Source organism: Rattus rattus, chromosome 1 (genome assembly GCF_011064425.1).
Source record: "Rattus rattus isolate New Zealand chromosome 1, Rrattus_CSIRO_v1, whole genome shotgun sequence".
In the NCBI taxonomy this organism is placed as follows: domain Eukaryota; kingdom Metazoa; phylum Chordata; class Mammalia; order Rodentia; family Muridae; genus Rattus; species Rattus rattus.
Window position 1 is genome coordinate 247,697,013 of NC_046154.1, and position 69,960 is coordinate 247,766,972.

The 69,960-nt window shown below is 47.4% G+C and overlaps 3 protein-coding genes across 5 annotated transcripts; 2 read left to right on the forward strand and 1 right to left on the reverse strand.

Moving 5' to 3' along the window:
- The first annotated feature begins 10,769 nt into the window (after positions 1–10,769).
- On the forward strand, positions 10,770–14,882 carry Ly6e (lymphocyte antigen 6 family member E). 3 transcript variants are annotated; one of them, XM_032916695.1, is made up of 4 exons: positions 10,770–11,015; positions 13,329–13,428; positions 13,826–13,945; positions 14,047–14,882. In XM_032916695.1, the coding sequence occupies exons 2-4, from the start codon at positions 13,359–13,361 to the stop codon at positions 14,265–14,267; spliced, it is 411 nt and encodes a 136-aa protein (XP_032772586.1). In that variant the 5' UTR covers positions 10,770–11,015; positions 13,329–13,358; the 3' UTR covers positions 14,268–14,882. The 3 variants fall into 3 exon arrangements, with proteins under 3 accessions (XP_032772586.1, XP_032772590.1, XP_032772598.1); XM_032916699.1 differs by lacking the exon at positions 10,770–11,015 and adding an exon at positions 11,118–11,389; XM_032916707.1 differs by lacking the exon at positions 10,770–11,015 and adding an exon at positions 11,118–11,389 and having other exon boundaries at positions 13,332–13,428.
- A 16,944-nt stretch (positions 14,883–31,826) lies between these two features.
- LOC116890138 (lymphocyte antigen 6B-like) lies at positions 31,827–34,910 on the forward strand. The gene is made up of 3 exons (XM_032890875.1): positions 31,827–31,899; positions 32,881–33,000; positions 34,753–34,910. Exons 1-3 carry the CDS (start codon positions 31,827–31,829, stop codon positions 34,908–34,910), a joined length of 351 nt encoding a protein of 116 aa, XP_032746766.1.
- Positions 34,911–43,322: 8,412 nt separating this feature from the next.
- LOC116890139 (lymphocyte antigen 6B-like) lies at positions 43,323–47,147 on the reverse strand. Its single transcript, XM_032890876.1, has 4 exons — positions 47,123–47,147; positions 46,711–46,808; positions 45,644–45,760; positions 43,323–43,932 (listed from the first exon to the last, which is right to left on the reverse strand). Exons 2-4 carry the CDS (start codon positions 46,778–46,780, stop codon positions 43,715–43,717), a joined length of 405 nt encoding a protein of 134 aa, XP_032746767.1. The 5' UTR covers positions 46,781–46,808; positions 47,123–47,147; the 3' UTR covers positions 43,323–43,714.
- Positions 47,148–69,960: the final 22,813 nt, after the last annotated feature.

Sequence of the window (69,960 nt, forward strand, 5' to 3'; positions counted from 1 at the left end):
CATGTCTTTCTGTCTGGGTAATGGGAGACCCCAGCATGCTGGACTTCTGCAGAATAAAACATTTTGTGTTTACACACTATTTGAGTCCAGGGTATAATTCTTGGGTGAATCATGGACCCTTACATTACTGCAAACTGGTTAGAAAATTAGAAATGCAAGTTAGTCACCTATAAATAATCTTACTTGTAGTCTTGTTAGGTATTTGTTCAGTTAATTACAGAAATGATATCCTGATGGCAAAGACTGGATTTGCTCCAAGAAACCCAATGCCCCTAATCAGCAGGAAGAAGCCTGAAGAGTCTCTATTCCCATTTCTCTCTTACCTCGTGTTGGGGGGCTTGGGAGGGATTAGGATGGAATAAGGGTTGGAAGGAAGGTGATATAAGAATCCAGTAAAATGGCTAAAAATAAAAATAAATAATATGGCAACACATGCTCCTCTGTGGAAGAGGTAACATGGACTCAGTCACAGAACATGAAAAGACCGTATGTCCAGCTGTTGAGAGCACTCTCTGCTCTTCCAGAGGACCTGGGTTTGGTTCCCAGCACCCACGTGGCAGCTCCCAACTACCTATAACTCCAGTTCCAGGGGATCCAACTCCCTCTTTTGTCCCCCAAGGGCACCAGACATACATGTGGTATACAGACATATGTAAACAGAAACATATATATGTATATACACATATATGTGTATATATAATTATATATACATATGTGTACCATTATATATATATAAATATATATATATATAATTAAAAATTACAGTATGAAATAACATGCCTCAGTTATACCGTTAGGGTTCCAGGTAAGTGGGACATGTTAGGGTACTAAACCCTTTTCTGTGGCTCTCAGACTTTTTTTCGTGTTCTAGAATTAGGGTTGGTGGGAGCTGATGCCTGCTAAACTTAATGATACATTCTAAGAGTTTTACTCAACAGTCATGAGAATCTAACACCATACAAAGAGCAGAAGCAAATGGCCCCTGAAGAGCCTAGAAGCCCAAGATAATTTACAGCTCCGACCTGCCTTCTGCATCACTCTGCAGGACACTCTCTGCCAGGGTTTGCCCATCTCCCCAGATGCTGGTCTCGTAGGCAGCTTTTCCTAGGCCAGAACCACACAGCCTGAATAAACTAGTATGATTTGTTCCCCATGAAATGGGAAGGCTCATTCCTGGGATTAGAGGAAGCTAATCTAAGTGGGAAGCCATCCTTAGGAGGGGAGACAACTGCAAAGGCACTAAGAGATAGGTCTCATACTCAGTTAACTGTGGAGGGTACAGCATGACCCTAAGGAGGAAGCAGCAGCAGATGAGGCTCAGACATCCCAGCTGTGTGTCACATGACAAGATGACCCAATGTCCATTATGGACATATTGAGTTAGGACCGGTGCTCTGGTGTGTGGGAATACAAAACAAAGTCAACAAGAGCAAAATCCCAACCTAATAGCTTTGAACCACAAAAATGTAGTTTTTCTAAAGGTATGCTAATTTTTTTTTTTTTACCAAACTATCAAAATCGGTTTGTAAAAGAAGTTTCATTTTATCAGAACTGACTTAAAGGGGGAAAAACCAAACACTAGATAGCAAAAGACTCAGAACAGACACAGATAAATCTCCTGTAACCATTCCATCAGAGGCACAGATATTCGATTGCTAGGACTCTCCTACAGCTCTGGAACATGGATTAATACTGCCTTTAGCCAGGCATGTGGTATGTGGGAGGCAGAGGCAGGCAGATCTCTGAAAGCTTGGGGCCAGCCTGGTCAATATAATTAAGTTCCAGCCCAGCTAGGAACTTGTCCAAAAATAATAACAATACATCAGTATAATAGAGATCTTAAAAAATTGCGTGCCGGTTAATTGTTTTGTCAAGTTGACGTGCTTAGAGGAGGGAACTTCAATTGAGAAAACGCCTCTATCAGATTGACCTGTAAGCAAGTCTGTAGGGCATTTTCTTGGTTACTGATTGATGTGGGACAGCCCAGCCAACTGTGGTGAAAACCCTAGCTTATTGGAAATAACCATCAGCAACAGGAGATAGTGGCAAAAATGTAGGGGGTTGGTCTGGTGCTGCTTTTATTTAAATGCTAGATACCAGCTCCTGAGATCTGGTTGCCCCGCCCACCAAGAGGAGATCTTCCTGTACACCAAATGATGTTACATACACCTTGCTCCCCAATTTAACCGGTCAATAAAGGGCAGGCGAGAGCTTGTGATGGGGCAGTAGAGAGAGAAAGAACTTGAGGATCGAGTGAGGGGTCTCGGGAGAGACAAGAAACGATTCGGAGGTGGAAGAGGCCACCATGAGAAGAGATGGACCATGAGCACACATGAGCATGTGGCCATAAAAATGTAATTAGTCATTGTACCTCACAAGGAGTGGGGACAGCTACAGCTCCTCAAAAAAAGGGGGCAACAAGATTCTTCAATGGAGAGATGAGGTAGGACATGAAGGGATGGTTTCAGCCTTTTGTTTGAAAACAAATACCTCCCAACTTGTGGGGATGAGGTAGGCTCAATGATATGAGAGCTGTGCTAGCAACTCAGCCTGTACAAAACCTGATGCGGAGACAAGGCTTCGTCCCAGGGAGACGACTGGGCAAAAGTTTACAAGGCAAACCTTATAGTGTAAGTGAAGAGCCAAAAGTAATTAAACAATTTCATGATAAAACAGGCTTGGGAAATTTATCCTAAGGGTCACTGTTAAGAAGCCTCCTTACGTTAAACCTTTGCCCATCACCTGGAAGTTAAATGATCCCGTGTGGATTCCACAGTGGCCCCTGTCCTAGGAAAAATTGGAGGCAGCTCATTCACTTCCCATTGAAATACACCCAGTTTTGTGATTAAAAGGGGTCTAGAAAGTGGAGATTATTACAAGATTTAAGAGAAATTACGAAACTATGATGCCAAGAGACCTACTCAGCCTGGTCTCCCTTCTCCTGTAGCTATACCAAAAAAATTGGCATATGATAGTTATTGACTTAAAAGATTTGGCATTCCTGTAACACAAATGACCCAAGTATGTGTCTTTTTCTTAAACCTCACAGGCCAGGAGGAAGAACAAGAGGAGTAGGACTGCCTAGGTCCCTCCCTCAGAGCTCAGATCATGAGGCCTAGACATTTGCCCCTTCAATGATTTACACAGTTGGGAATTTGGGAATTTGGCTTGGCTTTTGCTTGATGGTGAAGATGTCCTGCTTCTGCTTTCTTGGAGTAAGAAACTATTTAACTTATTTTGTCTGTACAGGGACCTACAGTAACTCTGAAAGAGACCTTGGTCCATTTAAAGACTGTGGGACTTTTTAAAGTTGCACTAGTCCTTTTTTCTTAATGTTTCAAATGTTCTTTTTTTTAAGATTTATTTATTTAATATATATGAGTGCACTGTCACTGTCCTCAGACACACCAGAAGAGGTCATCGGATCCCATTATAGATGGTTGCAAGCCATGTGGTTGCTAGGAATTGAACTCAGGACCTCTGGAAGAGCAGTCAGTGCTCTTAACCGCTGAGCCACCTCTCCACCTCCACGTCTATGTCTTGTATTGTGATATTGATACGAGAACTTGGGAAATAAGAAAGAAAGCTTATGGCTTAACAGCGATGTGTTTGCATGTCAGGTTGACAAGGGTTCTGTTGCACTGGTTAGATTTTTGTCATCTTGACACAAGCCAAAGTCTTATGACTGATATAAAAGAGAAATGTGTATTCACCCAAAATGGAGAAGGGCTGGTAAGTGAGAGAAAGATGCTTCAGGTCCAGCTTGGTGAATGCTTGAGTTTCTTGGAACCAAGCCCAGTTGATTTCCTATTTCCTACACACTTAAGCCTGTCTGAGATTTCAGGAAGCTTCGGCAGGAGAAACCTGCCCAAGTGAATAGTGATTAGAACCTCAGGGGAGGGCCCTAGGAAGGTCCAGTGACCCTCCCTTCCCCTCTTCAAGAAGGAATATTAACAGGTTAATTACTGTGACCTAGCTAGTTATCTGCTATCCAGTTCTGTTTTGTTGCCGTGACAGCAGCCACAGCCTCCTGAGGGTCAACATATGACGGTGGCTACTCAGCTTCATGATGCTCGTGGTTAAATCAGGCCCAGAGAAAACACTCATCAAGGGCCTCGGTAAATCCCAGCTAAGTTTCAACTGAAAAAAAAATATTTATTTTAGAATGTATCAAGCACAGCAAAGGTTTAAATTGTTCACATTACTAGCTGGTAAGGTGGTGGCTCAACTCTGTAATGTCAGTACTTAGGAAGCAACGCTGGAATATAGGAGTCGTCGTGTGGTAGTTTGAAAGAGAAATGTCCTTCATAGGCTCATGTATTTGAACACTTGGGCTGATGGTGACGTTTGAGGAAGTTATGTAAGAGGAAGAACCTTGCTTAAGGAGTCCATTGCTAGGGGTGGGCTTTGAGAGTTCATCACTCCACTTTCAGTGCTCTCTCTCTCTCTCTCTCTCTCTCTCTCTCTCTCTCTCTCTCTCTCTGCATTTGTTTGCATTTGAACATGATCTCTCAGACGCCTGTTGCCCTGTTGCCGAAGCCAAGTGCCGCCTTCATTGTGAGGGACTGTCATCCTGCCAGGAACCCTGACCCCCAATTAAACTCTTCTATCCCAGTTAGGGATGCAACCCCTTTCCATCCCGGTGTTGCAAAAAGAAAGTATTGAGGTACATCCTGTCTTAGACAAAAGAAAAATAAATTAAGTAAAACAATAAGAAAATAATAATAAAAACAATAATTCAAATAAGACAGTGTAGGAGCAAAACAGGGCAATAAAACTAAAAGTGGAACAAAAAGTTCTGACTACTTCCGATTAAGAGCAGACCAGCTCTTTTAAAACAGGGCATAGGGGACAGTGTCAGATTTGGTGCTGTGTCCTCTCACAAACCACTCAGTTTCTGAACGGCCCTCCCCCTTTTTAATATGCAAGGTCTCTGTCATCCTAGCTCGACCTGGGCACTGAAGATGACCTTGAACTCCTGACCTCCTGGCTCCACCTCCCAAATACTTAGATTTCAGGCGTGCTCCACCACTCCTGGTTTATGTGGAGCTTGGGGTGACAGGCGAGTCCTCCAGCAAAGGAGCTGCATCTCCAGGCCCTCAATAGACTTCTCTAACCTTTCTACTGAGGGGCAGTTCTCTTTCTCTCAAGCAGAGGAAGATGGTTTATTCTGGAATCAAATAAAAATGGCCTAGGATCACAGATTTAGGTTATCCCAAATCCCACGTTCCGATGTGGCAACAGTTTGATGGGCTTTTTAAAGTAACCAACAAAAGTCAGAAAGCACTTTTTCAAATACACTGATAAAAACATGTTGTTGTAAAAATATAAAAAATAAACCAAGTATTGTTGATCTTTTATCCCGCTGGATCCAGCACTGCTGAGCCCCAAGGTATCTGCTAGATATCTTGGAGGAAACACATCCCAACTCCGCAGCGGCCCAGTGTCTCTTGCCACCACACACTTTCCTACACTCAAACCGTCACATAAAAGAACACACAACACAATAATCTTAGATCCAATTGATAAGATATAATTTCCCACTTAAACATACAAAGCCCAGTATCATCCATCCCTTAGGAACATTGATAACAACCTGTAAATACACAGAGCAGAATCCTAACGTCACCTGCCTTATTGTCCTGCCACCGGCTTCTCTCTCCCTCCTGTCTCCTCCTTTCTGTCTCTTTCTCTCTCTTCTAGTCTCCTCCTCTTCCTTCAAACTTCTCTCCCTCCTGCCCATCCTTCCTTCCCGTCCAATGACAGGCCTCCTTCTATCTTATGCCTGCCTCACCTGTGACATCATCCTACAGAAACATCAGGTTGGCGGGTGATAGCAGAGCGGGGAAACCTCTGTTATGGGTCTCAGACATCTGATAATAGCCTTTTGGATGGAAGATGCTGAGTTCTACACAGTGATCTGATGACACTGTGAAGGCTGGTTATACAACTATTCATTGATAACCCTTTAGGAAACTCAGGCGAAGAGACTGGCTTATGAGATCAGTTCCACAACTGGAAAAATTATTCAGGCCCGTCACTTTTCAGGCTGCTGACCATGAGGGAGAGATGAGCCCCGCTATCCTCCAGACCTGCTAATGTCTAGTCATCTACCAAAGCTGGAACTCACTAAGCATGCTCAAGACTGGAAACGTCCAGCCCTATCTAATGTGCTGCCAATTCCAAGGCCCCCAGTTCAAATTTCAGTATCCTCCAAGTTAGACTTGGGGCAGCATGAAGGTTTATACCCAGTCCCTTAAGGTTGCCAAGACTACACACCTTAAATCTCAGCTGAGACCAGGATGTAGAAGACACCTGTGCAGAAGGTGTACTTCCTCCCTGTGCTGGCATCAAAACATGGAATATCTTCATTCATTCATTCATTCATTCATTCATCCGTTTGGTCATTCATTCACTTTGAGAACACACTGGGCACCACAGGAAGGGAGAGGGGCTCCAAATCAGATAAAGCATGGCCAAAACAACCCCAGAAGGGGTTTACCTACTGCCAAGGGGTGCCAAAAAGGAAGGGATCCAGTGTGGGGAGAAAGAGCAAAGTATGGGCCAAAAGGCCGAAGGGGCTACTCCAGGGCTTCTCACACCCACTCAGATGACCACCACAGCCTCTGGGTTCGTGAGAGAAGACGAAGGGAGAGCTGCAGGAGGGAGGAGACTGGCTGGGGTGAAGCTCTGCTCAGCCTGGAGAGCAGTACTGGCTCTGTCTTTTCCCCTGTGTCTTCTGCAGAACAGGGGCCTGCTAGGAAGAGCTTTGTGAATGAAGTGGCTTATCTAGTGAGAGGGAAGAGACGGTCCTGCCTGAGGACACCCTAGGAGCAAGCTTAGCAGACTGCAGATAAGGGTTCCTCCACTCTAGAGACACCCTCTGACTGTGGAAGGGACCTAAGGACTTTCTGACCCCACCAACCATGTCCTAGTCTGTGAACTCAGCAAGGCATAGTGGACCAAACTGAAAAGGTAGGCACAGAGATGACAAGGGCTGAGTTGAGCAACCCATGGCTGTGACCCGGGCTTCCTAGGATCCACAGATGGGTGGCTGGCCAACTTTCAGTCATCGTCATAAAATAACATTCTATCTGGGAAGGTCAAGGGATTTGTGAACAAGAAGTGACACAGGTTGTATCCTGTCTTAGTCCCTGTCCATTGCTGGGAAGAGTCACCACAACCATGGCAACTCTTACAAAAGAAAGCATGTAACTGGGGCTGGCTTATAGTTTCAGAGGTTTTGTCCATCATCATCATGGTGGGGAGCCCGGCAGCGTGCAAGCAGGCATGATGATGGAGAAGGAGCTGACAGTTCTGCATCCGGACCCACAGGCAAGCAGGAAGAGAGTGACATTGGGCTTGGCTTGGGCTTTTGATACCTCAAAGCTCACCCTTCGGTGACACACTTCTTTGAACAAGGTCACATCTACTCCAACAAGACCACACCTCCTAGTCCTTCTCCAGGAGCACTACTCCCTGATAAGTAAGGATTCAAACATATGAGCCCATGGGAGCATTCTTATTCAAACCGTCACACACCCCAATGGCTAAGGTAGATCATCCCACCCACTTGACCCTGAAGAGATAGTGCCCTGGCCCTGCAAGTCCCTGAGGAACAACTGAGGTAGGTGTTTCTACACATGAAGGGCGGACAGAAAGTTCTACATAAGACAACTTCAGCAGACCTCACCATCACAGAAGACACATCTAGAATCCCACCAACGTGGGACAGGCTCAGTGGCCACAGAGCTCCAGCCTATAATAATGTCATTGGCACAAGCCTAAGTCACACCGTGGATTGTCACTGTCAGCCCACGACAGGGGACCAGAAAGATGAAGACAATCGAGTTGGAGATGTAGCTCAGTTGTTTAGAATGCATAAAGGGGTTGGGGATTTAGCTCAGTGGTAGAGCGCTTGCCTAGCAAGTGCAAGGCCCTGGATTTGGTCCCCAGCTCCGAAAAAAAGAAAAGGAAAAAAAAAAAGAAATTTAGAATGCATGAAGCCCTAGATTTAATCCTCAGTACTTATAAACCTGGTATGGTAGTGCACACCAACAATCCGTACTCAGAAGTAGAGGCAGGAAGTAGGAGGATGAAAAGTTCATCCTTAGCTACTCAGTAAGTTCAAGATCACCCTGTGCTATATCAGACCCTGGTTGGTTGGTTGGTTGGTTGGTTGGTTGGTTGGTTGGTTGGTTGGTTGGTTAGTTAGTTGGTTGGTTTTAATTTCTTGTTACCATTCCTCTGGAAAGGTAGATGTTTCAAGCTCAAGAAGACAGATTCTGGCGGGTGGATTCTGGACTGTCTCCCAACAGCATCTGAAGGGTGGTTATGTAAACCTTCTATTCAGAAATAGAAAACAGTGGTGGGTGGGGGCTCCACAGAGGCAGCTGTTCAAGCTGCACTAGGAATCTGAACATCTAGACAGGTCACAAGGTCTGTGAGGTCCTGACTGAGACAGAGGTCACTGGCCTCACAAGTAAGATCTGTGGTCTGTGTTACAGAAGCTACAGAATGACAACAGAAAGATTCTCCCATGTGACCCCAGACTGCCCAGGAGTGAGTGAGTAAATGGGAGGAGCTGACCCACCAGTGGAATGGAATCACAGATTTGTGAAGAGATAGCCATCACCTGTCCCTCTCATGTGGTGTCACAAGTGGACTGACTAAAGTAAGGGACGGAAGAGTTGACCAAGAGTTTTCAGCACATGAGATCAACTGCTGTAGAAACTCCTGGCATTGTTCCTGAGATCACTGCCCTTAGGAGGGTCTCCTTGGAGACATGGACCCCGGTATCAGTCATAACTCCTATAAGCTTATCACTCACTCACAGATTCCTCTTAGCTACATGGCATTAAGGGAGTCAATCAGACTCCTGCAACCGCATTAGCATGCCCCAGCTCGCTGCACAGCCAGGATCCTCTACACAATGCTCCAAAGGAGTCTAGATTTCATGTCTGAGTAATGACAGAGACCTTAGGACACCTGTGAGCTATCCATCCATAATCAATTAAGGTCTCTTCTGATGTAACTTGTCTTCCAGGTCCAAAGGGAGGCCAATCCTGATGAATAATGGCTCCTCAATTACTGAGACCCTGCCCTGAACCACATGTGATGTTAGACAGGAGATTACATCCTCTGCCCTCAGGCCCTCCGTAGTGACAGCTTGGCAGGCATTCAGATCACTGGAGTAGCCCCAGAGCAAGTATGAGAAAGAGATTCTAAATATGAGGAAGACATCTCCATCCTTGGCTACTCAGACCTGTCCTGCCTTGGGTGAGACCGAGGAGGAAAGAGAAAGCCGAGGACCCAGACACTGAGCAGCAGCATGGCCACTGCCGGCTGGATGGTTTCTGTCCTGGGACCACCCCAAACTGTGGGTTCCCATACCACCAAATGTTACCATTGTTGTGTTTATAAAAACACAGAGAGAGGGAGGTGCAGTCAGGTGTGGGGGAAGGGGGTGCCTCCTCAGGCCCATGCTGAGGTGTCCCTTCCCCCTGAGGGACCAGCCACAGCACTGGCAGGGTTATACAGTATACAGTAGAATTTATTCAGGGTATGGGAAAGGGAATTGAGAGGGTAGTGGAGACAGAGAAAGTCAGAGAGAGAGAGAGAGAGAGAGAGAGAGAGAGAGAGAGAGAGAGAGAGAGAGAGAGGAATAGAGGCTGGTCATGAGCATGTGGAGAGAGGGAGGGAGAGGAATGGGGAGAGAGGGGAAAGGATGAGAGGAAGAGTGGGAGCAAGAAGGCAAGAGAGAGAGAGGCGGGGGCAAGCAGGCATACCTGGCTGTTGCCAGGTAACTGTGGGGCGGAGCCTAGACAAAATGCTAACAACCACGCTGTAGCCTGGACACCTGAGGGCACACACTGAATCTTGCTGTCAGCACCTGAGGAATGAACACCAAAAGCATGTGTGTCCCCACCCCCATTTGATGTATGGGATGATCCTGTGAGGGGGCAAGGCTGGAGTCAAAGAGGACTCTGGAAACACAACACATCAACACCCTGTGTTTGTTCACATGGCTAGCCGCAAACACTCATTATGCTCCGTCCCCCTCCCCCAGCAACTAACTTCCAGCTACAGGGCAACCTGGCCTCAGCCCCACCCTGGCCCATCTACCTGCAGCTTCACAACATTTCCTGTCTCCTCCCTATCCCTAATCCTGTGAAGCTCCATCCTAGGACCAACCCTTGTCACCACCGTCAGATAGATGCAAATAACTTTTTCTCCACATGTGTGACCAAGAATGGAAGTGCGACTCTCAGAAAAGCAGGTGGCAGAGACGCAGCAGCCCACAATCCCCTAGGTAGGGCTCTGCAGGAGGAAGAGGAGGACGAGAAGGAAGAAGGGGGGAGGGAACAAACAGCACAGCCAGGCAAAGGGGGGCCTGCTGCCCTGATCTCTCCCAGAAGGATCATCCAGAGGCAGGACATGGGTCCCAGGGTTCTGCTACAGGGACAACACTCAGCAGGGGGTCGTTAATATTAGATGGGTGTGGAAGCACTTACTGAGCGATAGGAATGGAATATTGGAAGACGCTTAGGTAAAAGCAGAAGCGTCAGAGATTTCCTCCTAAAACCTGGGGTTTCATCACTTAAGATGAGAACCAAGATGGGATGACTGGGCTGGATCCTCTGTTCATAGTCAGTGAGTGGAGTGGAGGAGGCAGCCCGGCACTCAGAGGAAGTGGGAAGTGAGAAACAGATCTACTCAAACCAATGCTGCAATGGCCTCCTTCCCGGGAATCCCTGCCCTGTCGCCTCATCCCAAGAGAGGGATGGCCCAGACAGGCTCAGCCCAGAGGGACCTGACAACCTGAAGAGCCGGTGATGAGGCATCCTTGGTCCAACACTTCCTCAGCCTCACGGCAGCAGAGAGAAATTCCCATGAGCGCCTAGGGCTTCAGGATGCAGTCTGTCCCCCTCACTCCTTCCGGAAGCAGGCAAAGCCTGAGCACAGGATTGCTACAAGCCCTGGCCTTTCCACCCTCTCTGGGACTGTCCTGAAAGGTAAGGTAAACGTGCTACACTACAGGTCATGCCAGCGCTCTGACGCCACATTGTGTGGGCCGCTTAGGGCGAACTCCGCCCGCCTTCTGGGCACCACAGGGCCGGCCGCCGAGGGCGTACCGCTCGGGACCCCAGCCGGAGTCTCAGAGAAGCGTTGTGCAGCAAGGCCAAGGGCACAGCCAGAGCTCCCAGAGTCCAGCCCCTAGGGTCGTCCTCCCCACCAGCCAGAGGCCCGCCCACAGCCCGTGGAACGCCACGCCTGCAGCCCGCCCCCGCCATCTGCGCTCCGCTCCGCCGGCTCCCGAGCCTTCAGCCTTTGGTGATTTCCAGGACCTAAGGTTTCGGTATTATCTTCGGGGCTGCTTCACCCGGAGGTGAGTCTGCTGAGCCCGGCCTCAGGTGTCCACGCGTTACGCGAGGGCCCACACGGCGGGGAAGCACTGGGAGAGAGCGGGCGGCCTTGGCCGCAGCGTGTAGGATCTGGGGTCCCGGCGCTCTGCTCCTGGTTGCAGAGTGGTTGGAGCCTGCGAGGCCCTCTGCAGCGTGCTCCGTTCCTATGATCACCCCACCCCCTCCCCAGTCCTGCACGTTTCTGGAGGGGCAAAGGCCCCTGCTGAGCCCTCACTGGGTACCCCTATCTCTACTCCACTAACGCTGACTTGTCTGCTTGGGATCTCCAGAGGGGGATATACCCTTGTAAACTAGAGCGGGGGTGGGGGTGGGGGTGGTTGGGGGTTAGGGTCTGACCCCGTGGACTTGTTGCCCCGGAGCAGTACCCTCCCCAGAGTGAGGAGCTGGAGCTCTTTTGTCTTATCCAGGATTTTGCATGTCAATGCTAAGGTTCCGGTGATTAAGTAGGGTCCTGGGCTTTCGGGGTTGACTTGAACTGCTTTCTTCTGCTGGCCGCCTGCCAATAGACAGACGTCTAGCTTCTGTGAGTTTGGGGAGGAGTTCCTGGTCCCCTCGAGGTCCTGCCCCGTTGCCTGCTGATGGTTGAAACACTGGACTGGTTTCCAACTACTCCACCCGTTCCATCGCTAGTCCTCCGGTGGACGATGGGATGCCTTGTTTGTGGCTGTGCGTGCCAGAGCTTCCTAGCAGACAGCGCAGGGCTCCTTCATTCCTAAACCCCACTGTAACGAAAAAAAAAAAACAAAAAGAAAAACAAACAGAAATGAGAACAGGCCCAACTGGGCTTGGCACTGAACTTGGCCACCTGGAGCTTCCGCTGCCCACTACAAGATGTCAGCAAGGTTCAGGACAGGAGAGGCCTAAGGCCAGTCCTGGGGATACCAAAACTTCACCTCCCACTGCACCCACTTCCTCTAAGAGAACTGTACGCCACCCCTGTTTCTTTGTCTCTGGGATGCCACTCTCCCACTCAACAGATGGCACCAGTCTCTTTCCTCCCCAATGGTATTCAAAGTAGGACATTGAACCAAGCAAGCTGGTCCTTTTCTCTACCCTGTGCCAAGGCCTCCTGCCCAAAGGGCCCAGAAAAGACCCGTGGCCCACCTGGCTAACTAGTGTGCTGACTGCTACAGCCGTTAACGGTCCCAGCCAGCAGGTAGAGGAGTGGAGGTGTCTTCTTGTGGAAATAGATCCTGAGCCTCCACTTTGTACAGAAAAGAATTAGTGAAGCCCAGAGGCCTCCAGCCTAGCCTTTGTTTCCACCACAAGAGAGGCAGAGTGTTCTGCATTTGTTTACACAGGGCTCAGGGTTTTGAGTTCATGCACACTCGTTTATCTGACCACTCCCTTGACCTCAGGACAACCACCTCCACTGCTATGGCATTCTGAGAGTTCTTAGCTCCCCTTACTTGGCCTATGGTGCCCCACAAGTTTGGAAAGCTACCCTTAGATAAATTTGGAGAAAGATTTGCCAGGTGCCAAGGGAGAGTCAGGTAAAAGCTCTTTTAATAATTGGTCACAATAGCAGCAGGAGGGGGCCAGGTGTTGTAAGGTAGAGGTTTGACTAGCAGCCCGGAAAAACAAAGGTGAATTCTAACTCCTGCAGGTTCCAAAAGGGGGAGGGGTTCTCAGATAAATGGTGCAAACTGTGAGGTAGGTGTTGGTGAAGCACGAGGTGTACAAATTGTTCTTGGTGCAGAGGCCAGGTGGATACCAGATAAGGAATTGGGCAAGGGTCTAAAACTGCATCCCTACCCCGTCTGTCTGGAACCATCTACAAAGGGGACATAAGTCTCACCGGGGGGTCTAGAGTGGGCAGGCCTGGGGGTCTGGTGCTATCTAAGCCTGGATCCTGGATGGTGCGTGTGTAGCCTGTCCTTTAACCAACTGCCTCTCTCACAGTAGGCTTCTTTAGCTTGTGACCTTCAGCAGATGTCTGCCGCTTCCAGCATGAGAGTCTTGTTGCCTGTGTTGCTGGCAGCCCTTCTGGGTGTGGAACAAGGTATGAAGCTCTGAGATCCCAGATGCAGCCTGACCCCCGTGACCTGTCATTCTTTCCCCTGAGCAGATTTGCAGGGCTCCTCCTGTGCCAGCCCTCCTGTGAACCTCTGGCCTTCCTGCCTACCACTCCCTAGCAAAGTGATCTAGTCCCCCTGCCTCTGTGCTGGCTCGGCTACACTGTTGTCACCTTGTGTTGAAGGAGACACTTTAGCCCCTCCAGTGCCAAAGTCTAAAGTCACTTGTCATTGGCTCGCTTTTATCCCTGACCCGGGGCTGAGCATGGCAGTTGCTCATGGTCAGCGGGTTGGGTATCAAGGACCCCACTGGAAAGGCACCCTGCCCTAGAAGTCTTCCCCAGGCAACAGGCAGGTGTCGCCTACAGCATGTCCCTTTTGCAGTCCATTCCCTGATGTGCTTCTCCTGCACCGATCAGAAGAACAATATCAATTGCCTATGGCCGGTATCATGCTCCGACACAGACAATTACTGTATCACGTTATCTGCTGCCGCGGGCTTCGGTGAGTAACTGGCTATTTCCCTGACCTGGGCCAGCGATCCACAGGGCTTTCCCTGTCTCCTGCTACCTATATGTCTCTCCTCATTCTCACTTTCCATACAGGGAATGTCAACCTTGGCTACACCCTGAATAAGGGTTGCTCCCCCACCTGCCCCCGTGAAAACATCAATATTAACCTCGGTGTGGCGTCCGTGAATAGCTACTGCTGCCAGAGCTCCTTCTGCAATTTCAGCACGGCTGGCCTTGGACTTCGTGCTAGTATCCCACTGCTGGGCCTTGGACTCCTGCTCAGCTTGTTGGCTGTGCTGCGGCTGAGCCCCTGACCGCCCCCATGTGTTCCCCACATCCCCCCAGCTCAGGAAGAAAAGCCCAGCTCCTTTTAGGTCCCAGGGGACCCTAGGAGCCTTCAGCTCCTCCTGGGTGTGTCTAGTTCCCCTTCACACTCTCTCAGCATCAGGGCTAAGTACCAAATTCACCCATATCTGCTCTGTTGAAATGGTACTGGCTACCCTTGCTTCCAGAGCCAGTCTTATAACCTCCTTTGGGGAACCAGGGAAGGGGTGAAGATCTCCTTGGAATCTCAAGAATACAGAGTCAGCCTTGAGTCCTGGGGGCACAATGACAAGGATGTCTAACCCAAATGAATGTGCACCTGTGTTGCTCACGGTATCCGTGTGTGAATGAAGCCACTAGGATTCTGGGATGGGTAAAGAAGACCTGAAAGATTCTAGAGCAGAAGGCCTGTGTCTCCATCAAAACCTCTTCCCCGGAATTACTGTACTCATGTTGCATTCCCTGTGCAGGAGGCTGCTCACAGAGGGCTGCCGTCCCTCCAGATGAAGGCTCCAACCCCCAGATCCAGTCCCTCCCTGCCCTCTCTGCCCACACTGGCTTCCTGCTGCTATTCTAGTGCCTCAAATAAACTGTTCCCACCCATTCCTGGGCTGTCCTGGATGTCCTTACTTGTCTTCGGCCTTGCCTTGCAGAGTCTTCTTCCCCTCTGGTCCCAAGGGACCCGGGGATCCTGCAAGCCCACAGCTCTGCATAAGCAATCCTGAAAGACCAGCCCGAAACAGTGGAACATTCCTTTGATGCCAGTGAAGCAGAGGAATCTGTGAGGCCAGCCTGGTGCATAGCAAATCCCAGGAATCTAGGCCCATTTAGTGAGACAGACCTGAGAGAAAAGAGGAGACCAGAAGAAAAGAGAAAGGCGGAGAGAGCCTGGAAGTGTGCTGTCTCAGGCTATGTACATCAGCTGAGAAGGACAGCTACCCAGAAAGGCAGGCCCACCAGGCTGATCACACGTTATTCCGAAGCTTTGTCTGCACCAGAGGCTTCAGAGGCCTGCTGTTGCTACCTGCCCTTCATAAACCACACTGTAGTTTAAACCGTGGGAGTCTGGACCAGGCAAGCGATACCCATAACTGGTTTTGATTTACTTTCTTTTTAATATTTATTTATTAACTGTAAGTACACTGTAGCTGTTCAGACACACCAGAAGAAGGTAGTTGTGAGCCACCATGTGGTTGCTGGGATTTGAACTCAGGACCTCTGGAAGAGCAGTCAGTGCTCTTAACTGCCGAGCCATCTGTCCAACCCCCCCATTCTGGACCTTTTTAAAACAATATTTAGCTTATTGTGTTTAACTGTGTGTGTGAGCTCTGTCCAGGCTCATACCGAAAAGGACAAGCTCTGGGGAAATCTCAGAAGAGCAACTATGGTGGCTCTGAGATTCAGGACAGAAGGATGCTTTGTTACCGGACTATTGAAAGGCAATAAAGGAGGGAGTCAAGTCTTCTGCAAGAAGCTTGGACTGCCTCAGTGTGGACAATATCCACTGTGGTGTTCATACGGATCTAGGTAACATTCCTAGAGACTGGCATGTGGTCCTAGCAGGTCTAACTACCAAAAACAGTGTGAGGAGAGGGTTAGACTCCTGGGACGTGGGAACCAGAAGGGCACCAGGAAGTAACAGGGACACCTAACAAGCTCTGGTCTTCTCCCTACCTTGATTTAGCTCCCTCTCTGTGATAGGATAGGGTGATAGGGCTGGTGTCACAAGGCTCAAGAGTTGAAGCCTACTCGTGGCCTGGGAACCTTGAGCCATCATCTGCTCTAGTCTGGAGGACATGATCTTTTCAAGGCTAAATACTGGAACATCGAGTGATCTGCTCAGACTCCTCCCAGGAGAAGGATGGGCAGAAGGAGTTAACGTTCCAGGGATGACTTATGAAAAATGAGGGCGAGGACCAGAAAGAGGAGGGAGGATGGGAAGGGAGGGGCCAGGAGCCAAGTTTCACCTCCTAAAAGCAGAATCGAATGTATCCCAGAGTTAAGTTTCGATTTCCTGGAACTTGGAGGCAGAAGCGTGTGAGTGTCCATGTGTGTGAGTGTCCGTGTGTGTGTGTGTGTGTGTGTGTGTGTGTGTGTGTGTGTGTGTGTGTGTGTGTGTGTGTGTGCATGTGTGTGTGTAGGTGGGGGGAGGGTAAGTGGGGGACAGGGTGCACAGGGAAGGGAAGGTGCATACTGCACCTCTCAGAAGGCTGTCCAGTCTTTCAAGTGAGGTGCCAGGGTGGAGCATCAGCCTCACCCATGATAGATCCCATTAGACATGATCCAACTTATCTCTCTGATTTGTTCTGGGCCCATTCTGCCTCCAGACCCAGAGCAGCTCTCCTGTCACTGTGCTAGTTAGTGATCAGTGACCAGGGCTTCCCAGTCTGATCCTGCTAGCCCTGCTCCAACCAGCAAGTGCTTAGCTACCTCCCTCTGTCCCAAGGACTCCAGGGACAGACTAGAGATTGAGGACTGCAACCTCAGGTGGACCCCTCTCCACCTGAGTGTCATCCAACAAACTGAGCGAGATCAAAGCCCAAGACTAGAAAAACTTCCCTAGTGGACGTCCTCTAATAAACAGAGCATGTGCAGGAAGAGCCCACAGTGTACCCGAGTACAAAGGGTAGGGGCAATGTAAAGGTCTCGTAAAGGGGTCTATACTTCATGGTGGATGCTTTGGGGGTTTTTTCTTCAGCTCAGTAGCCCACTCTCACTCCTGGGAGTCTGTTCCTCCTCTAAACTCTATCTGGAATTCTAACCCTGTGTCCCTGGTTGCCGTCCTTTGTTCTGAGACACAAGAGCCTAGAGTCCACTAATGCAAGAGTCCGTTTTTTGTTGTTCTTTTTTCCCTTTACCACTTTTTTAAAAATTAAAACTTATTTTTTATTTTTACTAAACTGTATTATTTAATGAAGCTTGCAAATCAGGAGCTGGTAAGATGGCTCAGCAGTTAAGAGCACTAGCTGCTCTCCCAGAGGACCCAGGTTCCATGTCCAGCACCCACACGGTGGCTCACAACTGTGTAACTCCAGTTAGTAGTGATTGCCCCCCCCATCCTGTCCTCTGGAGGGCACTGCATACACCTGAGACACATACAGGCAAACCACTTAAGACATATATAATTGAAATCTTTTTTTAATGGTGCAAATGAAAACACTGTACCAAATCCATTAACCAGACCTAAAGTCTATACAACTTAATGGAACTTACATAGATTGAGAATTGGCATTTGAAATGGAAGCTGTGGTGCTTTGCACTAAATTTACAGTTTCAGTATCAAACTATTTATGCGTCCTCTTCATGAGGGTTGCCATTGCCGTGGTGAGGAAACACCGTCACCAAGAGCAAGATGGGCAAGAGAGGGTTTATCCGGCTTTCACGTTCACATCCTAGTCCATCCCTGGAGGAAGTCAAGACAGGAGATCAGGCAGGGCAGAAACCTAGAGGCAGGAGCTGATGCAGAGGCCATGGAGGGGTGCTGCTTACTGGCTTGCTCCTCATGGCTTCCTCTTCACAGATGACTTAGCATATGTCTCGTTGACATAAGATTATCCAGCAATCACCCTAGGCTCCAACCTCATAGGTAGCAATGAATAGCCTAGTAAGAGCACCAGTGGAAGGGGAAGCCCTTGCCCCTGCCAAGACTGAACCCCCAGTGAACGTGACTGTTGTGGGGAGGGTGGGAATGGGGGGAGTATGGGGAGGGGAAGGCCATATAGAAGAGGAGAGGGAGGGGTTATAGGGATGTTGGCCGGGAAACTGGGAAGGGGAATAACAATCAAAATGTAAATAAGAAATATTCAAGTTAATAAAGATTAAAAAAAAAAAAAGATTATCCGGCAATCACACCCTGACTCACTTTTCTTTATCTCCTTCTCCCTTCCTCTCCCCACATTCTGTTCTTTTGGACCCCTGCCAGCCTTCAAGCTTGCCTTCCCAGACACTGTAGGCTGTCTCTCTGACCTCTATGCCCAACTTAAAAGATCTTTAGATTGCAGCAAGGGCCTCAACAAGCCGAAGTTCAGCCACCCAGCCTCATAAGCCAATTAAAAGAGCCAATTCAGCCACACTGGGAGACGGGACACAGACCCAGTAGTCCTACCTCATTAAACCCATCCTTGGGTTTTAACATGGGGGGTTAGGTTTAAACAGGAGACAAGCAGCACAAGTGACAGTCCAGCCAAGGTGTGCCCAGCCCCCACCACGGTCTCAGTTCTCAAGTCTACAATGTCTCACAAGTTATAAATCTTTCTCCAGGGGACAAGTTCTTCCTCCTGTTCCCTGCAGCCTTTGGTCCTTCCAACAGGAAGTATCAGAGGAAATTCCAATCTCTTGGAATCTACTATCCCAAGAGAGGAGTATAATTAAAAATTTCTCCCAGGTAGGCAGGACTGATTTGCCAGTCCAGTCTAGTCTTCCTCTGAGACCTTAACTAAGTTAAACTATCCTTGAGATCTTCTTGTTTTCCTTCTCAGTCTGGGCCACCATGCACAGCTGCCCCAACAATGAACTCCAAGGGACCTTAGCCTGCTTCATCAGGGCTCATGGCCACAGCACCTCAGCTTCCAGAGGCCCTGGGACCCTCTCCCTCGCCTCCCATTCTGACAAGCCCTTGCTGCAGGGGTTTTCGTGTCAACTGGAAACCCCTCCAACCCAGAGCAGCCCAGGCAGCTGTCAGGTCTCAGGTGGGGCTGACTGGCACACGGTCTCATTAGGAAGGGTTGCCTGATTGCAGGTGGGCCTCTCTGCACACTCAGAACTCTGAGGGACCACGACTACAGCTCAGAGACCACTGGAGGAATTTGGAAGATGGAATGCTGGTTTGTGTACGGGGCATAGCTGGTGGGGAACTTTAGCCCAGCTGGCGGGAGTGAATGGTCTCAGGCACGGCCAGAATACCCAAAGTGTTACTGCTCTCCAAGGGGAAGCCAGAGTAAGGCAGGCTACACTAGAGTTGGTTACAGGTGGCCAGAAGCCAAGGACAGCTAGACCTGAAGTCAGAGCCACTGACCAGGAAGTGTCTGTGGTCAAGCACACGCACCTCACATGTTGGGGATCTGCAGATCCAGACCTAGTGGTGAAAGCTTCAGGAAACTCTTCCATGGAGTGTTACAGCTCAACGCCACAGGTTCCTTCACACAATCTTTGGTGAAATAACTTGTGCACCTATTCCCTGTGGACTGGAACTTTATAAACATTTGGGGATGAGGTGGGGAGGTGCTTCCTATTGGTTCAGTTAGGGGTGCTTTATTTGCATGGGGAAGGAGTTTTCAGGTGTTATCTGTACATAAGTGATTGCCCTGGTCCTCCCAGTAGGGTATCTTGGTCACATACTCCAGGACAGTCATCTCCTGCCATTTTCAATTATCTGTTTTATGAAGGTTCTGAACTATGCTACAACTTTACCAGTTCTGTCTGGTGGCACAGGACACTGCCCCACAACTCCTCCATTTCCGTTTTTATAAAGCAGAGGTGTCACTGGCATAACTGTCTCCTGTGTTGGGAACAGCCTGGTACTGAACCAAAACCTGATTGGTAGTGATCTTTGCAACGATTCTCAGCTCCCGCTTTAGAAACTGGATGAGACAAGGTGCCAAGAGAAGCAAGGCTCCAATGGCTAGTATGGAGCCAAAGAGGGGAAGAATCCAAGGTGCCAAGGGGTTAGAATACCAAGCGGGGAAGGGGTGTTGGGAGCACCTGAAGATGCCCCAGGAGCTCTTTGGGCATTTGCACATCTTGTTCTACTATCCCAGAATCATTGGCAGACAAGCATGATTCCTCCCCCAGCAGAACACAAGTCCCTTCCTGTTCAGCAGGCAATGAGTGCAGGTCCCTCCAGTTTTGGAGAGCAACTTCTGCTAAGGAGGTTACCTGGCACTGAAGGGACTCAAGCTTGTCTGGAATGGAAGCCATTGCTTGGTTGAGCTTGTCCTGGACGTCGACGCCCAAATGCTGTTTGGATGAGGGCTGCTTCAGCAGTTCCTGTCCCACCTAGTGAGACATTGAGATCCAGTCCAACAAGCAGAGGAATGAAGATCTCTCTCTCTCTCTCTTTCTCTCTCTCTCTCTCTCTCTCTCTCTCTCTCTCTCTCTCCTCCTCCCTCCTCCCCTCCCATCCCCTATCTACAATGCAAGTTCTTCAGGTTCATAGAGACAAACCTGGGGAACAATTATTACAGGAGTGCAGGAGCCTGGAGACGGGGGTTTAATTCGGAAACCTGTAGTGCCTTTGCACCAGAGGAGAGCAGGGGTTTAACCCATACTGATTTGGTGATGGGAAGGTATCAGGAGCCTGTAAGATGGGGTTTTGAGGAGGATCCTGCAAGGCAAAGGGGAAGAAATGCCCTCCCTCCTTTAGGTCGAAGAGAGGAATATCCTGTGCTTTTCACACGGGCCAGGGTCCATGGGGTTCATGAATGGAAATATTGATAGGAATGCTAATAGCCTCAGGAGAGCGAAGCACAGGCAGAGTGTTGGGAGGAGTTGGGGTGGGTGGTTAATGGAAGGAGGTCAGCTGCATATTGAATGTACTGTAGCCAGGAAAAGGTAAGTTGTAGTTCCTCCTGAGACGGATTTTCCTGCTGAAGAATATTAACATGGGCAAAGACTGATTTGGAGGAAGGGAAAAGTTCGTGAGAGACCTGGAAGTCAGCTATGGGTATTTGGGACAGACATTAGGGTAGAGTGTACCATACTCCTGTTTGCCAACATTCATCCCATGGAAAATGAGTAATAATCTTGGTGAGCTTGGTGTCGCTGTGGCTGGTGGATTCCATTCTGCAGCTCCAGTATTGCAGCCTCCATCGATGGAGACCTCTCGGAGACATTCGCCTGCATTCCGGTAAGGAAGGCAGAGGAAAGGACTGGGTGGAGTGGAGGTGCAATCTGGGTGTAGATCTCAATTCTGGTCTGACATCCTTCGAGTGAGCAATGCTGGGTTCCTATGCTTTTGTTATGACTCTTGTGTCCGCTCTAGGTCTCTCCAATAAAGAATCTCCAGTGGTAGGTGTTGGGAAAGCTAGGGAGAGGCTGGGCATGAGCAGAGTTCATATGAAGGATGACAAAAACAGTCATAAGAAGAGAGGAAAGGGGGGCTTGTGGAGGGCTCGTGGCCAGGCAGCAGTCACCAGGTCATGAGTGTCCTTCCAGGAGATCTTGTTATTCCTTTGGGTGTGGCGTTTCCTCTGCCTCCTCCTCCTCTGTCCTTGATCTGCCAGCAAGAGGCTGGCCATCATCTTGGTTGGTGGGGTGGTGTTCGACATTTCTGGCAGGAACCCAGACAGGGTTAGGCTGGTCCTGAGGGAAAGCACAAATGAAACCCCTCCCAGTTATAAGGAGAGGGACTGGTCTTTCCAAATCCCATCCAAAGGATCGCGCCTTCATACTAGGAGGTGATGTGGTTAATTTTTGTGTGTGTCAATGGAGGGAGATAGGAGAGTGTTTAGAGTTCTTATAGATTTTAAATATGTTTAGTGCAGTCATGGGTAGCGTTAATTGTACATTAGGGTGGTTGTCTTATGTTTTAGAATTTCGCCTTTTAGGGTTTCATGTGTTCTTTCTATTATTTCTTGGCCCTGAGGTTTGTGGGGAATCCCTGTATGGTGGGCAATTTCCCAACATATGCAAAAAGTTTGAGAGCAAGTGAAGGCAGGGCCATTTTCAGTTTTTATCTTTTAAGGAATGCACATGAGGGCCAAGGTGAAGAGCTTATGGTGAATTAACCTTTTTGAGTTTCCACCTGTTTGAGCTGTAGCCTATATGAAATGTATGTGCCTATGGTAACAAGAACATATTCCTGTCTATCAAATTGGTGATATGAGTGACATCGATTTGCCATAAGACATTGAATTTGAGGCCTCAGGGACCGGTGCCCACCATTTGTAAAGGTGGACTGGTAGTGAGGATGCACAAGAGGGGCGTGTTTTTATTATCCTTTGGGGTTGAGCAAGGGGGATGTGGAGGAAGTGAGCATGAAGTCCCTTTTTATTTGTGTGTGTGCGTGAATGGAATTGGTCTGCCTGCTCAGTGGAGACCATGAATGTCCCTGTTGAGGTGGTTTGGTGAGTGAGGGTATTTCCCTCAGTGGCAGGGGACTGTGAGATCTCACATTGGGGGCGGGGGAGGCTCTTTCCTGTAGGAGGATGGAAACCTGCATGAGGAGAGGGTGAGTGGGTTGGCGTCTAGTTTGATGAAGGCTCTTCACAGCCAGGGGAGCAAACTGACAGCAGCATATACACTATCTGAAAAAAAGGTTAAGGGGCCCCTTGACTTCCTTTAGGGCTAGAGAGATATCATATTGCTTCTTATATTGGAGGAGTTGTGGGGCAGCTCTCTGAATCCAAGCATAGGAGGTTCATCCTCAGGGGAGTAGTGTATTACTCATGAAGCAACCCTCTTTCCCCCATCAGTAAATATTGAGGGGGCTTCAACTATGGGCTTTGGGGGGCAGCCATTGCAACACAGGGAGGACAGAGACCCATTTTTCATGGGGATAATGGTTATCAATTTGTCCTGAGAATCCTATTAAACTGGTACCAGGGAAGGAGTGATTTTTGATTAGCCACTGAATATCGGAGAGGGAAAAAGGAGAGACAAGAATGTCAGTTTCTTTTCATAAAGTTGTAGGGCTCTGTTCCTATTATTTTAAATCATATTAGAGAGTGCATCCACCTCATTTAGAATTCTGGGCGCACCACCCATGGGTGTGGTGCAATTTCAGCACACGTTGGGTTTGGTGTTGGGCTGCCAGAAAGAACTGGTAAGGTAGTCACAAAGTTCAGAACCCCAAGAAAACTCATAATTAAGAACGGTAGAAGTTCAGTCTAGCTCCGGGCCAGATTCCTGCCCTAGAGGACAGCATGACACCCCACTAAGAGGACCATGACAACTGGTCACATAGAGTAGAGCCTAGAGGTCTCAATGCTAATGAGGAATCTAGGGTCTCCAAGTGGGATGACCAATAAGCAATACAAAAGGTATTTAGTCTAAATTATATGCAGCTCCCTGTGCCATGAATAAAGCAGTTTGGACAAGCAATGACTGTCTCCTCCATCAAGAACTACCATGAGGGGGCGCCCTCGTCATAGAAAGCTGCACCTAAATCTCTAGCAGAAGGCCCATCCACACTCTTGGCACTCACCCTGAGTTAAGTCAGATCCCCCAGCACACCCACACACACCCTCAGGCCCTTGCCCCTTGTTCCCGATTCCTTACAGTCCTAAATGGCCTCTGGGTACAGAGAGGGTGTGAACCCCATGCTCAACTCTGAGGTTCTCTGTGGCGTCTGGGTACCCAGGAGTTTGAGGAGCACAGCCTCTGTCCCAGCCCCTGCCATTGCTCACCTGGTGAAACATGGGGTGGGATCCGTATCTTAGACTGTCTTTCGCCGCCTCTGAGTCACCTGTTGGCGACCAGTCAGTCCCATGAGCCAGGGACCCCAGCAAGCAGCTGTAAGTAATGCCTGGCGCCCCTGCATTTTTCCTCCACGAGCAGTGTTCCAACACCCCAGCGGGAAGGTGGAAACGCAGACCCACAATGAAAGATGGAATTATTAGACCAAGAGCCTCAGTCATCTGCCCAGCAGGTGGAAAGGCTCTATGGGTGAGGGCTGAAGGGAGTCTGTTCTAGTCAAGGGGCTGGGACTGGCATATGGCTGTGCATCAAATGACTTTAGGCTGATGGTTAGTGGGAGCTAGGCAGTGCCACCCTGGTACTCTCTTCTTTTATCAGTTGAGGCCACCCCTGCCCCTTTAATTTATTGACAGGCCCAGATTTGGTCAGAAAACAGACCAATCCTATCCCCAGAGGGTGGCACTGGTAGAGTGCTTTAAACCCTGGCTCCATGCTGGGCCACACGTCCCCCTAGTGGCAGCAGCTATCATAGCAGTCAGAGCACATTTCAGCTTTCAAGTCAATGGAATCCCCTGGTAGCAAGCAGACATTGAGAGAGCTATTACACTCACTAACAACACTGACCCTGTGAGCGAGAGGAGGATGCCAGCAGCGCTTGGGGGTATTCTGGGAACTGAGCGCTCCGGGGAATATTTAGTCTGACTTGTGTGTTTGGTGAGCCCAAGCTATTCAGAACAGAGCTTTCACTTGGCAGAACGCCCACCCCAAGCCTTCCTGCTTAGATTCCGAGTCCTACTTAAGACTGACCATGGGCGGGGCACCACCGGCTTCAGACAGACAGACAGGTGCCTGGGAGAGAGGAGAAAGTAAGTTGGTGGAGGTGGAGGAGGACAGGACCTAGCTTTCGGTTTCTGACTTTTGGGAAGAGGAAGAGAGGCTGAGAATTTGAGTTTCGATTTCCTGAAGTTTAGAGGAGGGAGGGGACTATGGGAACCTTCTGAGGGAGAGCAAATGCGGGGAGCAGGGACTGCAGTAGCACCAGGTAGGACTCTCTGGCCTCTGCCCAGGCCTGGGATGGAGTGTGGTATATCGTGTCTCCATAACATTCTCAGACCACTCTCCTCTGAGTGGAGGTAGCCTTGGCACCCTTGTCCTTTAGGGCCTGGTCAACAATCTTCAGAGACTTGCCATTAGCAGACAGGGTTCATGAGAGCGGCAGTCCTACAGAGGTGCCAAGGAAGGTCAAGGATGTCCCTTTAACACCCTGTTCTCTGGGCTGGAGGTTGGGTCGGAGACTGGACTTGGGTAGAATAAATCTTCATCTTACAACCCTCCTCCAGGGCCACCCTACTTCTTGATCAGAACTGGTAGGATGGGGTGACAGAGGAAAATTTGGGGTGTCCTTAAGTTGGACAGAGCCTGAAAGGAAAATTATACAAATTTAAGGTTTAAAAATATAAAATTAAAAGAGTAAGCCCTTCCTCCAGGAATTGCAGGCCATAAAGATAAAGAAAAGGAATGCAAAAACCAGCTCAGGCTATCGAGGACTGACCCATGAACCATCCAAAGACATCCCCCCAGCTTACTCAGAGTCATACTTTAACCAGATGTCCTCCAGACCCTGATAAGCCCCTACTTGTGCTTTTCAGCCATTGTGTCCTGCAGAGAGCATTCCAGGAAACCTGACAGTCCAAGCCTAACCAGAGGTGTTTCAAATACAGATGCTTCATCAATTTTGACAAACTTTTAAAAATAATGAGGACCTAAAGACCCAACCGTTCTCCTGATTTAGTAGCTCTGTTCCAGGAACCAGGGGGCCATAAAACCTTTTGGCGTCCCCTTATCTCCTGGAGCCATAAAACAATCCTGTAACTTGTGGTGCATTCCCCTTTGACATCCCCCCATCCCCTGGGCTCACAGCCTCTGCCTTTAAATGCTCTTTCTCCCAGCCTCTCGGGGCCGACACCTCTGTCTCCTGCGTGGGATATGTGTCGGCCTGGAGATCTCTGTAATAGGTCTCTGTAATAAACCTCGCCTTTGCTTATTACATCCAAAATGGTCTCTCTGTATCACCCTGCAGTGCAGGATTTCTAAGAAGAGCTAAATCTGGACCATATTTACAGGATTTGGCATTTCAAATTAATGCTTGCTTTAGGTAAATAAAGTTTGTGGGAATGAGAGATGCCAAACGTGGTTAAGAGCACTAAGTACTGTTCCTTTATAGGACATTTAAGAACTCAAACTGGATTGCAGGGACCCCTTAGCAAAGGAGGGCAATGATACCAGAGCAGATTATAGGCCTTACATGGAACAATTAGTCAAAAAATCTCATTCTTTATATCACCAAAACAATAATGCTGGAGACAATAAATTGGTATACACGTCAAATTATAAATACAAGTGCTCAGTGTTGTCAATTTCTTCCTGTATCACATAATAGTGTTAATCCTCAAGGACTTATCTTAATAAATTAATATCTTAGCAATATCTTAATAAATAAAAAGGGAGAGTTATATCCCTGTATACTATACAATTATTTAAATGATGCTCTTTTTATTTCAATTTTAAAATTTGGATGCCAAGGAACTCTGAGTGTTTATGGCACCCTACGACTAGGCATACTTCTGCCTAGGTGAAATGGAAGACTCCACATATTGGCATATGGCAAGATCCTGTTCAGGTATTTTATATGGGGAAGAGGGCATGTTTGTGTTTTTCCTACAGGATGCTACAGGAGTGTGCCAGCTGCCAGAGTAGCTGGTAGGAACATGCCTGATCCTGGAGCATGAAGATTCAGCTTTCATGGTTCAGGTCCTGAGTCATTCCTGTGCCCTTGGAGGAAGATGGAGATTCCCCGTCATCTTTTTCCCAGCATTGAAATTTTGGCATTGCTGCAGTCACTGTTACTGCTGCTGCATGACCTGTCCACCATGGCCTGCACTTCAACACTCTGTGCACTGCTGCATGCAGGGAGAAGACCAAACTCCAGCAGCCATTACCCCTGCCCCTCTTCATTCACGGGTGGCTGTTGCTGCTGTGACTGGTGTTGCCATTTTGCAGTCTGTGACTTCACAGGAATGCCATCTACATGAAGGTGCTGGAGATTGGGGAACTCTGCCCTGGTTATGCAGATCTCAGACCTGGTTCCATTGCCTTCCGGTTGTTCTAGAGAAGGATGGCCGATCCTGAACTGTCTTAGGGAAGAACTTTGGCACCTTCAAGCTGCTATTGTAGCAACCATTGTTACTATTGCCACTATGTCTGCAGCATCTGGGTTGCCATCCCCAATCTGTTGAACAAGACAAGCACAGTGGGTAATTGCTGATGATTGGGAATTCTAAATTTTAATACAGGAACAGTTTGACAATGGCCCTCAGTGTTATAGTCCTCTGAGTTTGGGCACTAGGGGGCCGCAGTAGTCAGCTTTATGCTTCTTATCACATGCACAAACAACTCCAGAGTCCTGGGCAGCAACTAAGCAGGTGTTGTTCACTTCATAGGATCAAACCCTCTGCTAAATTGGGCTCCAACCTTCCTGAGGACAGGCAACTCTTTGGAACCAGGGCTCACCTAAGACAGGGAAATTCTGAGACTGGCAGAATTTTCAGAGAGAAAAGAGTTCTGATAATCCAAAGTGTCCTAAGACAGAGTAGCTGCTTAAAAAATAAAATAATATAGGGGACTTGTTTAATAAAAAAAAAAAAAAAATAAAATAGAATTTCCCCAGAGCCTCCTGGGTTCCCTGCAGTGTTCCTCCTTGTCAGACCTGGAGGTCCCTTGCAGGTTTGGCGCCTGCTGAGCCCTCTGGAGCCTTTTGTTCTAACAAAGGAACTGCCTGGTCTGGTATTGACACACCTGGGCAATGGTCAAATTCGTTCCTGTCTTTTTGTCTTCAGTCTTTCATTTTTGGATTTTAGTCTGGTCTTCCCTGGATTACTCCCCAGTAAATTTGGGGCACAATTCATTATTCAATCTTTTGTTACCTAAGCCTTAAGCTGGGTTTCCCTGTATCCCCAGATTTTTTCCACAGGTCAATTGTATTTTCTTGGAAAATAAAAGCCACAAGTGGCATTCTTTCTTCTTATGGATGTCCCGTGTGTGTGTATTATTGTGTGTGTGTGTGTGTGTGTGTGTGTGTGTGTGTGTGTGTGTGTGTGTGAATCCATGCCTCCTATTTCTTTGGTGCAATACCGGTGTGGGTATCGACAAATTGAGGTCCCACCTGAGATCGGGAAAGAGAAGCACTCCTGACGGGACGCCGTCCCAGGGAAGCCGTGGCCTGCAAAGAAGATACACAAACCCTCTGCCCAAATTGAGCCTAGCCTTTTCACGCAGCAGTTAGCTAAGGACAGGCAACTCCTTTTGAGACCAGAGCCTTGTCGCTAAGACAGGAGAATTCTGAGACTGGCAGAGTACCAGAGACGGACAGAGGTCTGATGTAGCACTGTCCTAAGCAGGCACTGCTCATGCAATGATACATAGGGGGATTCTTGCCTAATATGCAGTAGCGGACTTGTACCAGAGCCTGTCCTGGGTGCCACAGTGTTTCACCACTCTCAGACCCCTTCTGGGGTCCCTTGCAGTGTTTGTAATCATGTGATTACGCCAGGGGCGGTCTTTCACGTGAGTTCCAGTTTCTCTCGTCATCCCTGAACCTTGAGTGAGGGCCTGCTCCCTTTCCTCCCTTTCCCCTGGCTCAAACTGTATAATCCAGCCCCTTTGTGTCAGAAAAGGAGCTGTCCTTTTCACACAGTCTTCTGAATCATTTATCCCTACCAAACTTACTACCCTGCAACAGCTGCTTCCCAGCACCTCTGCATCCTGAGACCACACTGGTGGGGGAGGGGCAAGCAGCACTTGGAAGAAGTACACTTAGTTAAGGAGAAACCTTTGCTGTGTGACTGAAGGCGGTGAGGGAGGCATGTGTGACCTTGGCTACTTAACAGAGGTCCTTCATTCTCTGTGGAGAGGCTTGGCTAATATTTGACCTGTTCAGTGTGACTGTAGTCCAGCTTCTGTCTGAGTTGTAAGGCAGGAGAGAGGCTGGGTGTGTTTTGTCTTGCATGTAGCCCTCTCTGCAGAGGGCCTGGCTTCACTCACACAAGCCTGATAACATCTGGTACATCGAACTCTAAGAATCGGCAAGCCCAGTGTTGCCCTCTCCTTAAGAGTTCATTTAGGAGTCTGTCAGTAATTTGGGCAGAGTCCACTAAGGAAGCTTACTTCCCAAACGTTGGTGCTAGGTGGAAAGTGGAGGACTCATAAGAACCTAGTTTAAGACTTTTAGAAGCAGTCTGAAGCACTTTGTGGTGATGTGTCCCATCATCATCCTGGAGTCAAGGATAATTTGCCCAGGAGCCCCAACAGTAGGGGTCAAAGGAGCAAAACGACGACAGGTATGTGATGATAACAGACAGAACTCTCTATATTCACAGGGAGGACTGTCAAATGGGGTTCAGCCGTTACTCCTCTGCTCTCCTCTGAGACAAAGTGGTCTCAAGTGCTAGATGAAGAGGGAAACAGAAGGTGAAGACAGCAACTGAGACCTGGTTGTCCCTTGAGTGGCTTAGATATTATGCCTGTTACTGTAAGCGACCTCACCCATCATCTGTTAAAAACCCATAATCTCATTGGGTGATAAAAATTGGGAAGCTTGTCCTATGATTGCCACCGATGCCCCTGTTTGTTTGCAGGGGCAGTACTCTGCTGCTCTTTCCTTGACATAGACTCTTTTCTATACCTGGGACAGCATGTGAGGGAATTACAGAAAACTTTTCCTTCCTGTTCTTCCTCCTACCACGGTGGTGTGTGCTGGGTTATGCAATGTTACCTGGCAAACCCGGTCTGATCCATCATAGATTATAGGAAACAAGGAAGGATTTTTGTAATGGTGCTGAGTACAGGCCATGGGAACCTAACAAATTTTAATTGAACCATGCCATCTTGTATGAATTCTGGAGTGATGGCGCGCAAGTCTTTGAAGCAATCCTTAAGTTTGGTAATCATTACCAAAAAGGCCGATACCCACTGTTCCTTCAGAATCCTGTCTTTGGCCTACAGTGTCTCTCTTTTTGATTGATCATCCTGCATAACCCAGAACATTGACAATGGAGTTGAATGTACATGTGGACCAGCCAGAAATCACAGGAAGAATGAGACTCTTGTTTCAGCCCTGTGCCTCCCATCGGGAGAATCTGCCTGATGTTCCCTGAGCCTCTGGCTACGTTTTCTTGGTAGCCTTGCCTGCTTAAGTGAATGCACTCAGTTTCACTGATTCTGTGGACCATTTTTGGGTTTAGTTGTCTCTAAACATGCCTGTCCTTTGCTTGCTATGTCATCCTCTGGGACGATTTCCAGCTCAGGTCTCTTTTGTGTCCAACCTTCCATTCTGTAACCTGTATCAGTGGTGCCTTGTAGAGGCTTAAGTGGGGAGCTACTCACTGGCTCTAAACTCCATGGAGTTAGGACTCAGACTCTGAAGCTTGCTGTAGGAAGCAAAATCCACAGGGCTGGACACAGATGTCATCAATATGTGGCTAATTAGTAAAAGTTCTAATTGTTAGAATACTATGCCCCATGGTGGGTGACATAAAAGGCCAAGAAACTCATGTCCTTTGTGGAACGTTGGACTAGGACCTCATTAGGTGTAGGACAGAACATGAAAGCGGAGCAGGGAGAATGAGCATGTGGATTTGTTTCAAGTAGGCCTTTGGGCAAGCGGGGACACTGGGGTCATTCATCCTCTGCAAATAAGACTGACTTATGTCTGAAAAACATCTCTGGCTCTAGCTTCAGATCTCCTGCCCACAGACAGTGTTGTCTCCGTCTCCGTCCCGCAGAAAGGAGCGACACCAGGACGTTCTTCTCAAAGCAGTTTATTCAGGAACCTTTCTTTCTGCATGCAAGCAGCAATCTCCCACCCCCAAGCACACTTCCTAATAAAAAACCCGTAACCACGCCCCATCAGTCCAGTCTACGAAGTCTCAGTTCATAGGTCCACGCCAAATGGCCTGATCTTGTGTCATGATGTGCCTGCACAGCTCTCACGATGGGCGTGGCTTAGTTTGGGTGTATACTGAAAAATCAGGTGCTAGTCAGAAGACTTGGCAGGTCCGGGCGCCATCTTGGGATTGCATTTCCCCCACAGCCCAGATATCCACCCAAATACGACTAGACCTATTAGTAACTTCTACAGTTGCCAGTTAGTTCTTGGCCCGGACTCTCATTATTAAGATGCATGGCAAGCTGTTAGGGGCCTGCTCACCGACAGTCTCCGCTATTAGTCGCGGTTACCTGCTTGAGGAAAGAGGCTATGGGCTCTGAGCCACTGCAACCCATGCCCCTATTCGAGACACGGAAAATGCTGGCGGGTGGTGTGAGCAGCAGCAGCTACACGCTGATGGCTATGGGTTAAAGGCCAGCCTGGTCTCACCGAAGAGAGTCGTAGGATGGCCAAGCCACACAGAAACTCTGTCTCTGAAAATCCAAAAGCAAAAAACAAACAAACAAAAGCAAAAATCAAAATCCGGAAAAAAAGAATGAGCACGCTACTTCCTCCTTACTTTCTGAGCAGTAGCTTCAAGTCACCCAGGGCCCCTGCCCTTCTGCCCTCTGAGTTTCCAGCACCGAGATCCCTCACCAACTGCGTGGTCTTCCCTCCCCAGCTACTGTAAATCTGGCTCCCTGAGCTAACCAACAAACCCCGTTAACTCTTATGCAATAAACATTAGACCTGGGGTAACTATATCCCTAAACTGTCCCTTTTCAGGATGTCAGATGGGAGGGGCTGAGGGAAAGTAAAGTACTTATATAAGTCCACATGCGCTATAATTTTCCATGGTGCCTGCAACCTGGTCACAGAGAGGAAGTAAGGACTGGTGTCAGGAGGGAGCTGATAGTTGGCAAGCACAGGGAAGAGCCCTCTGGATAGGGCTGTGGGAGGCAGTTTGGGGTTAGGAAGGAAAAGCTGGGTGGGTGGGAGATAAGAGATGTAGGCAGACATCTATTCCTTTGGAGAAAACTGTTTGTGCATGTGTGTGTGTGTGTGTGTGTGTGTGTGTGTGTGTGTGTGTGTGTGTTAATGCTTGTGCTGTTGGATTGGATGCCTGAGCTAGTGGGAGCCACGGACGTGATTGGGCGTCTATTAACTGGATGCAATTTCCAGAGGTTTGCCTGTGCACTTGCCTTCTCCGAGGATGAACAGTTCTAGCGCTATGAAGTCCTGTAGAGCTCATCCTTCCTCCTGCTCCCTACTGTGTGCAGAAAGAGGTGAGGTGGAAAATGAGAGAGGGCAGGAGGGTACACTGGAGATGGAAACCGGGCCCCTCGCTGGTGGAGACACCTGCATCCACTGTATGCAGCCTGTGTGTGTGCGCGTGTGTGTGTGTATCCCAGTGAAGTGCTGGGGTCAGGAGTTCAGGGACTGGTCTGTGGTGGGTGAAGCCTCCTGTGCTGGGGGGCTTCCTGGTTCTGTAAACTGCCAGTGCCTGCCTTGGAACCATCACCACATGCCAGAGGGACTCTTGGAGAGCAGTAACCTCTGCCACAAATGCTGGCCACCAGAGCGACTCTACCCTGCTGCCCTTGCCTCCCAGTCAGGACACTGACTTGTGTATACACAAACTGGCAAAGAGCTTCTTTTTGTGGTCAAGTTGCCAAAGTCAAGGTTTGGAAATCCTTAACTCTTGGCATTTGGCTCTTATAGCTCAGCCCATGCCACATGAGGCCCAAATACTAGAATTTCCTTACTTTAAGAGGCTCTGAGCTCAAATACACCTATGCATCCAGTTATGTCTGTATTGCAGGAAGCCTCAGCGTTGAGCTGGACTCTGGGATGTTCAGTGCTCAGTCAAGCTCCAAGACCCAGAGACCAGCTCTGCAGGTTTAGGGTGGGACAGGTCAGAACAACCCTCCCCATCTGGCAGCCTCCAGTATCTACTTATACACCCATTCACTGCTTCAGCAGATGTTTGTGTTCTGTGCCTTCCCACTATGGTGGCTGTCTCTCTAATACCTCTTGAGGTCCAGGTCTCTCCTGTTGGGCTGACTTCGCTGAGACAGCAGCACCGAGCGTATTTGAACGACTGTTGTGCTTGGTTCACTTTTGCTTTGGTGGAGGTGACTGGGCAGTAGTGTCCTTGCTCTGTCCTAGTGGCCAGCAGCTGTGTGGAAGTAAAGTCATTGTAGAGGAGGGGTCTGGTCTAGGAAGGGCATGCCCTAACCCTCCTCATGTATTGGCTTCTTTCTCAGCTCAGGGGCTAGACTGCTACAATTGCATGGTGATCCCATTTCATTATACCTGCTCATCAACTGCTACCTGCCCCTACCCTGATGGAGTCTGCGCTATTCAGGTGGCAGAAGTTGTCATGGGTAAGTTCCCTGTATCCTGTATAAATATGGGTGGGGGTGGCTTAGAAGAAAAAGGTTGGGTACATATCCTGGACCATGGTTCCCCCTCCTTCCAGGTAGGTACCTCCTGGGGTGGGAGTGGGACTCCTGCAGAGTGGGGACTGCTGGGGTCCGAGGAAGCTCTAGGGTGTGGATCATAGAAACTACTGGCATGCATGGTGTTCATCATCCCCTCCCCCTCTGTTGCCAGGGTAGCCATGTGTTGCTCCTACCCTTCGGTTATATCTAGGGCCTCGCTGTCAGACCTGGAGAGCTGGAAGCATTAGTGAGTCTTTGTATATAGTGAAGGAATCTGGAGCTAGGGCTAAAGGATGACAGGATTGCTGATAGAAGGGAGACCTTAGGACATTTCAGACCCTTCAACGCCCCAGTTTCTGACATATCCTCCAGATAGACAAGGCAGGAACAGCCCCATCCTGTTATGCAGTTTCCTGTTCCTGACCACACCCTGCCTGTCTCCGGAAGTAGGTCTCCTAGATGCAACTTCCCAGGGAACTGCAAGAGTCTGAGAGGCTGGTTGCCCTTTTTGCTCTGCCACTGAGTGATCGTACACTGTGCTGTGTCTCTGTGGTGTGTATGTGTGTGTGTGTGCGCGCGCGCGCGTGTGTGAGTGCGTGTTTGTCTATAAATGTGGGTGAACATGTATGAATGCATGTAATGTAACGTAATATATGTGAAGCTCAGAGGACATCCTTGAGTACCATTCCTTAGGCACTATCTAATTTGTTTAATAAACACTAGTTTTGGTTCTCCTGGAACTAGAGTTGAAGAAGGTTGTTAACCACCATATCAGGTCTGGAGCCCAAACCCTGGGCTTCTGTAAGGGCAACCAGTGCTTTTGAACTGCTGAGCCATGTCTCCAGTCCCAACCACCTTGGTTTTGGAGACAAGATCTTTCACTGGGACCTAGGAAAGGAGAGAAGGGAGGTGGCAGAGAGCTCCCAGGACCTCCCGATTCCCTCTCCCCAGCACGGGGATTATAACTAGCACTCAGTGCTTGGCTAGCTATTTATATGGTTACTGGGAATTGAACTTGGGTCCTTAATGCTTCCATGTGTCAAGCACTTCACTGACTGAGCTGCTTCCACAGCATGTTGCATGTAAAGACACATGTGCACACACATGTGGATGTGCATACACTGGGGAGGTACAAGTGTAAGAGACCCAGAAGATGATGGGAATCTCCTGTGACAACTATTTTATTTGCTGAGCCAGGGTGTCACACTGAATTCAAATCTTTCAGGTTCACCTTGTCTAGCCAGTGAGCTCATCTCAGGGAATCCACATTTTTGTATTTTAAGCACAGAGATACAAGTAGGCCACCATGCCTGCCCATCGTTTGATGGGCTTTAGTGACCAGAACTGGGAGGAGGGGATCTCATGCTTGTGCAAACAAGCACTTTATGCACCAAGCCTCCTTACCAGTCCATGGTTTTGATCGTTGTTTCGTTTGTTTGTTATTTGAGACAGGGTCTCACTCTAGCCCAGGATAAACCAGAAGTCCCAATGTAACCCAGTGTGGAATTGAACTCATAAAAATTCTCCTGCCTCAGTCTTCCAAGTTCTGGGGTTACAAGTCTGAGCTACCATGTCTGGCTTCAACATACCTTAGAGACAAGTCTGGGCCATCCAGGCCTTTTGACATGTTACCCAGACTTTGGGGTGCTCTGTCATCCCTACATAAGAAGCAACTCACTCCCTGATGTCTTGCAGACTCTATAAGACAGAAAGTAAAGAGCAATCTCTGCCTTCCAATCTGCCCCAAGAGTACTCAAATTATTGGGATCCTGGGTATCGTTGTCTACTCGAAGATTTCCTGTTGCAATAGAGATCTTTGCAATGCAGCAGTTCCCAATGGAGGCAGCACCTGAACCACGGCAGGAGTGCTTCTGTTCAGCCTGGGCTCATTCCTCCTGCAGACCTTGCTGTAATGGCCCCTCCAAGGCCCCACCACCCTTGTCCTTTTCCCCTCATGTGTATTCACTCCTCCCTGGAGGCCTCCAGTGATAAATTATGGGTTATAGGAACTCTGAGGTGGGGGTAGGGTGTGGAACACCTTGTTTCAACTCTATAGCCCCTACTGGGTAGGTGCCCCACTCCCCTCTCTAGGGCTTTCACATCTGTAATTCCTGGAATGCCATTGTGTTGTGGTTTGCTGCTCTTGGCCTTGGGGGCAGGTGGACAGCATGGGGAAGAGGCAGAAACCCAAGGCCCTGTGCCACCACCTCCATACACACAGAAAAATCTGGGGTTCTCAACATCCCACTATTTGAGTCCAATAAACTCTCTGTTCTCCCAGCCAAGATCTCAGTTTTTCTTTTGCTACACTGTGTCTGCTGAGTCCTGCCTTCCAGTTCACATCTCTGCCCTTTGTGCTACCCACACTAGCTAGCTCATGTTACCCAGCTAAGAGTGGGGGACCACTTGGTTTGGGTGGGCTTCCCTTAGGCTGATGCTGGAGGAAGAAAGAGGGGGGATGAAGAGCACTCTGCTATATCTGCACAGGCAAGGTCTCTTGCTTGTGGTTTGGCTGGATTAGAAGCCTATTCTCTGCCTTGTGAACACTAGTGACACTGAGTCTTCTTTATGTAACCATTTCCTGAGCCACTTTACTCCCCCAGCCCACACCCATTGGTGGGGATAGAACCCAGGGCATCATGCATGTGAAGAAGCATCTTCAAGCCACACATGAGCACAGGTCACTTGCAAAGTGCCCTTGCTTGCGGTGGGGAAGTCCTGGAGACAAGTGCTTAATGGAGGGTAGTGGCTTCCCTGTCCAGTTCTATTAATCCAGAGGTAGAAGTAATTTCCTGCAGGGAGTCATGGCTTAGCTCAGAGTGACCAAAGCCTCACGCTCCCTCTCCTGGAGTCCTAGTCTATATTGGATATCACAGCAGGGTTTTTATTCTGTTTGAGCTAGTTCACCCGCCCCCCAATGCACCACAGTCACACAGGGTGGTTTTGGGGTGGGGTGGGGTAGCCCTGAATCTCTATGGGGTGAGGTGTCCATCTTTATTAACTTGAGTATTTCTAATTTACATTTCGATTGTTATTCCCTTTCCCGGTTGGTTTCCAGGCCAACATCCCCCTAACCTCCACTCCCCTCTGCTATATGGATGTTCCTCTCCCCATCCTCCCCCATTACCGACCTCTCCCCAACAATCCAGTTCACTGGGGGTCCGGCCTTGGCAGGGCCAAAGGCTTCTGCTTCTACTGGTACCCCTACTAGGCTCCCTATGAATTTGGAGCCCAGGTTCAGTCCATTATAGTCTTTGGGTAGTGGCTTAGTCCCTGGAAGCTCTGGTTGGTTGGCATTGTTGTTCATATGGGGGTCTCGAGCCCCTTCAAGCTCTTCCAGTTCTTTCTCTGATAACTTCAACGGGGGTCCTGTTCTCAGTTCAGTGGTTTGCTGCGGGCATTCGCCTCTGTATTTGCCATATTCAGGCTGTGTCTCTCAGGAGAGATCTACGTCCGGTTCCTGTCAGCCTGCACTTCTTTGCTTCATCCATCTTATCTAGTTTGGTGGCTGTATATGTATGGGCCACATGTGGGGCAGGCTCTGAATGGTGTTCTTTAGCCTCTGTTCTAAACTTTGCCTCCCTATCCCCTCCCAAGGGTATTCTTGTTCCCCTTTTAAAGAAGGAGTGAAGCATCCACATTTTGTCCATCCTTCTTGAGTTCATGTGTTCTGTGCATCTAGGGTAATTTGAGCATTTGGGCTAATATCCACTTCTCAATGAGTGCATACCATGTGTGTTTTTCTGTGATTGGGTTACCTCACTCAGGATGATATTTTCCAGTTCCATCCATTTGCCTATGAATTTCATAACGTCATTGTTTTTGATAGCTGAGTAATATTCCATTGTGTAGATGTACCACATTTTCTGTATCCATTCCTCTGTTGAAGGGCATCTGGGTTCTTTCCAGCTTCTGGCTATTATAAATAAGGCTACTATGAACATAGTGGAGCATGTGTCTTTTGTTATATGTTGGGGCATCTTTTGGGTATATGCCCAAGAGAGGTATAGCTGGTCCCTGCAGTTCAATGTCCAATTTTCTGAGGAACCTCCAGACTGATTTCCAGAATGGTTGTACCAGTCTGCAATCCCACCAACAATGGAGGAGTGTTCCTCTTTCTCCACATCCTCGCCAGCATTTGCTGTCACCTGAGTTTTTGATCTTAGCCATTCTCACTGGTGTGAGGTGAAATCTCAGGTTGTTTTGATTTGCATTTCCCTTAAGACTAAAGATGTTGAACATTTCTTTAGGTGTTTCTCAGCCATTCAGCATTCCTCAGCTGTGAATTCTTTGTTTAGCTCTGAACCCCATTTTTAATAGGGTTATTTGTCTCCCTGCGGTCTAACTTTTTGAGTTCTTTGTATATTTTGTATATAAGGCCTCTATCTGTTGTAGGATTGGTAAAGATCTTTTCCCAATCTGTTGGTTGCCGTTTTGTCCTAACCACATTGTCCTTTGCCTTACAGAATTTTTGCAGTTTTGTGAGATCCCATTTGTCGATTCTTGATCTTAGAGCATAAGCCATTGGTGTTTTGTTCAGGAAAATTTTCTCCAGTGCCCATGTGTTCAAGATGCTTCCCACTTTTTCTTCTATTAGTTTGAGTGTATCTGGTTTGATGTGGAGGTCCTTGATCCACTTGGACTTAAGCTTTGTACAGGGTGATAAGCATGGATCGATCTGCATTCTTCTACATGCTGACCTCCAGTTGAACCAGCACCATTTGCTGAAAATGCTATCTTTTTCCATTGGATGGTTTTGGCTCCTTTGTCAAAAATCAAGTGACCATAGGTGTGTGGGTTTCATTTCTGGGTCTTCAATTCTATTCCACTGGTCTATCTGTCTGTCTCTGTACAAATACCATGCAGTTTTTATCACTATTGCTCTGTAATACTGCTTGACTTCACGGATAGTGATTCCCCCAGAAGTCCTTTTATTGTTGAGCATAGTTTTAGCTATCCTGGGTTTTTTGTTATTCCAGATGAATTTGCAAATTGTTCTGTCTAACTCTTTGAAGAATTGGATTGGTATTTTGATGGGGAGTGCATTGAATCTGTAGATCGCTTTTGGTAAAATGGCCATTTTTACTATATTAATCCTGCCAATCCATGAGCATGGGAGATCTTTCCATCTTCTGAGGTCTTCTTCAATTTCTTTCTTCAGAGGCTTGAAGTTCTTATCCTACAGATCTTTCACTTGCTTGGTTAAAGTCATACCTAGGTATTTTATAATATTTGGGACTATTATGAAGGGTGTTGTTTCCCTAATTTCTTTCTCGGCTTGTTCTCTTTTGCGTAGAGGAAGGCTACTGATTTATTTGAGTTAATTTTATACCCAGCCACTTTGCTGAAGTTGTTTATCAGTTTTAGTAGTTCTCTGGTGGAACTTTTGGGATCACTTAATTATACTATCATATCATCTGCAAATAGTGATATTTTGAATTCTTCTTTTCCAATCTGTATCCCTTTGATCTCCTTTTGTTGTCTGATTGCTCTGGCTAGAACTTTAAGAACTATATTGAGTAAGTAGGGGGAGAGAGGGCAGCCTTGTCTAGTCCCTGATTTTAGTGGAATTGTTTCAAGTTTCTTTCCATTTAGTTTAATGTTAGCTACTGGTTTGCTGTACATGGCTTTTACTATGTTTAGGTATGGGCCTTGAATTCCTATTCTTTCCAGGACTTTTGTCATGAAGGGGTGTTGAATTTTGTCAAATGCTTTCTCAGCATCTATTGAAATGATCATGTGGTTTTGTTCTTTCAGTTTGTTTATATAATGGATCACATTGATGGTTTTCCGTATATTAAACCATCCCTGCATGCCTGGGATGAAGCCTACTTGATCATGGTGGATGATTGTTTTGATGTGCTCTTGGATTTGGTTTGCCAGACTTTTATTGAGTATTTTTGCGTCGATATTCATAAGGGAAATTGGTCTGAAGTTTTCTTTCTTTGTTGGGTCTTTGTGTGGTTTAGGTATAAGAGTAATTGTGGCTTCGTAGAAGGTGTGCTCCATCTGTTTCAATTTTTGTGGAATAGTTTGGATAGTATTGGTATGAGGTCTTCTATGAAGGTCTGATAGAATTCTGCACTGCACCAATCTGGACCCTGGGCTGGTTTGGGAGATCTTTTAATGACCGCTTCTATTTCTTTGGGAGTTATGGGGTTGTTTAAATGGTTTATCTGTTCCTGATTTAACTTGAGTACCTGGTATCTGTCTAGGAAATTGTCCATTTCCTGCAGATTTTCAAGTTTTTTTTAATATAGGCTTTGTAGTAGGATCTGATGATTTTTGGAATTTCCCCTGATTCTGTGGTTATATCTCCATTTTCATTTCTGATTTTGTTAATTTGGACACACTCTCTGTGAACTCTCGTTAGTCTGGCTAACAGTTTATCTATCTTGTTGATTTTCTCAAAGAACCAACTTTTGGTTCTGTTGATTCTTTCTATGGTCCTTTTTGTTTCTACTTGGTTGATTTCAGCTCTGAGTTTGATTATTTCCTGCCTTCTACTCTTCCTGGGTGTATTTGCTTCTTTTTGTTCTAGAGCTTTTAGGTGTGCTGTCAAGCTGCTGATATATGCTCTCTCCTGTTTCTTTCTACAGGCACTCACCTTTATAGGACATTTAAGAACTCAAACTGATTGCCAGGACCCCTTTAGCAAGGAGGGCAATGATACCAGGCAGATTATAGGCCTTACATAGGAACAATTAGTCAAACAGTCTCATTCTTTATATCACCAAAACAATAATGCTGGAGACAATAATTTGGTATACACGTCAAAGTATAAATACAAGTGCTCAGTGTCCTCAATTTCTTCCTGTATCACATAATAGTGTTAATCCTCAAGGACTTATCTTAATAAATTAATATCTTAATAAATAAAAAGGGAGAATTATATCCCTGTATGCTATACAATTATTTAAATGATGCTCTTTTTATTTCAATTTTAAAATTTGGATGCCAAGGAACTCTGAGTGTTTATGACACCCTATGACTAGGCATACTTCTGCCTAGGTGAAATGGAAGACTCCACATATTGGCATATGGCAAGATCCTGTTCAGGTATTTTATATGGGGAAGAGGGCATGTTTGTGTTTTTCCTACAGGATGCTACAGGAGTGTGCCAGCTGCCAGAGTAGCTGGTAAGACATGCTGATCCTGGGAGCATGAAGATTCAGCTTTCATGGTTCAGGTCCCTGGAGTCATTCCTGTGCCCTTGGAGGAAGATGGAGGATTCCCCGTCATCTTTTGTCAGCATTGAAATTTTGGCATTGCTGCAGTCACTGTTACTGCTGCTGCATGACCTGTCCCACCATGGCCTGCACTTCAACACTCTGTGCACTGCTGCATGCAGGAGGAGAAGACCAAACTCCAGCCATTACCCCTGCCCCTCTTCATTCACGGGTGGCTGTTGCTGCTGTGACTGGTGTTGCCATTTTGCAGTCTGTGACTTCACAGGAATGCCATCTACATGAAGGTGCTGGAGACTGGGGAACTCTGCCCTGGTTATGCAGATCTCAGACCTGGTTCCATTGCCTTCCGGTTGTTCTAGAGAAGGATGGCCGATCCTGAACTGTCTTGGGAAAGACTTTGGCACCTTTGCTGCTATTGTAGCAACCATTGTTGCTATAGCCACTGTGTCTGCAGCATCTGGAATTGCCATCCCCCCAATCTATTGTTAGACAAGCACAGTGGGTAGTTGCTGATGATTGGGAATTCTAAATTTTAATACAGGAACAGCTTGACAATGGCCCTCAATGTTATAGTCCTCTGAGTTTGGGCACTGGGGGCCGCAGTAGTCAGCTTTATGCTTCTTATCACATGCACAAACAGCACTCCAAGTCCTGGGCAGCAACTAAGCAGGTGTTGTTCTGCTTCATAGGATCCAAACCCTCTGCCCAAATTGGTCTCAACCTTCACAAGAAACAGTTAGCTAAGGACGGGCAACTCTTTGGAACCAGGGCTCACCTAAGACAGGAAATTCTGAGACTGGCAGAATTTTCCAGAGACAGGAAAGAGTTCTGATAATCCAAAGTGTCCTAAGACAGGTGCTGCTTAAAAAATAATATAGGGGGACTTGTTTAATAAAAAAAAAAATAAAATAGGGGAACTTCCCAGAGCCTCCTGGGTTCCCTGCAGTGTTTCACCACCTTGTCAGACCCTTCTGGGTCCCTTGCAGGGTTTGACCCCTGCTGAGCCTGCTGATGCATGTGGAAGCCTTTTGTTCCTAAGAAAGGAACTGCCTGGTCCGGTATTGACACACATGGGCAGTGGTCAATTCGTTCCTGCCTTTTGTCTTCCCAGTCTTTCATTTTTGGATTTAGTCTGGTCTTCCTGGATTACTCCCCAGTAAATTTGGGGCATGAATTCATTATTCAATCTTTTGTTACCTAAGCCTTAAGCCAGGGTTTCCCACTGTGCTTCCCAGAGTTTTCCACCTGGTCAATTTGGGGTATATATTCGCAAAATAAAGCCACAGGGTGGGCCTTCTTTCTTAACAAGAATAACCCGCATGTGTGTGTTTTCTAATCCCACAGGCTTATGCCTGGTTCCTCGTGCCATCTTGGTGTGGGCATCGACATCCACCAGCTCTCCCGCTTTGCTCAGGTGCGGGTTAGGACCAGGTCTCCTGTGCTCATGCCCTTGAGACCAGCGCTGCTCAAGGGGCTGAGCGTCTCAGCCAGTGAGGGGGTGGGCAGTCTGACATTTTAAAACACACACGGAATGGACAGGGTGGTATTGAAAGAACAAAACATACAGTCACGAAGTCAGAAGTTTAGAAATGCTATCTCATCCCTAAAAGCCTTAAATACATCAAATTTCCAGACCCTGCTCTCAGCCAGTGAGTAAATAAAAGGTCACATTTCTTGAGCCTGCTCTCCCAGAAACTTTATAAAAGTGCTAAAGATAAGACCCTTAAGTGTGATATCCTGACCTAATAAAGATAGCAGAAAGCTTCTCCCAGGAACTTGCTGACCATAAAGTTAGATTACAATCTTTTTTTTTAATTTATTTATTTATGTCACATGTACACTTTTGATCTCTTCATGCACACCAGAAGAGGGCATTGGATCTCATTACAGATGGTTGTGAGCCACCATGTGGTTTCTGGGAATTGAACTCAGGACCTCTGAAGAGCAGTCAGTGCTTTAGCCACTGATGCCATCCCAGCCCCAATCTTAAAGGAATCTTGAGAGAGGAAGCTCCTTGTGATTTTTCACTGGTATTCTCAACACTTTCCAATGAATCTATCCCCGCCCCCTTGGGTTGTGGCTTCTTCTTTTAAATACTCCTTTCAGCTACTCAGAGTCAAACTCCTCTGCCCCTGTGTGGGATATGGGTCTCGAACCCAGTGCACTGGTTCCTACCTATAAACCTCATTTGATTACAGCAAGGACGGTCTTATGTGAGTTCTTGGGGGCTTTCGTCATCCTGAGACTTGAGTAAGGGCCTGCCCGCTCTGGGGGTCTTTCAGTAGTGCATACCTGTAAACCCAGGGCTCAGAAGCAGAGGCCAGAAGAGCCTGCAACAGAATCGACGCAGAATATAGAATAAAGTTCCAGAATCCCTACTCATGACTCAAGTTTTATGGCCCAACAAGCACCATGGCCACATTCCTGTATCTGTGCTTGTCCCAGGGGACAAGGCTACAGGGACAAGGGCTTCCTTAGATGAGTGATAACTCTACCTTAAAGGATCTTCACCTTGACAAAATCTCAGATGTTCATGACCTCCAAGAGCAGGGGGTAATAATGTCCATAGCACCCAAGTTTCCAGGGTGCTGTCTATATCCGTGAGGACTCCTGTGATGTTAACTACACAGGCTCTGTTCGCCTCTGGGACAGCAAGGTCTCAAGGCTAAAAAGAGAGGAATGATGGATCCCTGGTTGCAAATGTGTCAAATCAGGCCTACACTGGGGGCATCCAATATAGACTAGGACTCCAGGAGAGGGAGTGTGAGGCTTTGGTCACTCTGAGCTAAGCCATGACTCCCTGTAGGAAATGATTTCTACCTGTGGACTAATAGAATTGGACAGGGAAGCCACTACCCTCCATTGAGGACTTGTCTTCTGGCTTCCCCACAGCAAGCAAGTGCTCTTTGCAGGTGACCTGTGCTGGTGTGTGGCTTGAAGGTGCTTCTTCACATGCATGAGGCCCTGGGTTCTATTCCCACTAATGGGTGTGGGCTGGGGGAGGAAAGTGGCTCAAGAGATGGTTACATAAATAAGACTCAAGGTCAGTGTAGCAAAAGAAAAACTGAGATCTTGGCTGGGAGAATAGAGAGTTTATTGGACTAAAATAGGGGGACCTTGAGAGGCTTGTGTGGGAACGCTGCAGGACCCCAGATTTTTATGTATGGATGGAGGTGGTGGCACAGTGCCTTAGGTTTCTGCCTCTTCCCTGTGCTGTCCACGTGCCTCCAGGGCCAAGAGCAGCAAACCACAGCACAATGGCATTCCAGGAAGTACATATCTGCAAGCCCTAGAGAGGGGAGTGGGGCACCTACCCAGCAGGGGCTATAGAGTTGAAACAAGGTGTTCCACACCCTACCCCCACCTCGGAGTTTCTATTACTCAGAATTTATCACTAGAGGGCTTCAGGGAGGAGTGAATACACATGAGGATAAAAGGACAAGGGTGGCGGGGCCTTGGAGGGGCCATCACAGCAAGGTCTGCAGGAGGACTGAGCCCAGGCTGAACAGAAGCACCCCTGCCATGGTCCAGGTGCTGCCTCCAGTGGGAACTGCTGCATTGCAAAGATCTGTATTGCAACAGGAAACCTTCGTGTAGACAACGGTACCCAGGATCTCGCTTCTTTGAGGAAACTTAGGGCAGACGGGAAGGCAGAGATTGCTCTTCGCTGTCCGTCTTACAGAGCCTGCAAGACATCAGGAAGTGAGTCGCTTCTTATGCAGGAACAACAGAGCACCCCAAAGTCTGGGCCACAAGTCACCAGGCCTGGATGGCCCAGACTTGTCTCTAAGGCATGTTGAAGCCAGACATGGTCGCTGAGACTTGTAATTCCCGAACTGGGAAGATTGAGGCAAGAGAATTTTTATGAGTTCAATTCCACACTGGGTTACATGGGGGCTTCTGGGCAAACGTGGGCTAGAGTGAGACCCTGCCTCAACTAACAAACAAACGAAACAAAAATACAAAACCATGGCTGGTAAGGAGACTTGGAGACCCCCTCCTCCCAGTTCTGGTCACTAAAGCCCATCAAACGATGGACAGGCATGGTGGCCTACTTGTATCTCTGTGCTTAAAAAACAAAGATGTGAATCCCCTGAGATGAGCTCACTGGCTAGACAAGCTGAACATGAAAGACTTGAATTCAGTGTGAGACCCTGCCTTAGTAAATAAAATCATTGTCATAGGAGATTCCCATCAACTTCTGGGTCCCTTACACTTGTACCTCCCAGTGCCTGCACATCCACATGTGTGTGCACATGTGTCTTTACATGCAACGTGATATGGAAGCAGTTGAGTCAGTGAAGTGCTTGCCACATGGAAGCATTAAGGACCCAAGTTCAATCCCAGCAACCATATAAATAGCTAGCCAAGCACCAGGTGCTAGTTATAATCCCCATGCTGGGGAGAGGGAATCAGGAGGTCCTGGGATCTCTCTGCCACCTCCCTCCTCTCCTTTCCTACCTAGGTCCCAGTGAAAGATCTTGTCTCCAAAACCAAGGTGGTTGGGACTAGAGACATGGCTCAGCAGTTCAAAAGCACTTGTTGCTCTTACAGAAGCCCAGGGTTTGGGCCCCAGACCACATATGGTGATTAACAACCTTCTGCACCTCCAGTTCCAGGAAATTGAAAACTCGTGTGTATTAAACAAAAGTAGACAGTGCCTAAGGAATGGTACTCAAGGATGTTTTCTGACCTTCACATACATTATGTTACATTACATACATTCATACATGTGAACCCACATTTATAGACAAACATGCGCACACACGCGCGCACGCACACGTACCCCACAGAGACACAGCACAGTGTAAGATCACTCAGTGGCATAGCAAAAAGGGCAACCAGCCTCTCAGACTCTTGCAGTTCCCTGGGAAGTTGCATCTAGGAGACCTACTTCAGGAGACAGGCAGGGTGTGGTCAGGAACAGGAAACTGCAGAGCAGGGTAGGGCTGTTCCTGCCTTGTCTATCTGGAGGATATGTCGGAAACTGGGGCGTTGAAGGGTCTGAAATGTCCTAAGGTCTCCCTTCTATCATCAACCCTGTCATCCTTTAGCCCTAGCTCCAGATTCCTTCACTATATACAAAGACTCACTAATGCTTCCAGCTCTCCAGGTCTGACGGCGAGGCCCTAGATATAACCGAAGGGTAGGAGCAACACATGGCTACCCTGGCAACAGAGGGGGGAGGGGGTGATGAACACCATGCATGCCAGTAGTTTCTATGATCCACACCCTAGAGCTTCCTCGGACCCCAGCAGTCCCCACTTTGCAGGAGTCCCACTCCCACCCCAGGAGGTACCTACCTGGAAGGAGGGGAACCATGGTCCAGAACATGTACCCAGACTTTTTCTTCTAACCACCCCCACCCATATTTGTACAGGCTACAGGGAACTTACCCTTTATAGCTTCTACCACCTGAGAAACACAGACTCCATCAGAGTAGGGGCAGGTAGCTGTTGAGCAGGTAGCATTAAGTGGGACTTCTATGCAACTGTAGCACTTTAAGCCCTGAGCTGAGAAAGAAGCCAATACATGAGGAGGGTTAGGGCATGCCCTTCCTAGCCCAGATCCCTCCTCTACAATGACTTTACTTCCACACAGCTGCTGGCCACTAGGACAGAGCAAGGACACTACTGCCCAGTCACCTCCACCAAAGCAAAAGTGAACCAAGCACAACAGTTGTTCAATATGCTCGGGCTGCTGCCTCAGTGAGCCAGCCCCACAGGAGAGACCTGGACCTCAAGAGGTATTAGAGAGACAGCCACCATAGTGGGAAGGCACAGAACACAAACATCTGCTGAAGCAGTGAATGGGTGTATAAGTAGATACTGGAGGCTGCCAGATGGGGAGGGTTGTTCTGCCCTGTCCCACCCTAATCCTGCAGAGCTGGTCTCTGGGTCTTGGAGCATGACTGAGCTCTGAACATCCCAGAGTCCAGCTCAAAGCTGAGGCTTCCTGCAATACAGACATAACTGGATGCATAGGTGTATTTGAGCTCAGAACCCCTTAAAGAAGGAAATTCTAGTATTTGGGCCTCATGTGGCATGGGCTGGGGCATAAGAAAAAGTCAAATGCCAAGAGTTAAGGATTCTAAACCCCTTGACTTGGCAACTTGGCCACAAAAGAAGCCTTTGCCAGTTTGTGTGTACACAAGTCAGTGTCCTGACTGGGAGGCAAGGGCAGCAGGGTAGAGTCGCTCTGGTGGCCAGGGTTTGTGGCAGAGGTTAGTGCTCTCCAAGAGTCCCTCTGGCATGTGGTGATGGTTGCAAGGCAGGCACTGGCAGTTTACAGACCCAGGAAGCCCCCCAGCCCAGGAGGCTTCACCCACCACACACCAGTCCCCATTCCCCTGACCCCAGCACACCTCAGGCACAGGGCATACAGTGGAAATGCAGGTGCCCACCACCCCGAGGCCTGGTTCCATCTCCAGTGTACCCTCCTGCCCTCTCTCATTTTCTCTCACCTCTTTCTGCACACAGTAGGGCCAGGAGAAGGATGAGTACACACGACTTCATATCGCAAGAACTGTTCATCCTCGGAGAAGGGGTGCACAGGCAAAACCTTGGAAATCGGAGCCAGTTAATAGACTTCCAGTCACGTCCCAGGGCTCCCACACAGCTCAGGCATCCAATTGCCTGCCACACACACACACACACACACACACACACACACACACACACACACACACACACACACACACACACACACGAGAGAGAGAGAGAGCTTTCCCCAAGGAATAGATGTCTGTCTACATCTCTTATCTCCCACCCACCCAGCTTTTCCTTCCTAACCCCAAACTGCCTCCCACAGCCCTATCCAGAGGGCTGTTCCCTGTGCTTGCCAACTATCAGCTCCCTCCTGACACCACTCCTTACTTCCTCTCTGTGACCAGGTTGCAGGCACTGTGGAAAATTCTAGCAGATGAAGAATTATGTAAGTACTTTACTTTCCCTCAGCTCCTCCCATCTGACATCCTGAAAAGGGAGGGTTTAGGTACGTACTTCCTCCAGGTCTAATGTTTATTGAATAAGAGTTAACAGGGTTTGTTGGTTAGCTCAGGGAGTCAGATGTACAGTAGTTGGGGAGGGAAGATCACGCAGTTGCTGAGGGATCTCGGTGCTGGAAACTCAGAGGGCAGAGGGCAGGGGCCCTGGGTGACCTGTGCTTACCGTTCAGAAAGCAAGGGAGGAAGCAACGTGCTCAACTTTTTCCGGGTTTTTGGTTTTTATTTTTGTTTGTTTGTTTTTGTGTTTTGGATTTTCTGTGACAGTTTCTCTGTGTGGCTTTGGCTGTCCTACGACTTCCTCGGTGAGACCAGGCTGGCTCGAACCCATAGCTATCAAAGGTGTGCTGTGGCTGCTGCTGCTTCTGCCACCACCACCTGCCTTTTTCCTGTCTCTGAATAGGGGCATGGGTTGCAGTGGCTCAGAGCCCACAGCCCTCCTTCCTCTAAGCAGGTAAACTGCTGACTAATAGTTGGAGACTGGGTCTGGTGAGCAGGCCCCTAACAGTGTGTTGCATCCACAAAGTGAGAGTCCTAGGCCAAGAACTAACTGGCAACTGGGGTGGAAGTTACTAAGCAGGGTCCGATGTGTTTGGGTGATGTCTGGGGCTGTGGGTGCTATGAGCATCTGGAAGCTAGAGCCAGAGATGCTTTTCATGACACAAGTCAGTCTTATGCAGAGGATGAATGACCCCAGTGTCCCCGCTGCCCAAAAGCCTCCTTGAAGCAGCCACATGCTCATTCTCCCTGCTCCGGTTCATATGTTCCCTGTCCCTACACCTATGAGGTCCTAGTCCAATGTGTTCCACAAAGGACATGAGTTTCCCTGGCCTTTATGACACTACCATGTGGCATAGTATTCTAACAATTAAAACCTTACTAATGAGTCACATATTGATGACATCTGTGGCCCAGCCCTGGGATTTTGCCCACAGCAAGCCAGAGTCTGAGTTCCCTAACTCCATGGAGCTTAGAGCTCAGTGAGTAGCCCCACTTAAGCCTCTACAAGGCACTGACTGATACAGGTTACAGAAGGAAGGCTGGACACAAAAAGAGACCTGAGCTGGAAATCGTCCCGAGAGGATGCCATAGCAAAAAACAGATATACTCAGAGGACAACTGTGTCCCAAAATGGTCCACAGAATCAGTGAAACTGAGTGCATTCACTTAAGCAGGCAAGGCTACCAAGTAAACGTAGCCAGAGGCTCAGGGAGCATCAGGCATATTCTCCCGATGGAAGGCACAGGGCTGAAACAAGAGTCTCATTCTTCCTGTGATTTCTGGCTGGTTCCACATGTACATTCAACTCCAGTGTCGATGTTCTGGGTTATGTAGGAAGATCGATCAAAGAAAGAGAGACACTGTAGGCCAAAGGCAGGATTCTGAAGGAGCAGTGGGGAATTGGCCTTTTCGGTAATGATTACCAAACCTGAGGACTGCTTCAAAGCCTCGGTGCCATCACCCCAGAATTCATACAAGATGGTGTTTCTCTGTTAAAATTCTGTTACCTTCCAACGGCCTGTACCCTTGCACCATTACAAAAATCCCTTCCTTGTTACCCTATAATCTATGATGTGATCAGACCGTGTTTGCCAGCAACATTGCATAACCCAGCACACACCACCATGGTAAGAGGAAGAGAACAGGGAGGAAAGTTTTCTCTGTAATTCCCCTCACATGCTGGCCCAGGCATATAAGAGTCTATGTCAAGGAAAGAGCAGCAGTGACCAAGGCCCTGCAAACAAACACGGAGCATCAGTTGCTGATCCAAGTGACAAGCCCTCCCAATTCTTAGCACTCAATGAGTTTATGGATTTTCTTAACAGAAGATGGGTAAGGTCACTTACAGGGACACGCATAATATCCAAGCCACTAAGTGACCACCAAATCACAGCTGACAGTTCATCTTCTGTTTCCTCTACATTCTAGCATATTCTGAGACCACTTGTGGCTAGAGGAGAGCAAGAGGAAGTAACGACTGAAACCCCAATAGACAGTCCTCCCCTGTGAATATAGAGAGTTCTGTCCTTTATCACAAAACTTTCGTCTTTTTGCTCCTCTGACCCCATTGCTGGGGCTCCTGGGCAAAGTTATCCCTATTCCAGGATGGCGATGGACCACATCACCACAGTGCTTCAGACTGATTCTCTAAAAGTCTTAAACTAGAGGTTCTCATGAGTCCTCCACTTTCCACCCAGCACCAGTGTTTGGGAAGTAAGCTTCCCTTAGTGTGGACTCCTGCCCAAATTACTGACAGACTCCCTAAATGAACTCTTAAGGAGAGGGCAACACTGGGCTTGCCGATTCTTAGAGTCAATGTACCAGATGTTACCAGGCTTGTGTGAGTGAAGCCAGGCCCTCTGCAGAGAGGGCTACATGCAAGACAAAACACACCCAGCCTCTCTCCTGCCTTACAACTCTGTCAGCAGCCTGACTGCAGTCACACTGAACAGGTCAAACATTAGCCAAGCCTCTCCACAGAGAATGAAGGACCTCTGTTAAGTAGCCAAGGTCACATATGCCTCCCTCACCACCTTCAGTCACACAGCAAAGGTTTCTCCTTACCAGTGTGGTCTCAGGATGCAGAGGTGCTGGGAAGCAGCTGTTGCAGGGTAGTAAGTTTGGTGGGGATAAATGATTCAGAAGACTGTGTGAAAAGAACAGCTCCTTTTCTGAAACAGAGGGGCTGGATTATACAGTTTGAGTCAGGGGAAGGGGAGGAAAGGGATAGAAGAGGAAGTGGGTGGTGAGGGCAGAGGCTTCTAAGTGTTTCAGGTGCCAATCACATGGTTTCTAAGCAGACAGTACTCTGGTGGGGAAACAGAAACCGGCCTGATTTTATCATACCTTGGCTTTGGTCTCAATGCAGTTGAGTAGGTCCAAGCCTGCTTTGGGGAGAGGGGAGCCCCAATCCTGCAGTGCTTTATGAAGGCTGTCCAGTGGTATGGTCAGGGTTAGCATTCCTTCTAGGCTCTGCCCACAGTTACCTGGCAACAGCCAGGTAAGCCTGACTCACTACAAAGGGGCTGCTTGACCCCTCCTCACTCTCTTCTCTTGCTCGTTCCCTCTCTTCCCCTCTGTCCCTTCTCTCCCTGTTCCCCTCCCCTCTCTCCATGTGAGCATACACAGCCTCAACTCTTCTCTCTCCCCCCCAGTCCCCCTACTCCCTCCCCATGCCCTAATAAACTCTATTCTATACTATACCTGCTGTATGGCTGGTACTTCAGGGAGAAAGGATACCTCAGCATGGGTCTGCAGAGGCACTGCCCGCCCCCAGCACCATAGACTCCACCACACATATCCCTGGCTTCGTTTTCCTTTTGTAAAACACAACAGTCAGCTCTCTACTGTCCCTCATCTGTTTTGGGAACCCACATCTCCCCTTTTGTTTCTCAGAATGGGGCCATGTCATATATGTCAGCATATGTGGGAATAGCTTGTGATTGTACCAGAACTTGGTTGATGGTGTCTGTGGCTATATTAGTACCTTGTTTTTATAATACCTGGGGTGAGAAGGAGGGGGCCGCAGATTGCTAACCATCAAGGGCAAGAGGGAGACATTGAAGGAGGTTGAGTACCAAGAGGCAGGATCATGAAGGGATACTGGGACTTTGAACTGTGGCAGAGTCATGAAGGGCCTTAATATTTTGCCATCCCTCCTCCTGGATGAGACAAGTTCCATTTCCCTCCTTACTTCTGCTGTCCAGAGGTCCAAAGTGTTCTGATCTAAGCTACGGATGTTCTGAAATCACACCATATGACAGATCTCATGTGGGAGGTTTACCCAGGGATTGGGTTTGGGGGTGGGGTGTTGGTGAGTCCCTGAGGCCAGCGGTGAAGATACTGATGCCTGATTGGAAACTAATGCTAGGTGACATCATGTTAGTTTACTTGTGTTACCTTCCTGTTTTGCAATACAAGTCCAGCAAGGGTGGCCAATTGTACCTGGGGAACAATTATAACAGGAACGCAGAGGTAGGGAGGCCCTCAAAAAGTGGGGATCTCCTGTAAGGGTTGATTAAAGGAGAGACCCAGGAGGAACCATGCAAGGTAGCAAAACTATTCTGAGGCTATGAAGGAAACAGAAAGAAGGCACTAACAAACATGAGAGGCATTGGTGTGGTGCTCTGAGAGATGCCTGGGGTATGGGCAATGCTCCATCATCCCCTTGTTTGGCTTAGGACACCTCCCCCGAACAAAAAAACAAAACAAAACAAAACAAAACCGTAGGAGTATACAGACACTTTATCTGAGAAGAGCACAACTTCCACTGTTACTGAGCTGCCTGCTGCCATTAAGGTCTCTTGCCTGAAGGAGGATTCTACTTGGTTGCTCTGGCTATCGCATTCCCCCTCCCCTCTTTAAATATTAGAAATGATACTATGAGGCTAAGAAGCCCCTAAGGACAGCCCTACTCTCATGATCAGTTCTGGACCACACTTCCTGTTTCCCTGGCAACACCCCAATTTTTCCAAAAGGAAAAGGAACACAGTTGCCCCTCTCTAAAATTTAAAATACCAAATACAGGAAGGTCAGATGTATGGACTTTGTTTAGGCCCACTTATGGAAAGCTGTCTCTTAAGGTGAATCAGAGCTCCTTATAAAATTATTTGTATTTAACCTCTCTCCCACACCCTCTTGATATTTTCAAGACAGGGTTTCTCAGTGTAGCCCTGGACATCTTGGAACTCACTCTGTAGACCAGGCTAGCCTCAAATTCAGAGATCTCCCTGGGCAGGCTTCCCAAGTGCTGGGATTAAAGGCTTAGTTCATTAATTCTCTTTAATACACTCTGTTTCAAAATTTTTGGTCAAACGAAGATCTGGATTCTACCTCTGACTCTGGGTGGAAACAAAAGTAAGATTATAGAAGCATACCAGTGCCCTCTCCTCTAAGAGTTAATATCGAACATCACAGGGAAGGAAGGACAGAGAGAATAAGTCCGGGTATGTTTATTTGTTTGCTTGGGCTCTGCTTGGTTTCTTCACTTTTATGTTCGTAGACTCCTTCAGTTGGCAGAAGGAGGGGTTTCAGAAAGGTTGTATATTGCAGGTCAGCTTAAGCAAGCAGGACCACCATGTAGTGTTAGGGTCTGAGATTCGCTGAAGGATGACCCCAGACTCAAGTAGTAAGCAAAGGGAAAGAACCTTTACTCTGCAGAAATTAGTAGTGTAGTGCCAAGGAAATGTTAGTGATCCCCAAAATCCAGACAGGAGTCGATCTGATGCACATCACAGCAGGATCTTTATTCTATTTGAGCTAGCTCAGCCCCACAATGCACCACAGTTACACAGCGTGGTTATGGGGTGGGGTGGCATAGCCCTGAATGTCTATGGGGCAAGGTGGTTTTTTTTTCCATCTTTATTAACTTGAGTATTTCTTATTTATATTTTGATTGTTATTCCCTTTCCCAGTTTCCAGGCCAACATCCCCCTAGCCCCTCCCCCCCTTCTCTATGGGTGTACCCCTTCCCATCCTCCCACCATTACTGCCCTCCCCCCAACAATCACATTCTCTGGGCATTCAGTCTTGGCAGGACCAAGGGCTTCCCCCTCCACTGGTGCTCTTACTAGGCTATTCATTGCTACTTATGAGGTTGGAGCCCAGGGTCAGTCCATGTATAGTCTTTGGGTAGTGGTTTAGTCCCTGGAAGCTCTGGTTGGTTGGCATTGTTGTTCATATGGGATCTCAAGCCCCTTCAATTCTTTAGTCCTTTCTCTGATCCCTCAACTGGGGTCCTGTTCTCAGTTCAGTGGTTTGCTGCTGGCATTCACCTATGTATTTGCTGTATTCAGGCTGTGTCTTTCAGGAGAGATCTACCTCCGGTTCCTGTCAGCCTGCACTTCTTTGCTTCATCCATCTTATCTAATTGGGTGGCTGTATATGTATGGACCACATATGGGGCAGGCTCTCCATGGGTATTCCTTCTGCCTCTGTTCTAAACTTTGCCTTCCTATTCCGTCCCAAGGGTATTCTCATTCCCCTTTTAAAGAAGGAGTGAAGCATTCACATTTTGGTCATCCCTCTTGAGTTTCATGTGGTCTATGTATCTAGGGTATTTCAAGTATTTGGACTAATAGCCACTTACCAATGAGTGCATACCATGTATGTTTTTCTGTGATTGTGCTACCTCACTCAGGATGATATTTCCACTTCCATCCATTTGCCTACGAATTTCATAAAGTCATTGTTTGTGATAGCTGAGTAATATTCCATTGTGTAGATGTACCACATTTTCTGTATCCATTACTCTGTTGAAGGGCATCTGGGTTCTTTCCAGCTTCTGGTTATTATTAATAAGGCCGCTATGAACATAGTGGAGCATGTGTCTTTGTTAGATGTTGGAGGCATCTTTTGGGTATATGCCCAAGAAAGGTAAAGCTGGGTCCTCAGGTAGTTCAATGTCCAATTTTCTTAGGAACCTCCAGACTGTTTTCCGGAATGGTTGTACCAGTCTGCAATCTCACCAACAATGGAGGAGTGTTCCTCTTTCTCAACATCCTCACCAACATTTGCTGTCACCTGAGTTTTTGATCTTAGCCATTCTCACTGGTGTGAGGTGAAATATCAGGGTTGTTTTGATTTGCATTCCCCTTACTACTAAAGATGTCGAACATTTCTTTAGGTGTTTCTCAGCCATTCGGCATTCCTCAGCTGTGAATTCTTTGTTTAGCTCTGAACTCCATTTTTAATAGGGTTATTTGTCTCCCTGCGGTCTAACTTCTTGAGTTCTTTGTATATTTTGGAGATAAGGCCTCTATCAGTTGTAGGATTGGTAAAGATCTTTTCCCAATCTGTTGGTTGCCGTTTTGTCCTAACCACAGTGTCCTTTGCCTTACAGAAGATTTGCAGTTTTATGAGATCCCATTTGTCCATTCTTGATCTTAGAGCATAAGCCATTGGTGTTTTCTTCGGGAAATTTTCTCCAGTGCCCACGTTTTTGAGATGATTCTCCACTTTCTCTTCTATTAGTTTCAGTGTATCTGGTTTGATGTGGAGGTCCTTGATCCACTTGGACTTAAGCTTTGTACAGGGTGATAAGCATGGATCGATCTGCATTCTTCTACATGTTGACCTCCAGTTGAACCAGCACCATTTGCTGAAAATGCTATCTTTTTTCCATTGGATGGCTTTGGCTCCTTTGTCAAAAATCAAGTGCCCAGAGGGGTGTGGTTTCATTTCTGGGTCTTCAATTCTGTTCCATTGGTCTATCTGTCTGTCTCTGTACCAATACCATGCAGTTTTTATCACTATTGCTCTGTAATATTGCTTGAGTTCAGGGATAGTGATTCCCCTAGAAGTCCTTTTATTGTGGAGGATAGTTTTAGCTATCCAGGGTTTTTTGTTATTCCAGATGAATTTGCAAATTGTTCTGTCTAACTCTCTGAAGAATTGAATTGGTATTTTGATGGGGAGTGCATTGAATCTGTAGATCGCTTTTGGTAAAATGGCCATTTTTACTATATTAATCCTGCCAATCCATGAGCATGGGAGATCTTTCCATCTTCTGAGGTCTTCCTCAATTTCTTTCTTCAGAGGCTTGAAGTTCTTATCCTACAGATCTTTCACTTGCTTGGTTAAAGTCATACCTAGGTATTTTATAATATTTGGGACTATTATGAAGGGTGTCATTTCCCTAATTTCGTACTCGGCTTGTTTCTCTTTTGTGTAGAGGAAGGCTACTGATTTATTTGAGTTAATTTTATACCCAGCCACTTTACTGAAGGTGTTTATCAGGTTTAGTAGTTCTCTGGTGGAACTTTTGGGATCTCTTAATTATACTATCATATCATCTGCAAATAGTCATATTTTGAATTCTTCTTTTCCAATCTGTATCCCTTTGATCTCCAGTTGTTGTCTGATTGCTCTGGCTAGAACTTCAAGAACTATATTGAATAAGAAGGGGGAGAGTGGGCAGCCTTGTCTAGTCCCTGATTTTAGTGGAATTGGTTCAAGTTTCTTTCCATTTAGTTTAATGTTAGCTACTGGTTTGCTGTACATGGCTTTTACTATGTTTAGGTATGAGTCTTGAATTCCTATTCTTTCCAAGACTTTTATTATGAAGGGGTGTTGAATTTTGTCAAATGCTTTCTCAGCATCTATTGAAATGATCATGTTGTTTTGTTCTTTTAGATTGTTTATATAATGGATTACATAGATGGTTTTCCGTATATTAAACCATCCCTGCATGCCTGGGATGAAGCCTACTTGATCATGGTGGATGATTGTTTTGATATGCTCTTGGATTAGGTTTGCTAGAATTTTATTGAGTATTTTTGCATTGATATTCATAAGGGAAATTTGTCTGAAGTTCTCTTTCTTTGTTGGGTCTTTGTGTGGTTTAGGTATAAGAGTAATTGTGGCTTCATAGAAGGAATTCAGTAGTGCTCCATCTGTTTCAATTTTGTGGAATAGTTTGGATAGTATTGGTATGAGGTCTTCTATGAGGGTCTGATAGAATTCTGCACTGAACCCATCTGGACCTGGGCTCTTTTTGTTTGGGAGACCTTTAATGACTGCGTCTATTTCTTTAGGAGTTATGGGGTTGTTTAAATGGTTTATCTGTTCCTGATTTAACTTGGGTACCTGGTATCTGTCTAGGAAATTGTCCATTTCCTGCAGATTTTCAAGTTTTGTTGAATATAGGCTTTTGCAGTAGGATCTGATGATTTTTTGAATTTCTTCTGATTCTGTAGTTATGTCTCCCTTTTCATGTCTGATTTTGTTAATTTGGACACACTCTCTGTGTCCTCTCATTAGTCTGGCTAAGGGTTAATCTATCTTGTTGATTTCCTCAAAGAACCAACTTTGGTTCTGTTGATTCTTTGTATGGTCCTTTTTGTTTCTACTTGGCTGCTTTCAGCTCTGAGTTTGATTATTTCCTGCCTTCTACTCCTCCGGGGTGTATTTGCTTCTTTTTGTTCTAGAGCTTTTTTTGATTCTCTTTTTTTCTTTTTTCTTTTTCGGAGCTGGGGACCGAACCCAGGGCCTTGTGCTTCCTAGGCAAGTGCTCTACCACTGAGCTAAATCCCCAACCCCTTGTTCTAGAGCTTTTAGGTGTGCTGTCAAGCTGCTGATATATACTCTCTCCTGTTTCTTTCTACAGGCACTCGGAGCTATGAGTTTTCCTCTTAGCACAGCCTTCATTGTGTCCCATAAGTTTGGGTATGTTGTACCTTTATTTTCATTAAATTCTAAGAAGTCTTTAATTTCTTTCTTTATTTCTTCCTTGACCAGGTTATCATGGAGTAGAGCATTGTTCACCTCCCATGTGGACATTCTTCCCTTATTATTATTGAAGACCAGCTTTACCCCGTGGTGGTCGGATAGGATGCATGGGATTATTTCTATCTTTCTGTATTTATTGAGGCCTGTTTTATGACCAATTATATGGTCAATTTTGGGGAAAGTACCATGAGGTGGTGAGAAGAGGGTATATCCATTTGTTTTAGAAGAGAATGTTCTACAAATATCTGTTAAGTCCATTTGGTTCATGACTTCTCTTAGTCTGTATATGTCTCTGTTTAATTTCTGTTTCCATGATCTGTCCATTGATGAGAGTGGGGTGTTGAAATCTCCTACTATTATTGTGTGAGGTGCAATGTGTGCTTTGAGCTTTAGTAATGTCTTTTATGTATGTAGGTGCCCTTGTGTTTGGAGCATAGGTATTTAGGATTGAGATTTCATCTTGTTGGATTTTTCCTTTGATGAATATGAAGTGTCCTTCGTTATCTTTTTTAATGACTTTTATTTGAAAATCGATTTTATTCAATATTAGAATGGCTACTCCAGCTTGCTTCTTCAGACCATTTGCTTGGAAAGTTGTTTTGCAGCCTTTCACTCTGAGGTAGTGTCTGTTTTTGTCTCTGAGGTGTGTTTCCTGTAGGCAGCAGAATGCAGGGTCCTCATTGCGTATCCAGTTTGTTAATCTATGTGTTTTTATTGGGGAGTTGAGACCATTGGTGTTGAGAGATATTAAGGAATAGTGATTATTGCTTCCTGTTATATTCATATTTGGATGTGAGATTATGTTTGTGTGCTTTTCTTCTCTTTGTTTTCTTGCCAAGACGATTAGTTTCTTGCTTTTTCTAGGGTGTAGTTTGCCTCCTTATGTTGGGCTTTACCATTTATTATCCTTTGTAGGGCTGGATTTGTAGAAAGATATTATGTAAATTTGGTTTTGTCATGGAATATCTTGGTTTCTCCATCTGTATTAAATGAGAGTTTTGCTGGATTCAGAACCTGGGTTGGCATTTGTGTTCTCTTGGGGTATGTATGACATCTGTCCAGGGTCTTCTGGCTTTCATAGTCTCTGGTAAGAAGTCTGGTGTGATTCTGATAGGTCTGCCTTTATATGTTACTTGACCTTTTTCCCTTACTGCTTCCTTTCTTATTCTTCCTTTGTTTTGTGCATTTGGTGTTTTGACTATTATGTGACAGGAGGAGTTTCTTTTCTGGCCCAATCTATTTGGAGTTCTGCAGGCTTCTTGTATGTTTATGGGCATCTCTTTCTTTAGGTTAGGGAAGTTTTCTTCTATGATTTTGTTGAAAATATTTACTGGTCCTTTGAGCTGGGAGTCTTTACTCTCTTCTATACCTATTATCCTTAGGTTTGATATTCTCATTGAGTCCTGGATTTCCTGCATGTTTTGGACCAGTAGCTTTTTTCCATTTTGCATTATCTTTGACAGTTGTGTTGATGATTTCTATGGAATCTTTTGCTCCTGAGATTCTCTCTTCTAACTCTTGGTATTCTGTTGGTGATACTTGTGTCTATGGCTCCTTGTCTCTTCCTTTGGTTTTCTATATCCAGGATTGTTTCCCTTTGTGCTTTCTTTATTGCTTCTATTTCCATTTTTAATTCGTTCACCTGTTTAATTGTGTGTTCCTGGAATTCTTTCAGGGATTTTTGTGATACCTCTCTATAGGCTTCTACTTGTTTATTTATGTTTTCCTCTATTTCTCTAAGGGAGTTCTTTATGTCTTTCTTGAAGTCCTACATCATCATGATCAAATGTAATTTTAAATCTAGATTTTGCTTTTCTGGTGTCTTTGAAGAGTCAGTGTTTGCTTTGGTGTGAGAATTGGGCTCTGATGCTGCCATGTAGTCTTGGTTTCTGTTGCTTGGGTTCCTATGCTTGCCTCTCACCATCAGGTTGTCTCTGGTGTTACCTTGTTCTGCTATTTCTGACAGTGGCTAGACCATCCTATAGGCCTGTATGTCAGGAGTTCTGTAGACCTGTTTTCCTGCAGTCAGTTAAGGGAACAGAGTGTTCTGCTTTTGGGCATGTAGTCTTTCCACTCTACTGGTCTTCAGCTGCTCCTGTGGGCCTGTGTCCTGAGTCCACCAGGTAGGTCGCTTGGAGCAGAAAAGTTCGTCTTTTGTGTGGTCCCGCAGCTCAAGTTGATCGTGGGGGGAAGGGGGGGCTGCTTTTGAGCTCTCCGTGAGGGTGGCAACCAGGAGGGCATGCGCCGCCTTTTCCTAGGGGCCCCCATGCACTGGGGTCCCCGATGGTGTTAGGTGTTTTCCTCTGGTGTCAGAAATGTGGGCAGAGTGTAGTCTCTTCTGTCTTCCCAGCCCTGTCTGCTGGTCTGAAAGTTTAGCTCTCCCTCCCAGGGGATTTGGGTGCAGAGAACTGTTGATCCAGTCCCTTCAGGTCCAGGCGGTATCTGGATCTGAGGGGATCTGCCTCTCAGGCCCCCTATCTTCCGGTTCCCAGAGGCGGTCTACAGTTTCCTCTTGGGCCAGGGATGTGGGCAGGGTTGGGCAGTGTTGGTCTCTCCACTCTGCAGTCTCAGGGAGTGCCCGTGTACAGGCAGTGAGCTCTCCCTTTCAAGGGGTTCAGGAGCACTGAGCTGTGGGCCAGGATCAGCGAGGCTGGGGCTCCAGCTAAAAACCCGAAGTGTCATGTCCCAGAGGAATTTTGCTTCTGTGTGTCCTGAGTCCGCCAGGCAGGTCGCTTGGAGCAGAAAAGTTTGTATTATCTGTGGTCACGTGGCTCACGTTGCTCATAGGGGCTCCTTGAGCTCTCTGTGAGGGGGGCAACCAAGAGGGCATGTGCTGCCTTTGCTGCCTTTTCCCAGGACCCCCGTGCACTGGGGTCCCAGATGGCATTAGGTGTTTTCCTCTGGCGTCAGAAATGTGGGCAGAGTGTAGTCTCTTCTGGCTTCTCAGGTATGTCTGCCCCTCTGCAGATTTAGCTCTCCCTCCCATGGGATTTGGGTGCAGAGAACTGTTGACCGGGTCCCTTCAGGTCCGGGAGGTGTCTGGACCACAGGGGACCTGCTGCTTGAGTGCTGGGGCCAGGGTTTATAGTAAGCAGCAGGCAGGGAGTACGAGTGCAAACATCCAATTGGGAAGCTACTGTGTCCTTTGACATAAAATTGGTTGGTGCTTGGAGTCATTTCAGAAACTTAATTTCTGTTCTCTTCTGCATTGGTGGTTGTTAGGCAAGGGGGTGGGCTTGTAACCTGCGGGTGCAGGTCTCTAGTGGTAATAACCTGGGAATGCTGGTCATGTTGGGGATTAGCCAAGAGACTGGAGCTAGGCTTGAGTTTTGCTGGGTGACAACTTGGAAACTAATGCTAGGTGACATCCTGTTAGTTTACCTGTACTTAAACTTAGGTCAGGTTTTCTAAAATGGAGTCTGAACTTTAAAGATTTGGCCTCACACTAGCATGTGGGGGCTCAACCACTCTTCAAAAGGGGTACAGGTTACACCAGTAAGGTTACAGTTTAAATTTGTTAGCTAAGCATATTGACCTTTGAATCTATTGGCTACCAAGCATATGACATGCATTGGAACTCTATCTGGGACCAGAGAGGGTCAGGTGACTATCAGTACATTCTGTTGCTTTTCAAGAATGCACCTGCTCCTCCTGAGAACTGTGGGTGGAGAATGGAACTTGGCCTAGTCTTAACTCAAGGTGGGTAGCTGGTACTTGGCCTAATCTTGACCTATTAGGCGGTAGTAAGGCTGGTGAAAGCCCCTAGGGTCCTTCACAGGAACCCCATAACCTACCTACTTTCTACCAGGCCAAGCCTCTTAATAGCTCTTCCACTCCAGTAAGAACTAGGGTCCTTCACAGTTAGACTTTTCTCTTAAGTCAGATGTTAGGCACATCTGGTTGGGTTCTGTCCTGTCTTTTACAGAGCCTAGGCAGAGGGGAGCAGAAGCCAGAGCAAGGACAGTTTTAGTTGTTCGAATTAAAGTCCATAGATTCTTTCTCATTAATTTTCCCTGTATTCTTGAAGGCTGGAATTGAGAGATGAACCCAGGATTTGCTCTCAGACATTTCGGTACCGATTAGAATGGCCAGGTCACGGTGTGATGGGGAGAAGAGATTTAACTACCGTTTGACGTTTAGGTTAACGCAATAATGGGCAGATGATGTGCAGATAACTTCCTTACCAAGAAGAAAAAAGCTCGTGAGAAACAGTGGTCTAAATAACATCATAGGTAGATTTAAGTCTAATGTATGGGGAGTGTGATCTCTTGAATTGTTTAAGAAAAAAAGATACCTTACTTTTTAAAAAATAATTATGTTCTCACCATTTGTAAGAGAACTCAGAGCCTCATGTCTTTTTAAATTTTTTTTAAATTAAGTTATGGCATCATTTCCCTCTTCCTTTCCTCCCGTGTAACACATTTGGTCTCTCTCAAAATTTTAAAGGCCCCTTTTATCTAATTGATGTTAATACACACACAAATAGGCATGTACACATATGTTCCTAACTACATAAATACCACTTGCTCACACTGTATGATGTTAACTGAACGTATCTGATTTCAAAGTCCAGTACTTGCAATTGGGTTAAGAGCTCTTCCCTGTGGAAGACTTACTCTCAGAATTCCTTTTCATTACCCACAGTTCTTTGCCTAAGTCCGGTGGGACTTGTAAGGTTTCCCCATTCCAGGCAGGCATATCTGTCTATTAGTGTCACATGTGTCCAAGTCTTTTTTAGCCAGCCATGTTGTTGATGTTTCATAGGTGTAAGAAAGATTCCTGCTTGTCCATGCTCCCAAATTCTGACACCAGATTCCTGCTTTCCCAAAGAAGACATTCCCCACTGCTATGAGAAAGGCTAAGTGGCTGTCTGTGGTGTCTATTGGCATACCAATAGATCAAGGCAGGAGCTGGCTTCTGGGCTCACTCAGTACCTGTGGCTCTTCTCAGCTCTTCTGACCCGACCCCTGCCATAGACTTCCCTTGTTTCTCATTCCTATATAAATCTGCCAATCTTGTGGCTGGTCCCTTAGGGGGCAGGGATGCCTCAGCATGGGCACGCAGAGGCACCCCTTCCCCCACACCATACAGGACCTCCACCAAACATATTCCTGGCTTCTTATCTTTTTATAAAACGCGACAATTACTTCCTGCTACATAACACGATGATGACCAGGAGAGACTTATGGAAGGAAGAATATATTAGGATTTTTGTTTTATTGGGTTTAGAGTCTATAATGTTGGAGAGCCTTTACAGCAAGCAGCAGACAGGGCAAAATCTGAGGTGTGTCAGCAGGAAGCAGAGAAAGCAGGAGAAATGGGACTATAACTCTCCAAACCCATCCACCGTGTGTTATTTTATCCTTCAAGGCTCCGTATCCTAAAGGTTTCACAACCTCCCTGAATAGCAAGACCAACTGGAGACCAAGTGTTTAAATTCATTAGCTTATGGGGAACATTTAATCCAAACTACTACAAATGTCAATCATTTCAAACCTTCACTGCAGTTTCAGGTTGGATGTTTAAAATTGTGCAGGTGACTAATAGGTTTTCTCTGCCTGTGAAATAAAGCAATGCAAGCCAAAATAAACAAGACGATGACAACGAGGACGACGACAATGACGACAGCAACAACAACAACAACAACAACAACAACAACAACAACAACAGAGCAGGTTTATTTCGGGGCAGCTCTTAGGTGGGTTCCCCAGTCCCAAGGAATGAGACCAGGAAAATCACTGGAGAGATGGGGCGGGCCACAAACACAGACTGTATAATCAGAGAGAGAGAGAGAGAGAGAGAGAGAGAGAGAGAGAGAGAGAGAGAGAGAGAGAGAGAACACACGGAAGTACATAGAAAGAGCTTCTAGAAGGCAGGAAGCCCAGCCTCTGGGCTGGAACATTCAGGGCAGAAAGTGGGGTATGCCAGCCACACCTTGCAACAGGTAGGGACTGAGAGATGCTGGAAAAAGAGGGAGGCCAGGTCTGCTTTGATACGTTAAATAGGAACCTTAGCGGTTTATCCTGGGTCTGAAACCCGACAGTGGACAGTGACCTTTTCCCCGCCTGTTGAGAATGCATCAAGCAAGGCTCAAAGTGGAAACATTGAGATAAAAATCACTGAGGTCTAGGAGTAAAGGTTGTATTAGGTTTACACTTCCACAGTGCTGTAGGTCACCAAAAGGAAGTCAGGACAGGAACCCACTCAGGGCAGGAACCTGGAGGCAGGAGCTGATGCAGATGACAGGGAGGAGTGCTGCTTACTGGCTTTCTCCCCTCCCACCCCCAGCGCTTGTTCAGCCTGTTTTCTTATACAGCCGAGGGCCATCAACCCAGGGATGACCCCACCCACAAATGACTGAGTTCTCCCCCATCAATCACCAACTAAGAAAATGCCTTACAGTTGGAGTGTATGGGGGCATTTTTCTCAATTGGCCCTCTAATATTATTTGTACCAGTTATCATAACTGGGCCCTACATCCTCCAAAGCGTTCCCACCGGTCAGATAAACAATGCTAGAATCACTCGTCTCAGTTCCGAAATGGCCGCCCCGAGACGACCATTCACATATGCAATAGGCAAGTATGTTTTTAATTTCAAGAAAGCCAGAAGTTTGCGTGCAGGCTGTTGGCCACTTACTAAAATGGCAAGTCATTACAAAGGGCGCCAAGTCTTGTAGGGAAAACTAGAGAAATTTTAGCGAGGGCTGGGTAAGCTAAAACTTTATCAGCAGGCACCAGGGAAGTTGCATGGGTCGGTTTCTGATCGGCTGCTATGTTAGTTTTTCTCTATTTGGTGAGGCCTTCAGTTAATTCCAGGAACCAACTCAGCCAGCAAATGCTCACAGAGGCAAGAATGGTTACAGCCCATTTTTGCTGTTTTCCCTGGTAAACCGAAACTTTTTTTCCAAGGGAACTTTATTTTTTCAGGGAACCTCTCAACCGACTCACAACAACATTATTACAGACAGTCAAGGATTTGACATGGATGAATATGTCCAGGAGGAAATGAGGAACCCTCCAAATGACATTTCGGAGGCAGGAGAACTTTATGCTGTATTGTTAAAAAGAAGTCTGGCTCTGTTTCCCGGAGCCTGATCTGCCCCATCCCATGGCCCTGACCTGCTTTGGTCATCTTTCCTAACCTCCATGAATCACATGATGACCTCACTGTTTCCTTGTTTGTTTGTTTTTCTATTGCAGATTTGTCCTTACTGCTACACTGTCTTCTGTAAACCTACTTTGCTAAGACTCTGGAGTTTATTCCTAACGATCCCAGCACTCAAGAGGCACAGACAGTCATATCTCCGTAAGTTGGAGTACAATCTGGTCTGACTTCCAGCACAGCCAGAGCTACACAAAGAAGCCCTATCTCAGAAAAACAGGTGGATAGGGGTGGGAAGAAGCCTAAGAAACTTTAATCCCATTTTGGAGGCATTCACTACTGAGCTCTCATATGTACCCAATAAAAAGCAAACTTGTTTCAAATTTGGCTCCAAATTGCCATAGTGGTCTTCTCACCACATTACCTAACAGTGTAGCCAGTCTTAGGTTCAGCAGTCATGGGGAAGCATCTTTGCTGGGGCCTTTTATGTGAATAATGGGTTGGTGCTTCATGCTGGTTTGTGTGCAAACATAAGCACTACGTTCTTCCCTTCACAGCCTCCTGGCTATTTTCATATACGTTTTTTTCTTCTTATTTATGTGAGTTAGAGCTTGACAAAAGTCAGTCCATTTTGATTCTGAAATATCAAAGGTATTTACTCTGTGGTTCACCCTGAGTAAATTATATGCAGCTCCCTGTGCCATGAATAAAGCAGTTTGGACAAGCAATGACTGTCTCCTTCATCAAGAACTACCATGAGGGGGCACCCTATCATAGAAAGCTGCACCTAAATCTCTAGCAGAAGGCCCATCCACACTCTTGGCACTAACCCTGAGCTAACTCAGATCCCCCAGCACACCCCCACACACCCTCAGGCCCTCGCCCCTTGTTCCCTATTCCTTACAGTCCTCAGTGGCCTCTGGGTACACAGGAGGCTATGAACCCCATGCTCAACTCTGAGGTTCTCTGTGGCATCTGGGTACCTAGGAGTTTGAGGAGCACAGCCTCTGTCCCAGCCCCTGTTATTGCTCACCTGGAGAAACTTGGGGTGGGACCCGTATCTTAGACTGTCTTTCGCCGCCCCTGAGTAACCTGTTGGCAACCAGTCAGTCCCATGAGCCAGGCACCCCAGCAAGCAGCTGTAAGTAATGCCTGGCGCCCCTGCATTTTTCCTCCATGAGCAGTGTTCCAACACCCCAGCGGGAAGGTGGAAACGCAGACCCACAATGAAAGATGGAATTATTAGACCAAGAGCTTCAGTCATCTGCCCAGAAGGTGGAAAGGCTCTATGGCGGAAAGGTAGAGTCTGTTCTAGTCAAGGGGCTGGGACTGGCATGTGGCTGTGCATCGAATGACTTTAGGCTGATGGTTACTACGGGAGGTAGACGTGCCACCCGTACTCTCTTCTTTTATCAGTTGAGGCCACCCTTGTCCCTTTAATTTATTAACAGGCCCAGCTTCCTGCAGAAAGCAGACCAATCCTATCCCCCAGAGGGTGGCACTGGTAGAGTGCTTTAAACCCTGGCTCCATGCTGGGCCACACGCCCCCCTAGTGGCAGCAGCTATCATAGCAGTCAGAGCACATTTCAGCTTTCAAGTCAATGGAATCCCCTGGTAGCAAGCAGACATTGAGAGAGCTATTACACTCACTAACAACACTGACCCGGTGAGCGAGAGGAGGATGCCAGCAGCGCTTGGGGGTATTCTGGGAACTGAGCGCTCCGGGGAAGATTCAGTCTAACTTGTGTGTTTGGTGAGCCCAAGCTATTCAGAACAGAGCTTTCACTCAGCAGAACACCCACCCCACCTTCCTGCTTAGAGTCTGAGTCCTACTCAAGACTGACCATGGGCGGGGCACCACCGGCTTCAGACAGACAGACAGATGCCTGGGAGAGAGGAGAAAGTAAGTTGATGGAGGTGGAGGAGGACAGGACCTAGCTTTCGGTATCTGACTTTTGGGTAGAGGAAGAGAGGCTGAGAATTTGAGTTTCGATTTCCTGACGTTTAGAGGAGAGAGGGAACTATGGGAACCTTCTGAGGGAGAGCAAATGCGGGGAGCAGGGACTGTAGTAGCGCCACTTAGGACTCTCTGGCCTCTGCCCAGGCCTGGGATGGAGTGTGGTATATGGTGTCTCCATAACATTCTCAGACCACTCTCCTCTGAGTGGAGGTAGCCTTGGCACCCTTGTCCTTTAGGGCCTGGTCAACAATCTTCAGAGACTTGCCATTAGCAGACAGGGTTCATGAGAGCGGCAGTCCTACAGAGGTGCCAAGGAAGGTCAAGGATGTCCCTTTAACACCCTGTTCTCTGGGCTGGAGGTTGGGTCGGGAGACTGGACTTGGGTAGAATAAATCTTCATCTTACAACCCTCCTCCAGGGCCACCCTACTTCTTGATCAGAACTGGTAGGATGGGGTGACAGAGGAAAATTTGGGGTGTCCTTAAGTTGGACAGAGCCTGAAAGGAAAATTATACAAATTTAAGGTTTAAAAATATAAAATTAAAAGAGTAAGCCCTGCCGCCAGGAATAGCAGGCCATAAAGATAAAGAAAAAGAATGCAAAAACCAGCTCAGGCTATCGAGGACTGACCCATAAACCATCCAAAGACATCCCCCCAGCTTACTCAGAGTCATACTTTAACCAGATGTCCTCCAGACCCTGATAAGCCCCTACTTGTGCTTTTCAGCCATTGTGTCCTGTAGAGAGTATTCCAGGAAACCGGGCAGCCCAAGCCTAACCAGAGGTGTTTCAAATACAGATGCTTCATCAATTTTGACAAACTTTTAAAAATAATGAGGACCTAAAGACCCAACCGTTCTCCTGATTTAGTAGCTCTGTTCCAGGAACCAGGGGGCCATAAAACCTTTTGGCGTCCCCTTATCTCCTGGAGCCATAAAACAATCCTGTAACTTTTGGTACATTCCCCCTTTGACATCCCCCCCCATCCCCTGGTGCTCACAGCCTCTGCTTTTAAATACTCTTTCTCCCAGCCTCTCGGGGCCAACACCTCTGTCTCCTGCGTGGGATATGTGTAATAGGTCTCTGTAATAAACCTCGCCTTTGCTTATTACATCCAAAATGGTCTCTCTGTGTCTGGGGTCCGAGATTTCCCAAGACTTGAGTAAGGGTCTCTCTGCGTGGGATCTTTCAAGCCTTTTTCAGCTTTTATCGAACTTAGCCTCAGAGGCTAGTGAAGGGATTCTGGCTCCAGCACGGCCAACATGGCTCTGGCAGGCCTTCTCCCCATCTCCCTCGGCTTTGCTAAAAACTGTTAGATTTCAGCCCTAAAGCTAGCCATCAAGGTCTATTCCCTTATTTAACCACTTCCTCCTCCTGAGACTGACTACCAAGGTCCAGCAATCAGAAGACCCCCTTGGCTCAGCTAATTAGCATGCCCACTTAAAATTAAACAGCTGGGCTAATAAAGGGTTTCCCATTTGCTTATGGGACATGTCTGTCTCCCCTCTACCCAGACACAGTCCTTCGTCCCCTAGGACACAGATCCCTAACCCCTCTCCTTTGCCCCTATCCCCCTTGTTCCCTTCCCCTTCATCACCTACCTCCTGTTTTTGTCTCTCATCCCTGCTCTCTGGGACATGAAATCGCCTTTGTGCTGAGAACTTGGTCTTGGGGGTCCTGAGCGGATACTTTTACTTTCAGCTATGATCCTCGGAACCCAGAGGCCGTCCAAGCCAGCAGCGTTCACCTTCTCAGGTCCCAAGTCAGACCGCAGAGTTTTAGGGACAAGATTATTGTTAGCATTTTGTCTAGGCCCCGCCCCACAGTTACCTGGCAACAGCCAGGTGTACCTGACTCACTATAAAAGGGGCTGTGCGCCCCCTCTGCTCTCTCTTACTCTATTGCCTTCTTGCTCCCACTCTGTCCTTCTGTCCCTTCCCACCTCTCTCTCTTTCCCTCCCCCCTCTTTCCGAGTGCTCATGGTCAGCCTCTACTCCTCTACTTCTCTACTCTCTCCTTTCTCTGTCTCTACTTGCCTCTCAACCCTCCCCTGCGGGCCCTGAATAAACTCTCTTCTATACTATATTTAGTGTCTCTGGTCCTCAGGGTAAAGGGATGCCTCAGCAAGGGCCCGCACAGTCACCCCCTTCCCCAATACCTGACTACATCCACCAAACATATTCCTTCTCTTCTTATCTTTTTATAAACACAACAATTATTGTGAATTCATAAGTGAGGGCAAAGTTACAATAAGCAATAAGACGTTGTCCTAAGGAATGGGCTACCACTGGGCTGTTGGTCTGAGGGCTTTTTGAAGGACTGGTGATAGACATTGGGGTGAGAGGGATAAGCTGGTCAGTCAAGCTGCTCCAACCAAAAGGTGTCCAGGTTCCTGCTCTCCAGTTTGGCTTTGTTCTCACATATACCTTCCAGGAAGGGGTGAGAGACAAAGGAGGGACCAGAAACAGGCGCCCTCTTCTGGTGGCCCTGACATTCTCAGAAATACTGCCATCTTCTTTTCTTCTCAGGGTCATGTGGTAGTCAGATCTCTTCTGCTCTCAAGCACCGACCCCTAGACCCCATCCTGTGCCCAGGGCCAGTCCTTCCCAGTGCTCTCCTCTCTCTTTCCTCAGGTTCCCCTGCCCAGTGTCTCAGAGAACCTCTCCCAGGCCAAGACTCCCAGACCTTGGCTCCTCACTGCTTACCAGAAAGTAGCCTTTCCCTTGGTAGGTCCTGAGTCTGAGTTTGGAATCCAGAGGTCCCCCACAGCTCTACCTTTTAGGGAGGAGGTGTAAAGACTGGTGCTCTGCTGTGTCCTCCTGTTCTCAGCCTTACCCCAACGCTGGATCTAACGAGGAAGATGATACCACAGAGATGCACAGCCTTGGAGGCCATTGGTGATGCCCTGCCCTCCCCAACTTGCTTCTTGGTCACGATGATTTGTGCAGAAATAGAAACCCTAAGACAAGGCCCATTCTCTAATTCCTCTCTGCATCAAGACCAAGGATCTGGTTTTATACCAGTGGGAGTTCTTAGAAGACTAAAGGATGGGAGGAGGGTTTTGGGATGCTACTGTCATTGACAAGATGGCCTTGAAAAATTGGGACAGTGCTCAACTAGATCCCACCTTGGCCAGGACTGCTTTACTATGCACTAGCCCCTGACCTCTTCCCTAATTCTTCCTCACATTGGTAATCAAAATAACCTTGGGATTATAACCTATTTATCTGTTAATCTCCTCCCACTGTGTGTGTGTAGTGTGTGTGGTGATGTGTGGTGTGTGTTTGTATGTATGTATGTGGTCTGTGTTTGTGTGTGTGTGTATTTGTGTGCGTGTTCATGTGTGTGGTGTTTGTGTGATGTGTGTGGTGTATGTTTGTGGTGTGTGTGTGGTGTTTGTGTGTGTGTGGTGTGTGTGTGGCGTGTGTGTCTGTGGTGTGTGTTTGTATGTGATGTTTGTATGTGGTGTGTGTATGTGTTGTGTGTGTGTTGTGTGTGTGTGTGTGTGGTGTGTGTGTGGTGTGTGTGTGGTGTGTGTGTATGTATGTGTGTGTTGTGTTGTGTGTTGTGTGTGTGGGTGTGTGTGTTTTGTGTGTTGGTGTGGTGTGTGTGTGTGTGTGTATGTGTGTGTATGTGTGTTGTGTGTGTGTGTGTGTGTGTATGTGTGGTGTGTGTGTGTGTGTGTGTGTGTGTGTGTGTGTGTGTGTGTGTGTACCAAAGCAGGGCTTTACAGGCACATGGGCAGCTTGTCTTATGAGGAGCTCTGATGTATTCCTACGCTTTAATTGGATCTACCCCATTCAGGTGCATCATAGGTTTTTTTTTTTTTAAACATTTTATTTATTTTATGCATCATAATTTTTCAAGTGCATAGTCCACACTTTAAAAATAAAGTTTTTATTAACTCTTTGTGAATTTTGCATCATGAACTCCAATCCTACTCATCTCCCTCTCCCTCGATATTCATCCTCCACCCTTGAAACCTCCCCCTTTAAAACATAAACCTAAAATAAAATAAAAAATAAGGAAAATACCTGGATATGGTAGCCACAGTGTGCCACACAGTATAATCTTATTCAAACAACCTTACTCCCAGAGGATCCTGACAGTGAGTCCTTGTTCTGGTTGGAGCCCTCTGGCTACTGCTACACTATCAATACTGGGTTTGTGCCTGGACGCCTCTCTGGAATCCTGCTGTTGCCCTGTGTCATGGAGATTCTGTAGCTTGGATCTTACAGGACCAGCACCTTCACGTGCTCCAAAAGTTCATAGATGGGGAGATGTTGTTGTGGGCCAACTCCAAGCCCTGGATCTGGCCCCCCTGGTAACTGAGTTGGGCACCCCACCTGTCAGAGCCTCCTGGGTCCTCTGCAGTGTTTCACCTCCTTGTCAGACCCTTCTGGGTCCCTTGCAGAGTTT

Coding starts and splice junctions, on each gene's coding strand:
- LOC116890139 (XM_032890876.1), bottom strand. CDS start 46,780: ATGAACAGTTCTTGCGATATGAAGTCGTGTGTACTCATCCTTCTCCTG. Junction 45,761..46,710: donor CCTACTGTGTGCAGAAAGAG/GTGAGAGAAAAT, acceptor CTTCTTTCTCAG/CTCAGGGCTTAAAGTGCTAC. Junction 43,933..45,643: donor GGTGGTAGAAGCTATAAAGG/GTAAGTTCCCTG, acceptor GATGTCTTGCAG/GCTCTGTAAGACGGACAGCG.
- Ly6e (XM_032916695.1), top strand. CDS start 13,359: ATGTCTGCCGCTTCCAGCATGAGAGTCTTGTTGCCTGTGTTGCTGGCA. Junction 13,429..13,825: donor CCTTCTGGGTGTGGAACAAG/GTATGAAGCTCT, acceptor TCCCTTTTGCAG/TCCATTCCCTGATGTGCTTC. Junction 13,946..14,046: donor ATCTGCTGCCGCGGGCTTCG/GTGAGTAACTGG, acceptor CTTTCCATACAG/GGAATGTCAACCTTGGCTAC.
- LOC116890138 (XM_032890875.1), top strand. CDS start 31,827: ATGAACAGTTCTAGCGCTATGAAGTCCTGTAGAGCTCATCCTTCCTCC. Junction 31,900..32,880: donor CCTACTGTGTGCAGAAAGAG/GTGAGGTGGAAA, acceptor CTTCTTTCTCAG/CTCAGGGGCTAGACTGCTAC. Junction 33,001..34,752: donor GGTGGCAGAAGTTGTCATGG/GTAAGTTCCCTG, acceptor GATGTCTTGCAG/ACTCTATAAGACAGAAAGTA.